The sequence below is a fragment of the Elaeis guineensis genome, chromosome 11, assembly GCF_000442705.2.
Source record: "Elaeis guineensis isolate ETL-2024a chromosome 11, EG11, whole genome shotgun sequence".
In the NCBI taxonomy this organism is placed as follows: domain Eukaryota; kingdom Viridiplantae; phylum Streptophyta; class Magnoliopsida; order Arecales; family Arecaceae; genus Elaeis; species Elaeis guineensis.
The window spans coordinates 109,270,455-109,338,697 of NC_026003.2; the positions used below are offsets into that span (position 1 = coordinate 109,270,455).

The 68,243-nt window shown below is 39.5% G+C and overlaps 3 protein-coding genes across 5 annotated transcripts; 1 reads left to right on the top strand and 2 right to left on the bottom strand.

The window, feature by feature from the left end:
* The first annotated feature begins 38,394 nt into the window (after positions 1-38,394).
* LOC105054373 (transcription factor bHLH71) lies at positions 38,395-41,019 on the top strand. Of its 3 annotated transcripts, none has more exons than XM_073245856.1 (4): positions 38,395-38,863; positions 39,212-39,862; positions 39,950-40,447; positions 40,570-41,019. In XM_073245856.1, exons 2-4 carry the CDS (start codon positions 39,233-39,235, stop codon positions 40,654-40,656), a joined length of 1,215 nt encoding a protein of 404 aa, XP_073101957.1. In that variant the 5' UTR covers positions 38,395-38,863; positions 39,212-39,232; the 3' UTR covers positions 40,657-41,019. The 3 variants fall into 3 exon arrangements, with proteins under 3 accessions (XP_073101957.1, XP_019709192.2, XP_073101956.1); XM_073245855.1 differs by having other exon boundaries at positions 38,396-38,863; positions 39,218-39,862; positions 40,570-41,018; XM_019853633.3 differs by having other exon boundaries at positions 38,395-39,862.
* An 8,296-nt stretch (positions 41,020-49,315) lies between these two features.
* LOC105054238 (uncharacterized) lies at positions 49,316-56,563 on the bottom strand. The gene is made up of 4 exons (XM_010935716.4): positions 56,263-56,563; positions 56,010-56,182; positions 55,820-55,883; positions 49,316-49,810 (listed from the first exon to the last, which is right to left on the bottom strand). Exons 1-4 carry the CDS (start codon positions 56,471-56,473, stop codon positions 49,602-49,604), a joined length of 657 nt encoding a protein of 218 aa, XP_010934018.1. The 5' UTR covers positions 56,474-56,563; the 3' UTR covers positions 49,316-49,601.
* Positions 56,564-61,579: 5,016 nt separating this feature from the next.
* Positions 61,580-64,611, bottom strand: LOC105054237 (flavanone 3-dioxygenase 2). The gene is made up of 4 exons (XM_010935715.4): positions 64,300-64,611; positions 63,953-64,200; positions 62,246-62,570; positions 61,580-62,058 (listed from the first exon to the last, which is right to left on the bottom strand). Exons 1-4 carry the CDS (start codon positions 64,495-64,497, stop codon positions 61,816-61,818), a joined length of 1,014 nt encoding a protein of 337 aa, XP_010934017.1. The 5' UTR covers positions 64,498-64,611; the 3' UTR covers positions 61,580-61,815.
* Positions 64,612-68,243: the final 3,632 nt, after the last annotated feature.

A 68,243-nucleotide genomic window follows, 5' to 3' on the forward strand; every position in this document is an offset into this window, starting at 1 on the left:
GGCAATTTGAGTACTTCCTGTAGCATGTGGCTGTGATGCTAGTTGTATATAATGTGTCACCTTGAAGTATCGAAAGAACTATTTATTTTTATGTCGCTATTGATTTTGGATCTGAAAGCATTAGGTAATGAAATTGATGTATATCTACGATCATTAATCGATGATCTGAAGGAGCTATAGAAAAATGGAGTACAAACATATGATTCTGTAAGTCAAAAAAATTTTAAGTTGCATACTTCGATTTTATAGACCATAAATGATTTTTTTGTATATGAAAACTTATCTGGGTAGAGCACCAAAGGATATCTGGTATGTCCAATATGCAACAAGGATGCATCCTCCTTATATTTAAAGTATGGATGAAAAATATGCTTTATGGTTCATCGACGGTTTCTATCTGATAATCATTTTTGGAGGATACATTACAATCAATACTTTGATGATAAGTCCGACCGGATTCGCCACCTAAGGAGTTAAGTGAAGCAGAAGTTTTAGAATAACTTGAAGTCATTGGAATCGTCCAATTTGAAAAAATATCGGGTACTCGCAAGCAGAAGCTTACTGAAGCTGAGGTGAATTGGATGAAGTGAAGTATTTCTTTCGAACTACCATATTGAAAGCAGCTACTACTTCATCATAATCTGGATGTAATGCACATTGAGAAGAATATTTGTGATAATATCATCGGTACTGTATCAAATATTTTAGAAAAAATAAAAGATAGTACAAAAGCTTGCCTTGATATGCAAAAAATAAAAATCTGACTGGAGTTGTATTTTGTTCATCGAGATGATAGATTTTTTATGCTATCTGCATGTTATTCGCTTTTTGGGTGAAAAAGAAGAGTTTCTGTGGATGGTTCAAAATCGTAAAGTTTTCTGATGCATATGCTTTAAACGTATCGGATGTGTTGAAACATGATGATAATATCTCTAGAATGAAAAGTTATGACTCCCATATGATGATGCAACGCTTGCTTCCTGTGGTCATGCGTAGCTATTTGGGTGGTGATATTCAAACTGCATTGATTGAGTTGGGAGTGTTCTTCAAGAATTGTGTTATCGAAAATTGAAGATTAACTTGAGAAGTTTGAAAAGGATATCATACTTATTTTTTATAGTTAGAAAAAATTTTTCACCATCATTTTTTGATGTTATGGTATACCTGACTATTCATCTTCCAAAGGAAGCTCTTTTGGTCGGACCGATACATTATCGGTAGATGTATCCTATTGAAAGGTAAAAAAATTATACGTACTTTATTATATCAGTTATAAAATATAAATATACTTTTAAAATTTAAATTTATTTTTATTTATAAATTCTTGTGTATCCTAAAAAAGTATGTGCACAATAAAGTATAGCTTGAAGGGTCTATAGCGGAAGCATACGTAGTTATGAAGTGTGTCACGTTCTGCTCAATGTATCTTGACGATATTGAAATAAGATTTAATTGTACAGATTCTAATGCAGATCGTGAATGGGGTAATAATGAATCGATGCTATCTATATTTAAACAAATGATTCGATCTATTGATGGAAGGAGATATGAATTTATAGACGTGAATGAGCTATCCAAGGCATACTTCTATGTTCTAAATAATTTGAAGAAATTAAAGATTTTATTGAGTAAGTACCATCTTAACATACTGTTTAATGCTCTAAGCAATTTTTTCATGTCAATGTAAAATTAAAAATTATGACTTATTACAGTGAGCACAAGAGTATACTATGTAAAGAGAATAATATGGATGCTGATATCGACATAAAAAAAATTTACAAAATAATTTGGTGATCTTGTAAGTTGCACTAGTAATACGTTATTTTTAATAATTATAGAAATAATTATTTGAACCAATATAATTTTTTATATTATGATGTAGATAAAATATAAGTATTTCAATAAAGAAGAGGATACGATTGATGAGTTATATGATTTAGCATGTGTCCTAATCAAAGGATTAACCACTACGTATATTGTATCATTGGAGGAATGAGATTTCACATAAGGAAGCTTGAGATGCAACGATAGATCCAGAATAGTGGGATTGCTACGATAGGATATGAAGGAGAAGAAAAGATTGAATATTATGGTGTACTGATGATATCATAGAACTGAAGTATGGGTCAAGTAATTCTGTATTTTTGTTTCAGTGTGAATGATGCGATATTAACAATAAAAAAATTGATATTTATATCGATCCATATTTTATCAGTGTAAATTTAGCACGAACATGGTACCAGAATGAGCCGTATATATTAGCAACTCAAGTGAAACAAATAATATATTTGAAAGATCTAAAGTATCAAGGTAATTGGCATGTCGTACAAAAAATAACACCTAAAGGCATATATGACATACCAACCTGATTAAAGATGGATGAAAATTTGGATTTACATGAAGAAGAAGCTTTTCAAGAAGAAGAACAAATATTAGCCGAGTTTTTGTTAATGAAGAACTTGTAACAGCTCCTTTGAATAGGATTGATTTGCCGTCCAATGAAGTTGAAGCTAATTTTGTATTTAATCTTGATGAATCAGAGGATGACGATCAGTTCATAAATAACGATGAGATAGAAGATGACACATATGTCGATTATTGTGATTCGGAGGAGGATCTACATATCGAGAAAGATACGAATATTAATGAGTAGATCTATATTCTTAATTCAATCTTCTTTTGCAATAATGGTATGCGATATAATTCTATTCATTAGAATATCATTTATTTATTATTATTATTATTTAATATTATATTCATTTACATATCAAGAATTACAGGTATGGCATCAGAGACAGATGACGTCGTTCGCATTCGCAGTCTACCCCAGAGGCTGAGGCGCCTTCACCGATTTTCACTGCCACACCAGCTCCGTCGCCAAAGGGTCCTGCACTGGCGGGTCTGAGTGAGGCGGATCCGAGTGAGGTGGGTTCGAGTGGTATTATTATACTTTTTATATAATAAATTTTAATTTTTTTATTTGGATAGCTATCATAATATGATTTATTTATTATTATTTCAAGCCAGTCTCCACTAGTGGTGAGGCGAGGGTGAGGTCCATCGAAGAATCTCACTTTGGAGCATTAGAGATGCGAGCACCCAGGACAGCATCTCTGTATTAAGATACCACCTGACTATACTAGGCTCATTAGGGGATAGTGCGAGCCACGGCAGATCGAGCTGGGATCATATGCCGCAGCTATACCCCCATGATGTTTTTCGATTGACGTCACGTTATACCAACTCAGAGAGAGATTTTCTACACTCAGTTACAGGTAAAATAAATTATACTATAAATATTTAATTAGCATGATATTCTTCTAATATTTATTATTAACAGAGTGTATTTGATATTATTGATTTTGAGGAGGATCGTATGTGGCGACCTTTGGACGACATTCATTTATCTTTGCATTTTAAGGAGTATCGCCACCACATCCATCAGCATTGGTACCATGTGATGCTAGATCATGGGGTGGAGGCAGCACGGCAGCGGCCCTATGACAGCATCACTATGTATGATTGGACTCTCATATGCCGGTATTATGAGGATCCGACATATCAGGTTATACATCCAAACTTTTTTTTTTAGAGTTTAATGATTGAATTATTTATTCTTAAATTCAGTTTATTACCTACTAATTTGACTGCTAACTGTACAGAGACAATGTGTCCAGAATACCGCAAATCAGGCAAGACAGACCGTATCGCATTGTGAGGGTTCAAGGTCTTCGCTCATCATATGGAGCAGATGGTAAGTAATTTCTAATTAGTATATTTTAACTCTTTAACTATTTAAAATTTTTTTAATTAATTATTCTCAAATTACAGAGAGATGCAGAGAGTGACGAGCTTTCTGATAGGATCGATATCTACTAGCAGACCCACCAGCGACGATCAAGAGAGTGGAAGATAGAGAGCCAGGAGCTTTTTGTAAGTTTTTTCAATTATTTTTTTCATTCACAGTTTGATTTTTAGTATGAAATTAAAATAGCTATAACTTTAATTTTAGGACCGTATGATAGACATCAGATCCCAGCCTACTTTTGAAGGCTCGACCGCACCTACAGATGACGAAATCTGTGATCAGATGCTTGGTACGAGATCCTATTATGTTAGAGGTCTAGGGCATAGGATCAGTGCTCCCTCATCCTCATGCTCGTCCAGGGTTGACATCCATGCTACCTACGATGCTCGACTGGTGGAGGTGCAGAGATAGGTTGAGCAGCAAGCTGATGAGTTGAGTCCATGTGTCGACGAGTACTAGTGACTCCAGATCCAGATGGAGTGGATAGCACAAGTGGAGCAAATGATGCAGCTGATGAGGCAGTAGCAGGCCAGTCCGAGCTCTTTTGAGTGCTCTCCTTCTCAGTCCGTTTCCCTTCTGCAAATGCCGACACTTGACGGCTTATTTATATAGTTTTTTATTTTTATTTTAAAGCTCTATAATTTTAATTTAATATAATAAAATGATAAAATTTATTTATAAATTTATTGTATAAATTTTTTATTTTAATTTTTAATTTATAAAAAATATTATAAATATAAATTAAATATATATGCATAAATTATTTTTAAAAACATATATGTAAATTATTAGCAACAAAATTATTCTCGACTAAATATTGATGGCCAAAAAAATATTAGCAACAAAATTGGTTGTAAATAAATTTTTTAATAAATTTAAAAATATCAAAATTTTATATTAAATTGATAGCTATAAAAATATTTTTATCATAAATAATTAAAAATTTATTAGCGATAAAAATTTACATAAAAAATTATGATATTTCGATGTAAAATATACGTCACTAATATTTTTTTAAATTTAATTTTTATAAAAAATTTTAATTAAATTAATAGCGATGAAAATATTTTTGTCATAAATAATTGATAACTTGTTAGCGACAAAAATGTGTGTCAAAAATTATCATATTTATGATGAAAAATTTATGTCGCTAATATTTTTTAAATTTAATTTTTATAAAAATTTTTAATTAAATTAATAACGATAAAAATATTTTCATCATAAATAATTGATAATTTATTAGCAACAAAAATATGCGTCAGAAATTATCATATTTGTCATGAAAAATTTATGTCATAATATTTTTTAAAATTTAATTTTTATAAAAAAATTTAATTAAATTAATAGCGATAAAAATATTTTCATCGCAAGTAGTTGATAATTTATTAGTGATAAAAATTTACGTCAGAATTTATCATATTTGCGATGAAAAATTTATGCCGTTAATATTTTTTTTGATTTTTTTTTAAATTTTTAATTAAATTAATAGCGATAAATTTAATTCATTGTAAATAATTATTTTTTTATTAGCGATGTAATATTTCATCGTAAGTTATTTTTTTTTACGACTAAAATTTTTCATCGTAAATAATTTTCAAAAAAAAAATTAACGATAAAAATTTTTGATCGGTAATATCAATTATTGACGGTGAAAATTTTTTTATTGTAAAAATTATCAACGACGTCATTATTTGTGACGAAATATTAGCAACGATAATTTGTCACTAATAACTATTATCGATGAAAATTTATTATTAACGATGAATTTTTTGCATCATTAATATTTTGTTCTGTTGTAGTGTGAGGGGGGGACCCAAGCGGATGTCGGTGGGGAGGAGATCGATCACAAATGGGGGACTACAGGGGGGATCATGGGTGGGGAAACTGTTTGCGGGGTGGGGAGAAAATAGAGGTATAGAAAATATAAAACCGCATATTGAAGATGCGGTTTTAAACTTGAAATCGAACGTTGAAGGTGCAGTTTCCAAATTTCAAATGTTAATTTTTTTAAAATATTGTTGGCCACATAGAGGAGAAAGTCGACCACGTGGAGAAAAAATCGTATATGGAAATGCAGTTTCTTCTCTAACATGTGGTTTCTCCACGTGGCCACCCAATCAGCCGGACTATTGTAGTTTTGGACATAAGTAGGGTTTAGCGGTATATTTCTAATTAAATTTTAAAAAATAATAAAAAAACCTAAGATTCGTGTTATTAAAAAATAAAAAAAAGGATACAATGTGGGTACATGTCAGGCGGCTATGATGAATTGGACTTATTTATTAAATATTATTTATAATCAGCCACGTATATATTTTGGAATCAACTAGCTAGGACTGACACTTGGTGTCTATTGATTCGGTGCACTACAGGTCTACCTCTGAACAAGCGAACTCAGCGAGATGGAAGTCTGCAACTAAACTTGCAGTGCAGTTCAACCAGCACCATCCTTGGAAGTTAGGGGCATTCTGCTACAGGTCGTCTTGTAAACAAATTAGTCACAGGACAAGTTGTAGCTAGCGGGTTCCATCCCCTCTATTTTTTCTGAGATCGGGCAGGTTTAGCATCATGCCGTGCCTAACTCCAACCAACCTCATTTACGCCACCATAACGTGTCTACATTGTTTGTTTATTCATAGGACAGCTACATGGAATTTTGATTAAGTACTGTTGTTGCATCTAGGAGGTCCTTGATCTAGAAAATACTCCAATGTAGAAACCAAATCCAACCAATCCATCAAATATGGAGTAAGAGTTTGTTACCAAAAAAAAAAAAAAATGGAGTAAGAGTTGGACTTGGACTAATCCAATTCTATTTTTGTTTTTCCATGAGATTCTAAAAGAAGAATTGCTAGCACAGCCTAAACTGGCCATAAGTGGGTTTGGTTGAATCTAATAGATATTGAAGTTAAATGCGATTGGATCTGCATGAAGCAAAAGACAGACCTACTTTTAAGCCTATAAACCCAAGAAAACAAAATCTTTTGCAAAATGGGCTTCAGCTGCAACCAAGCAAAACTAGGCTTTCTAGTATGATAAAGTAGTCACTGCTTCTGTATCAAAGTTGGCAAATAACACAATCCGGATTTCTAGGCAACAGTCTGCTGGTAATAATGATAAACTTGATAATAATCAGCAACATGGGTTGTGGATGGTTTGGCTTGCAAAAATAAAAATTCGTGCATGACATTGCGACATCGTTTAATTGGAATTTGTAATAAACTTATCATCCTTGATTAAGGAACAGAGGTTTACACTGTAAAAGTCCATTTCACCACCCTTTCACAGTTCCACCGTGACGTTTTAATGCAGCTTTTGGTGAGACTTTCCGCAGTTCCACCAAAACGTTTTTTTTTTTTGTTAGAGCAGCAGGGACGTTTTTACAGCAGCTTTTTGGAAGACCCAGACGCGGTAAAAGATAAGCTAGGCCAAAGTCTATCAAGGACGGACCTCGGGAATATGTTTTCCGTGGTCAAAAGGAGGCTTATAATTGACTGAAAGCAAGGGCCAGGAAATGAGACACCGAGAGGAATAGAGGACGAGCGGATCGAGAGGATACTGCTTCTTTACCTGGTCCACCTTGAAAGTTAAAATAAAGCTCATCCATTTCGAAGAAGATGGGCAGTATCCCAAAGTTTTGCATACCCCTTAAAATCAAAAGATACCGGCTCCAAAGGCTGAGCAAATAATGAAAGCCCCAAAATATCTGATAAATATTAATTTTGATCGGTTGAAAGATATAAATTGATTAGAATTAAATTAAAATTTTAAAAAATTAATTATTTATGATTGGATCTAATTTTAATATTTTTAAATCATATAAAATCGAATCCAACTGGTGTAATATTCCACAAACTCACTTTATTTCAGAATAGCATCGTTTAGACTTCCATACTCTATTTTAAATAATACCACATTACCTATTTGAATTCATAGAAATAAATATTAATATAGAATTGTTGATGGAAGCACATCAATTTAAGATAATACTAACGTGAAAGCTTTCAGATGAGTAAATCTTCTTTTTTTTTTTCTGTTTTGTTTGTACATATTTAAAAATAGATCTAAAATTTATAACTTACAAACTTAGATCTTTTTTATATTAAATTGATAAAAAGTAAATAAATAAATTTAAGTGGACCAACATTGAATTTAAAATCAATATTGGATTAATATTGAAGTCCAAACCGACACAATCCATTCGAACCCACTATAAATCAGTCACTTCAGTTTCAAATAGTTTATACATGATAAATGGTCGGTAGCTGATTGAATTTTCTTCAATACGATTGAATATGGTTGGATAAATTTTTTTCTCAATCCAATCGAATCTGATCTATGTGCAGGCCTACTAGCTACTTTCAGACACAAAGTTTTGTCTGCTTCTTTTCATGCATGTGAAATCTTAAGATATGGTTTAATTATAATTATTTCTTGCTCATCCAAATCAAGGCATTGTTACAAGTAATAAATTATTATGATAACTTTAAAAAATAAACATTGCCCGTAAATATCATGCACCAGCCAAGATTATGCCAAAAATATTAATTGGTATAAGGTTTCTCTTCTGATGCTGTAACTTGGATGTCTAAATAATGGTAAAATGCTTTTCTTTTCTTTTTTTTGAAACAACTAAAATGCTTAATTGACCTTATATGTTCTATGGATTACATAAAGACATTAAAGCTGAATCAGCGTTTCTTATTTGAAAGCAATATAACATGGCAAGGTCTGTTATCTAGCTATGAATATTTAGGGTTATTTTTTTATATTTCATCGTGTTTCTATTACATAGAATTTTTACTCACCGAATCTTCGAAAGGGTTAGAGGAACAATATCATTGTAAATTTTGAAACTTGATGATTTCTTATTTTAATTTACAATAAACAATACATCAAAATATATACAAGAGACTTGTTATGAATTAGGCCTCAAAGCAAGGTAACAAATCTCTTAAAATGACTAATCTGCCAAAGAGATAACAAATCTCTTAAAATGGCTAATCTGCCAATGATATGATCGTCGTCTAGAAATCAGGATTAAAAATATGGCTATTATCTAAATGACAAATTATACAAATATATACAAATATATGTTTTCAAAAATGGTGGATATGGCAGCTCTATCTTTCCAAGTATGACAGATATGCCAGCTCTGTATATCTGAATATGGTAGATATGGCAGCTCTATATTTCCGAATACTCCCTCTCAAGTTGGAGCATGAATATCGAGAATGCTCAACTTGAAAAGTAAAAAATAAAAACGATCCCATTCAAGTGCTTTTATGAAAATATTGGCTAACTGATATTTGGTAGAGATGTGGATAGGCATGATGGCCTTAGATTGGATATGCTCGCGAATGAAATGGCAGTCGATGTTGATGTGTTTTTATGCATTCATGCAAGATGAAATTAGCAGCTATATGAAGGGCCGCTTAATTATCACAATATATCCATATGGGTTGTATGTGGTCAACACCAAGAGATGATAGAAAACTCTGTAACCAAAGTAGCTCACTAGTGGCCGTAGCCATGAAATGATATTCTGCCTTTGCTGACGAATGAGAAATCGTTATTTATTTCTTTGTTTTCCATAATATAGGGCAATTACTGAGCATAACAAAGTAACCTACAACAACCTCCGAGTCATAGGGCAACTTGTCCAATCTGAGTCGTAGTAAGCAGTGAGCTAAAGTGACAAAGGTCGTCTTAAAAGAATCCCTTGGTCCGAGTATTGTTTCAAGTAACAGAGCACTTAGATGGCCACATTCCATGTGGTTCTCGCAACTCTTGCATAAACTGTGACAAGATTTAGACTAAATAACATAACTCAGGGCTAGTGATTATCAGGTAAACGAGATGCCCCACTAAGCATCTATATCGGCCAGGATCAGTCAGTGGTGCTCTGGAGTTAGCGGAAAGCTTGTCTTGCTGCTCCATTAAAAAGAAAGACGATTTAGCTGCGAGCATGCCACATTTAGTCAAAATGTCAAGAACATATTTTCGCTAGCAAAGAAATAAGCTAGAGTCGCAGCGGGCCATCTCAATGCCTAGGAAGTACTTCAAACGACCGAGTCTTTAATGTAAAAGCATCGATCGAAATACTATTTGACAGTAGAGCAGTTCGAAGAATCATTTTCAGTTAAGATGAGATCGTCAACATAGATTAAAATAGCCATGAATGTACTACTGCAAGAGTAGGTAAATAAAGAATAATCAGCCATAGATTGGATAAAATTGTAATTCTTCAATGCCGAGGAAAGTTTAGAAAACTAGTTCTGAAGGCTTGTCTCAAGCCGTATAAAGACTTCCGAAGCCTGCAGACTTTGTTATGCACAATCGAGATGAATCCTGATGGTAGTTGCATATAGACTTCTTTATAGAGCTCCCCATGTAGAAATATCTTATTTACGTCCATCTGGTGGAGCTTTCACTCTTTGGAAAGTGCAACCGTAAGGAGACAATGCACACTCACCAGCTTAGCAATCGAGATAAAAGTTTCATAAAAATCTAGCCCTTCGATTTGTGTGAAGCCTTTTGTAACTAAATGTGCTTTATACCGTTCCATACGTCATCCGTCTTGTATTTAATTTCGTACATCCATTTACATCTGATGGATCTTTTATCCTCGAGAAGTGTTTCGATCGTCCACATACCATTAGCTTCTAAGGCTCGGACTTTCTCAACCATCGCTTCATACCAATGAGGGTTTTTCATAGCTTGGGAGTATGTCTTAGGCTGAGTAGAAGAATCAAGAGCAACTGCAAAGGCCTTATGAGATTTTGACAATTGTTCATAAGTGACATAAGTTTCAATGAGATGGGACATACTTGAGGAAACCATGCAAGTGGCTAGTGGAGGGGGGGTCATTGGGTTGGACAGTGTGGCAAACAAAGTCTTGAAAGTGGGCTGGCGGCCTTCTATCTCATCGGGGATGCCCAGCCTCTATTGTATTTCTGTTTGGGCTAGCTTATTAAAGATGAGCTTGAGACTGAAAATCTAATTATACTTCCCCTATTCTGGCCCATTTCAGCTATGGCCTACTCATTCCTTTCAACTGGGCCTTGCTTGCTTGGCCCGCTCAAACCCCCCTTTCTACATTAGTTGGGCTTGTTAAGGGCCAATTTGACCAGCCCCATTAGTGCCCCCATTTAAATCCTGCTTACATGCATGGGCTTATTTGCGGCTCAACATCCTCAGGGAATTGAGCTCATTTGCTTCAATTGAAAGAGGCACGACTGATGTAGGCTCATCTAATTTCAAATTTTGTATGTAGAAAAAATGATCTTCGTGAAAGATCATATCACGGGATATGAATACTTCTGTCTCTAGATCAAACATTTTTCATCCTTTCTTGGCATAGGAATATCCCATAAAAATGTACTTCCTAGCCTGTTTAAGAAACTTATCTTTATTCCTCGCTTTTGGTGAGTGTAACAAGGAGAACCAAATGTAAACAGATGGTCATATTGTGGTTTTCATTGGAACAAGACCTCATAGGGCATCTTTCTTCTAATAATAGTGTGGATGTGTAATTTATCAATTATGCAGCCGTTAGAACACTCTCACCCTAGAATTTGATAGGTAGACAAGCCTAGAATCTTAAAGCATGAGCCACATTAAGAATATGACAATGCTTTCTTTCGACCCTACCATTTTGCTGGGGAGTGTCGGTATAGGACGTTTGGTGTGCTATTTCATTGCTCAAGTAAAAATCTTGCATCAATCTAGAAACAAACTTTTACCCATTATCAGTCCTGATTATTTTTACCATATGATGAAACTGTGCTTTCATCATATTGCAAAAGTCAATTAGATATCTATGAGTCTCACATTTTTCTTTAATTAAATATACCCATGTGCTCCTACTGTGATCATCTATAATTGTGAGGAAATGGTATGCATCTGACAATGAAGATGTATGATAGAGACACCAAATATCACAATATATTAAATCCAAGAAAGCAAATGCCTTTTCATTACTCATAGGAATGATGTTTGAGTTTGCTTAATTAGCACAACAGCACACATCACAAAAATTATTCTCAATCTTATTGAGTGAAATTCTAGGAAGGAAAGATCAAGTTTGACGTAATGGATGTCCTAACTGTTGATACCATATATCATAATTTTCTATCCTAAACGGTGGGAAAGCGAATAAGGCTGCCACACATCCAAAATAGTAGACCCCTCCTCATAGCTCACCCACTTCAATTGGCCTCCTCGAGGTGAGGTCCTATAAAAGGCAAAATATAGAATAATATGTCACTAAACAATTCAAGTCATTCACCAATTTTTCAATAGAAATAAGGCTACAATGAAATTCGGGACATATAAAACATCTTCGAGAATGAATTTGTGCCTCGAGTGCACTCGACACATTTTAGTTGCCTTGACATTTCACCATTGGATATCCATACCGAGCATGACTTACTATATTTTTGGGCTCAGTTAATAACTCCATTCTCCTAGTTTTGTGCACGGATGCCACACTACCGAGGATCCATGCCACATCGCCATTAACAGATTGAAATTTCTCATCAGCAAGCTGGTCCATGGGGTCCTGTGGGCTACTGATTAGAGTCAAAATTCACTAAAATTGCTCATTAGTGAAGCTCGATGGTGCCACATTTTGGACTATGCTCGTTTGAACAGCATTAGCAACAACTGCTGTGCTACCATCTTTTCTCCCTTCTACATTCCTCCATTGCTCCTAATTGGGTAGATATCCCACAAGTCGCGACGAGATATTCCTGATCTTAAACTCAGCACCATGCAGCTAACAAATTTTAGGATGGAAGAACCCGCTTTAATACCATGTAAATTTTGAAACTTGATAATTTTTTATTTTGATTTGTAATGACTAATACATCAAAATATATGCAAGAGACTTGCTGTTAAAGACTTTAAAGTAAGGTAACAAATCTCCTAAAATGACTGACCTGCCAAGGAGGTAATAAATCTCTTAAAATGACTAATCTGCCAATGATGTAATTGTGGCCTAGAAATTAGGATTAAAAATATATTATTATCTAAATTATAGATTATAGAAATACATATAAATATATATTTTTGAAAATAATGGATATGGCAGTTCTGTTTTTTCGAATAATCATTCAAGACTTGGATTTTGATTCTCTCTCTGTCTCTCTCTAATGCGATATTTTATTTATTTTTTTTATATGAAAATTTTATATTATATTAATATTTTTTTTAAATGAAATGTTAAGAATCGAAGAATCCATGGCATATGTCAAGAAGGGGCTTGACAATGATGCTTCTTTAAATAGGTTCACTAAATGAGCTAACGTCACATGCTCATTAACTAGTTTTGTCAGAGTAAACCAGCAAGCCTAGCTATAGATTGAGTATTTATTGCCAATTATTGTATTGAGATGACCATCTAACAGCCAACATGCTCACGTAGGGCCGTCAACGATTTGCACTCGTCCAACCAAATTCAAAATTTTGACAGGGCTTCAAATCTTGAAGCTGGGGTAGCAAGAGCTATTTCCAGGCCTATCCTTTTGGAGCATTACACAAGGAACCGTGACTAAATTGCATTAAAAAAATCTATGGGCCAGTGTCCTAGTTGTCACATCCTTTCACTCCATAAGGCTTTAGACTCGTTTGGTTGACAAAGAGCGGAGAAATAGAAAAAACAGTTTAAAAAAAAAATTATTTGATTAAAATTAAAAAAAAATTATTATTTTTTATATTTTATGAAAAATAAAATTCATAGAAAAAATGAGTTTTAAAATTTTTCATGGGATGAAAGTAGTGGTATTTTTTTTTTAAAATATTTTTTTAAAATTTACGAGTAAAATTTTATAAAATAGCAATAGATGGATAGGATGAAATACTGAATAGTGATATACTATTATATTAATATTATCTTAATATTTATATAAATATAATATAAATATAAATATGATATTGATATTATAATATTTATTATATTTTAATATTATATTTAATATTAAATTTATATATATTGATAAATTTATTGTTGGTGCAGAATTCTGCCGAAGCCGGAGAAGCTGGAGCTGGGATGACCGCGGCCGCCGCCGGGACCTGCAAGGAAAGTCTAAACCCGAGTTGGGGGTGCTCCGGCAAGACCCTCCGATGCTCAAGTCAGTACTCTGCTTCAATAGAAATAGAGTGCTCGAGTGAAAATTTTAGCAGAATTTTGAGATAGAGTTTAGAGCTTAGAGAAGAACATATCTAGGGGTCCCTTTTTATATACGGAGAGCGTAACTGATTGACAGCGACGTCTGTAACCGTCTGGTAGTGCGTTGTTCAGAGCCACGCGGAGTTTGTTACGGAGAGTAGTGGCGTCAGAGGTTGTTCAGGGCCATGTGGAGTTTGTTACGGAGAGTGGAGTGGTGTCCGTTGTCGCGACTTGCAGGGAGTGGAGTAAGGTAGTGGCCCTTATCGTGGCTTGCCAGAGAGTAGTGGAGCCGCATGGAATCCGTTACAGAGTATGGGATAAGGTAGCAGCCATTGTTGTGACTTGCCAGAGAGTTCGGATCTGTCAGCTGGAGCTCGGTTGGGATGTCTGATGGAGCGAAATGGCTCTCTATCTCGTCGATCTAAGAGAAGCTCAGATGTTTTCAAGGTTGCTGACGAGTCTACTATTGTCGGATGCTTTGGACGCTGATGCTACAGGCAGGAGTCATCTGCTATAGAAGCTTGGATGGAAACTTTCTGTTGGTGAAGTCCGGTAGGAGTCCAATTGCTAGATAAGTCTGTCTGGAATTTGCCTGATGTGGAAGCTCGTCTGAAGATTATCCGTCGGAGAAGTCTAATTTCATGAAAAATCTGGTGGAGGGTTGGCCGGCAGTGGACTTCGGATGGCGTTGGGGAGGCTCGTCCGCTGGAGGAGTCTGGGGGATCTGGAGGTGATCGACCGTCGTAGAAATTCAGCTACTAGAGCCCATCTGTTGTAGAAGCTCATCCAGAATCCATCCGCTATGGAAGTTCGGACTGAGTCCAGTTCTTGCAAAAGGCTGAAAGGAGGCCGCTTATTGTAGAAGCTCGGATGAGGATCGATTGTCGTGGAAGCTCGGAGTAGTGTCTTGGTTGGTGGAGCCTGTCCATTGTAGAAACTCGTCTGGAATCCATCCGCTATGGAGAAGCTCGCTGAAGTCTACCTGTAATAGAAGTTCGGAAGAAATTCGTTTACAGTAGAGGCTCAAATGGAATTCGCTTATAGTAGATATCCAGAGTAGACCGCCTGCAGTGGGAGTTCGGCTCTCGTAGGAGCTCGGTTGGAATCTGGAAGGCGGTCGACCACCGTAGAAACTTGGATGGAGTCTAGTTACTGTAGAAATCTCATTATCGGAGAAGCTCGGATATTGACGAAATCTGAAGAAGTTCGGAGTAGGATCGTCCGCGGCCGGAAGAAGTCCGAAAGAGATTCGGAGAATAGTTGATCGCTGTAGAAGGTCGGCTAATAGTGAGGCCCAGAGAGCCTTTGGAGCGGCCCGGTAGATGAATGCAGAAGCTCATTGTCGGAGAAGTCCGGATGGTCGAGGGAGTTCAGAAAGACGTCACACCAGGTCGGGAGTCGAAAAAGTTCTGGAAGGGTCGGTCTTTTACAAACTTCGGCTGGGGGTATTTATACCCAACACCAGTTTCCCTATTTCCGAGTTCGGGTTCCGAATGAAGGAAGTACAGAGAAATTTTTACAGCCAAAGTTGCCTCCCTCGATTTCTGTACTTAGTTGTTTCTAGATATTTTGACGTTCGGCATGCTGGTACTGGAGCTTTTCGGAAAATTTTTTTCTTTTTGAAATTCTCACTGGAGCACTGCCTTAGGTACGGTGCAATCATGGTTTTACTATTGTCGGCCACCTTCAGTCGCTTGCTACAGTGAGTGGGCCACGCGGCGGTTATGACTGGCCAGAGGAGTCTGCAGTCATTATTGCATCGGACCCCATCGCCTATTTAAACCCGCCTCCCCCCTTCGGGGATCTCACTTTGCACGGGAGTTTCTTCAGTCCCTCCTTCTTCCTGAGAGTTTCGCTCTTCCTTAGCTCCTTCTTGGTCTTAGGCGTTCTTCGAGTCGTCCCCATCTCTGCATCCCTCAGATCTGCCTAGGTTAGCTCCAGAACTTTCTCTGTTTCTGCGGCTCTGTTCATAGACTGTGCCGATCCTCCTTCGTTGCAGATATAGGCGCGGACGTAGCTCAAATGTTAGCCCAGAATCTTAAAGCCCACAAGAGGAAAGGCACTGCAACTTCTGGGTCGGTGAAGAAGGAGAGGGTAGAAGAGACAGATCTGGCCGTGTTTCGCCTTGATCGCCCAGAGCCCGCACTTGTGGCACATCTTCGACCGTGAGTGCTTCCCGGTCCTGTGGAAGGGGCAAGCCGAAGGGGGACTGAAAGAAGAAGTCAGAAAGGAGGGGAAACCTAATCTCAGAAAGAAGGTCATGCCCGCCGTCATCGTGAGGCAGCAGAAACCATGGCGCAGAAAGGATGGCGTCTATATGTACTTTGAAAATAATGCTGGAGTAATTGTTAATCCGAAAGAGGACCGAAAGAAGAAGTCAGGTACTTAAAGTAATTCTCGACGATGCTGGAACCGAGAGTTCGAAGTCTGATGAAGCCGAGCTTCCTTAAAGCTCTTTTTTTTTTTTAGCCTTCAAAGGCTTTGTAACATGCACTTTGTCAATGAAATGAAAAGAAAATTTTCTGTTACCTTGTCCCTTCTTGCATTAAGTTGTCGTTTACCGAACTTCTTTTGTCTTCCGTCCTATTCGACGTCGGCTTTGTTTGAAGATTCTTCCTGGTCATCGACTTATTGATTCGCTCCTAGGGATTGGAGATTTTCGACAAGGGTTTTCTTCCCCGTTGAAACGAGGTCGGCTGGTGCGGCAAGTAGAGGACTACCGAAGGAAGCTCAAGACGGTGACCGACGAAGTTGCCTGCCGTCAGAGGCAGTTGTCTAAGAGAGCCTAGCCTGCCTCTGCACAAGGCTCCGACGAGCTTCGCTCCTTGAGGGGGACCATGGCAGAACTGTCTGTGGCCCTTGGACGGGAGGAGGCCGAACTGCAGCGGCTGAAGATTCAGCTAGTCCACGAGCAGCAGGCGATCAAAGATGCTGAGGCGGAGTCTGAGGTCCTGAGGAAGAGGCTTCGAAAGTCGGAGGGCAGAGCCGACGGTTCCACCAGATGTACCGGAATATGCTGCTGAGAAAGATGAAACTAGAGGAAGAAGTCGAAACTAAAAGCAATCCCTAATAAGAACCAAATCGAGAGCTCGAAATCAGAAGAAGCTGGGTTTCCTAGAGCTCTCTTTTTTTTTTTATCTTTCATCCTTCCACGTATTCTTTTTCTTTTCTTGTCGTTTCTCTTTTTTGGTCTTCAAGGCTTTGTAATGTACACTTCACTAATAAAATGAAAAAAAAATTTCCATTACCTTGTCCATTCTTGTATTAAGTTGTTGTTTATCGAACTTCTTTTATCTTCCGTCTTGTTTGGCGTCGATGTTGTTTGAAGGTTCTCGATCGTCGCCGTATTGATTTCCTTTTTTGTTCATGACCGTAGGTCTTTTCGAGGCATTTGAGTTTGACATTTTCTATCGGTGCTCGAGCTTGGGGACCCGAACTTCTCGTTACTTTGAGAAAGTCGATTTCTCCTCGGCCTGTGTCGAGTTTCCTCTTAGCGACTGAGGATTTTTGATAGGAGTATCCTTCCTCGTTGAGATGAGGTCCCTTGTGTCTTTGATGTAATTTATTTTTCATTTATCGCTGGTGTAGTTTGTCACTTTCTCTTTTAATCTTCTCCTTTTTTTTGTGTTCGAGTGAGAGTTTTCCCACTGCTCTTAACGGGGTCATGAGAGCGTAGGGGAGCCGTTGAGGAGGCTTTCCTCTCATCCGATCTTGATCGACTGGGTCTTTGTTTGTGTCAGGATGAGGTTCTCCTCTTATTCCCGACAGTCAATTTCAGCTCATGTTAGGATGAAGTTCTCCTTCTGTTCCTAACAGGGCTGTGGGGGCATGTAAGGGCCGCTGCAAGGGCCTCTCCCCCATTCGATCTTTAAGTAACCGGACCTTCGACTTTGCTCGTGTTTGGATGAGGTTCTCCTCCTGTTCCTAACAAGGCTGTGGGGGCACATAAGGGCCGTTGCGAGGGCCTCTCCCCCCATCCGGTCTTTAAGTAACCGGGCCTTTGACTTTGCTCATGTTAGGATGAGGTTCTCCTCCTATTCCTAACAAGGCTGTGGGGGCACATAAGGGCCATTGCGAGGGCCTCTCCCTCCATCCGATCTTTAAGTAATCGAGCTTTCGACTTTGCTCATGTTAGGATGAGGTTCTCCTCCTGTTCCTAACAAGGCCGTGAGGCACATAAGGGCCATTGCGAGGGCCTCTTCCCCATCCGATCTTTAAGTAATCGGGCCTTCGACTTTGCTCATGTTAGGACGAGGTTCTCCTCCTATTCCTAACAAGGCTGTGGGGGCACATAAGGGCCGTTGCGAGGGCCTCTCCCCCCATCCGGTCTTTAAGTAATCGGGCCTTCGACTTTGCTCATGTTAGGACGAGGTTCTCCTCCTGTTCCTAATAAGGTCGTGGGGGCACATAAGGGCCGTTGCGAGGGCCTCTCCCTCCATCCGGTCTTTAAGTAATCGGGCCTTCGACTTTGCTCATGTTAGGACGAGGTTCTCCTCCTGTTCCTAACAAGACTGTGGGGGCATATAAGGACCATTGCAAGGGCCTCTCCCCCTATCCGATCTTTAAGTAACCGGGCCTTCGACTTTACTCATGTTAGGACGAGATTTTCCTCCTGTTCCTAGCATGCTTAATTTCGATTGAATGAGGAAGTTACTTCCTGTTGTTATAAGCCTGTGCTAAAAGAAAAATTATGCAAATATGAAACTTTTATTTAAGGTAAAACTATTGGTAATACATTCACAGATTTTTCAAATTTTATGATCGTGGAAGCTCTGCTCCTCCGAGCTCTTTTAGGTAGTATGTTCCGGGCCGAACTACCTTCTTGACTTCATATGGGCCTTCCCAGTTCAGGGCAAGTTTTTCTTGATTCTGAGGTTGTGAGACAGCGGCTCGTCGAAGTACCAGATCCCCTGCTCTGAAACTTTGCTTTTGATTCGAAAATTGTAGTAGCGGGCTACTTTCTGCTTGTAAGCCACCATCCAAACTTGAGCTGTTTCCCATTTTTCCTCTAACAAGTCGAGGTTGGCCTTGAGATCCTGTGGGTTGCGCTACTCGTCGAATGCCATGACTCACACCGACGGAAGCTTGAGTTCAATCGGGATCACGGCTTCTATCCCGAAGGTCAAGGCAAAGGGGATCTCCCCTGTGGGCAATCTCTGAGTAGTTCGGTATGTCCATAACATATGATAAAGCTCATCCGCCCAAGTTCCCTTTGCTTTTTCAAGTCTCACCTTAATGCCTTGCAACAGAGTCCTGTTAGTCACCTCGGCCTCGTCGTTTGCCTGCGGATGGGCTATCGAAGTGAAGTTATGGGAGATATTTAGGTCCTCACAAAATTCAGCAAACCTTGCTCCAGCAAATTATCGCCCATTATCAGTAATGAGGGTTCTGGGTAAGCCGAACCTACAAACAATTGACTTCCAGACGAAGTCCTGCACTTTAGCTTCAGTGATTTTTGCTAAAGATTCAGCTTTGACCCACTTGGTGAAATAGTCTATTGCCACCAGGAGGAACTTTCGCTGCCCGGATGCCATGGGAAAAGGCCCGAGGATATCCATCCCCCACTGCGCAAATGGCCATGGGGTACTCAATGGTGTAAGTTCGGAGGCAGGTTGCCTTTGATATTAGCATATCTCTGACACCGATCACACCTTCTGACATATTCGACGGAGTCATGGTACATGGTAGGCCAGTAATAGCCTTGTCGAAGCAGCTTGTAGGATAAAGATCTGGCCCCCAGGTGACTTTCACAGACTCCCTCATGTACCTCCCTCAAGGCGAAGTCGGCTTCAGAAGGTCGGAGACATTTCAAGAGGGGCAAAGAATACGACCTCTTGTATAGCTTGCCTTCGTAAAGGATATACTGGGAGGCCTGGTTCCTAAGCTTTCGAGCTTCTTTTGCTTCAGGAAGAAGAACCCCGTCCTTGAGGTATGCAACTAGTGGGTCGATCCAGCTGGGTTCATGGCTGATCTCTATCACAAGCTGTGATTCTTCTGTACGTGGGCGCTTCAGAACTTCGAAGAAGACTTCCTTAGGCAGTTCAGCCAGAGCCAGTGTAGCCAACTTGGAGAGAAGGTTGGCCCTGGCATTTTTTGCTCTTGGGATCTGCCTGATGTCAAAGCTGCCGAAGGTAGGGATGATCTCCTTTACTTTTTCAAGATACTTGGCCATACTATCCTCCCGAGCTTCATAATTTTCACTGATCTATCCCACTACTAATTGAGAGTCACTGTAGGCTTGAAGCCGATCTACTTCTAATTCTTTGACGATCCTCAGTCCCGCAATCAGAGCTTCATATTCTGCTCCGTTATTTATCGCAGGGAATTCGAAGTGCAGCGCATACTCCACGATAATTCCATCTGGATTGACCAAGATTAGGCCCGCGCTTGCGCCTGACATGTTGGAGGAACCGTCAATGTAGAGGGCCCAAAAACCATCAGGGAGATCTGTTCTTTCTTCAGGGGAGTTTGGCTGGAGCCCTGCGCTGTCGGCTTCATCTCGTCCAAGTTCGGCCTCTTCGGAATAGTGCATTCCACCACGAAGTCTGCTAATATCTGAGTTTTTATCATCGATCGAGGTCGATAGTCGATGTCGAACTCCGTGAGCTCGACTGTCCATTTCGCTATCCTCCCAGAGGTATCCGCTCGATGCAGAACCGCCTTGATTGGTTGGTCGGTGAGCAGTGTTATGGTGTGTCCTTGAAAGTAAGGTCGGAGCCTTCGAGCTGCAATCAACAAGACGTAAGTTAGTTTCTCTAAATTAGTATATCTGGTTTCAGCATCTCTCAATACTCGGCTCATGTAGTAGATCGGCCGTTGAATTTTTACTTCTTCCTTAATCAGAACTGCTGTGAGAGTCACAGGAGAGACCGCCAGGTACAGGAACAACTCCTCTCCAGGCTCGGGCTTTGCCAATAGTAGAGATGAGCTGAGATAGTTCTTCAGTTCTTCGAACGATTGCTGACATCCAGCGGTCCAGCAGAAGTTCTTCGGCTGCTTGAGGGTCTGAAAGAAAGGTAGGCACCGCTCGGTCGATCTTGAGACGAAGCGATTTAGGGCCGCTACTCTCCAGTAAGACGCTGAACTTCCTTTATTGACTTCGGGCGGTCATTTCCTGGATGGCGTGAATCTTTTTCGGATTTGCTTCGATCCCGCACCCCGATACCATAAAGCTCAGAAATTTTTCTGAGGCTACTCCAAAAGCGCACTTGACTGGGTTCAGCTTCATCTTGTATTTTCGGAGGGCCTGAAGGTCTCCTCAAGGTCGGTGACATGGTTCATCGAGGATTTGCTTTTTACGAGCATATCATCCACGTAGATCTCCATGTTGTGGCCGATTTGCTCTTTGAAGATCTTGTTTACCAGACGTTGATAGGTCGCCCCTGCATTTTTGAGGCCAAAAAGCATGACCCTGTAACAATAAAGACCACGGTTAGTAATAAAAGCAGTTTTTTCTTCGTCCTCTGGCGCCATCCTGATTTTATTGTAGCCGAAGAACGCATCCATGAAAGTGAGAAGCTCGTAGCCCGAGGTTGCATCCACTAATTGGTCGATTCTGGATAGAGGGTAACTATCCTTCGGGCAAGCTTTATTCAGCTTTTTGAAGTCTATACACATCCTCTATTTACCGTTCGCCTTCTTAACCAGGACCACATTGGAAACCCAGCTCGGATAGTTGACCTCTCTGATGAACCCGGCTTTCAGGAGTTTATTAACTTCCTCGGCTATTGCCATTTGTCTTTCCGGTGCATGACTTCGAACTTTTTTCTTCATCGGTTGGTGTCTGAGATCAACAGCTAGGCGGTGCTCCATAACTTCAGCATCGATCCCTGGCATGTCCGTCGGAGTCCAAGCAAAAACATCGGCATTCTTTTACAGAAAATTGATAAGCTGTGTCGCTCCTCTTCCCCAAGTTGGAGCTGATCTTCACCACGTGCTCTTCATTCCCATCATTCAAAGGAATTGAGACAAGATCTTCTATTGGCTCACCCCGTTCTTCAGTCAGGTCGTCGTGGGTGTCCAATCCATCAACCGGACAGGGGTCAGGCTGACCACTTCTTTGTAGGGCTATATTATAGCAATGTCTTGTCAGGGCTTGATCTCCTCCGACTTCTCCGACCCCCTGGCTAGTAGGAAATTTCAATTTCAAATAGTAGGTCGATACTACAGCTTGGAGGGCATTGAGGCCAGGTCGGTCGAGAATTGCGTTGTAGGCAGACGGCATCCTCACTATCAGAAAATCCACTAGCGCTCTAGATTGTTTTGGATACCAACCTGCAACTACAGTCAAAGTTATTACTCCCTCCACTGGCACAGCATCGCCAGTAAATCCTACCAATGGAGAGCTAATCGGCCCTAACCGACCATCAAAGATAGACATTTTTGAGAATGCATCGAAAATAAAATATCGGTCGAGCTCCCACTATCAACAAGAATGCGACGTACGTCATAATCAGCAATATTTAAAAAAATACAACCGTATCATTATGGGAGAATTGGATCTCCCGGGCGTCTTCTTCAGTAAAGTTATAGATCCTTCAGTTCTTTGCCGCTTAAGCGGTCTGGGTCCCGCTCCCCTCCGGGGCCCTCTAGAGATAGTGTTGATGATCATTTGAGAGAAAGGAGGATCAGTACAGATGTCCTCACCATAAGCAGGGGGAGTGTGGCGGAGCTCTTCGATCCGTCGGTTCATCTCCTGGAGCCTTTGATCCAGGAGGTCCTCTCGACTGCGAGTCTCGAGGGTCTTCTGATAGAATGAAGGTAGGGATCCTCTGGGAGTGAATCATGATCAGACTGAGGGCTCTCCACCCTCGAATTCTCCTTTCAAGGAAGACAGGGCGAATGGCCCAAGTGGCCCGTCCTACTGTCGGATTTTGGAACTCCGACGATGCTTTTTCCAACCGTACTGACGCTGCGGCTGTTGCTGCTACTACTGCATGGCCTGCACTGCTTCGGTGAGGCCTCTGACCTGCTGAACCAGTAGGTCGAACTGCTCCATGCCGACCGTCATTGCCGGAAGAGGAGGAGGAGCCTGAAAAACTGGAGGCGAGGCCAGAGTCTGAGATCTGGCCGTGGAGGCTGTGGATCGCATGGTGGATGTCTTTCGGGGAGACATCAGGTGGAGATCTAGTAGGAGAAGGAGAAGAGGATGTCGGAGAAGATGACCGGAGGCAGTTTCGTTGAGCACTCCTTTAAGAACAAGGGTACTGCGAAGACACACTCCTTCCTCTAGCGTCAATTCTATTGGTGCAGAATTTCGTCGAAGCCGGAGAAGCTGGAGCTGGGATGACCGTGGCCGCCGTCGAGACCTGCAAGGGAAGTCTAAATCAGAGTTGGGGGTGCTCCGGCAAGACCCTCCGACACTCAAGTCAGTACTCTACTTCAACAGAAATGGAGTGCTCGAGTGAAAATTTTAGCAGAGTTTCGAGATAGAGTTTAGAGCTTAGAGAAGAACATATCTGGAGGTCCCTTTTTACAGATGGAGAGCGTAACTGATTGACAGCGACGTCTGTAACCGCCTGGTAGTGGGCTTTCAGAGCCACGCGGAGTTTGTTACGGAGAGTTGTGGCGTCAGAGGCTGTTCAGAGCCACGTGGAGTTTGTTACGGAGAGTGGAGTGGTGTCCGTTGTCACGACTTGCCAGAGAGTGGAGTAAGGTAGTGGCCCTTGTCGTGGCTTGCCAGAGAGTAGTGGAGCCGCATGGAATCCGTTACAGAGTGTGGGATAAGGTAGCAACCATTATCGCGACTTGCCAAGAGTTTGGATCTGTCGGCTGGAGCTCGGATGGGATGTCTGATGGAGCAGAATGGCTCTCTATCTCATTGATCTAGGAGAAGCTCAATATTTTTCAGGTTGCTGACGAGTCTACTGTTGTCGGATGCCTTGGGCGCTGATGCTACAGGCGGGAGTCATCTGCTGTAGAAGCTCGGATGGAGACTTTCTGTTGGTGAAGTCCGGTAGGAGTCCGATTGCTAGAGAAGTCGTCTGGGATTTACCTGATGTGAAAGTTCGTCTGAAGATTATCCGTCGGAGAAGTCTGATTTCATGAAGAATCTGCGAAGGGTTGGCCGGTGGTGGACTTTGGATGGCGTTGGGGAGGCTCGTCCGCTGGAGGAGTCTGGGGGATCCGGAGGTGATTGACCGTCGTAGAAATTCAGCTGCTGGAGCCTGTCTGTTGTAGAAGCTCGTCCGGAATCCATCCGCTATGGAAGTTCGGACGAAGTTTGATTCTTGTAGAAGGCTGAAAGGAGGTCGCTTATTGTAGAAGCTCGGATGAGGATCGGTTGTCGTGGAAGCTCGAGTAGTATCCTGGCTGGTGGAGCTGTCCCGTTGTAGAAGCTCGTCCGGAATCCATCCGCTATGGAGAAGCTCGGCTGAAGTCTACCTGTAATAGAAGATCGGAAGAAATTATTTACAGTAGAGGCTCGAATGGAATTCGCTTACAGTAGATATCCAGAGTAGACCGCCTGCAGTGGGAGTTCGGCTCTCGCAGGAGCTCGGTTGGAATCCGGAAGGCGGTCGACCGTCGTAGAAACTTGGATGGAGTCTGGTTACTGTAGAAATCTCGTTGTCGGAGAAGCTCGGATATTGACGAAGTCGAAAGAAGTTCGGAGTAGGATCGTCCGCGGCCGGAAGAAGTTCAGAAGAGATTCAGAGAATAGTTGATCACTGTAGAAGGTCGGCTGATAGTGAGGCCCAGAGAGCCTTTGGAGCCGCCCAGTAGATGAATACAGAAACTCATTGTCGGAGAAGTCTGGATGATCGAGGGAGTTCAGAAAGACGTCATACCAGGTCGGGAGCCGAAAAAGTCCTGGAAGGGTCGGTCTTTTACAAACTTCGACTGGGGGTATTTTATACCCAACATTTATTATACTAAATTTTAATATATATTAGTATTATATTAATATAATAAATTATTATGTTCTAATATTATATTATAATATATTAATATTATATTAATATTAATATTTATATAAAGTTTAGGAGTAAAAAAGGCATGGTTTTATATTTACTAAGGATATAATAGATATTTTACATAATTTTCGTAAGAAAATAGATGCTCAACCAGACATAAGCTACTTTACAATAAGTCACTTTCACATGGTCAATTAAACATGCCAAAATTCTATTCACAGAAAATAATTTTTTAATAAGTAATTTTTTGAGGAGAAATATTCTTTCCGAAAATCAAATGAGTCCTTTGAGCTAGAGTCTTGACAAACGGGTGCATCTTTAATTTATTTCAGCTGGTTATGAAAGTATCTAAACTTGAGCTATATTGATCTATCATCATTTTGGAGTACTACACATGCAACCGTGCCTACATTGTGTAAAAGGAGTATTAGGCAGTATATCCTAGTTGTCGCATTCTTTCACTCCATGAAGTAGGCTTTGAGTTTGAGTCTGGGCGGATACATCTCTAATTTATTTTACCTAGTATTAAAAATATTTAGAATCGAATCATTTGTTTCAAGGAGGTCTTCTTTTTCTTTCTCTCGAAAAAAAATATATCGAATGAGAGATTTGTAAAACAAACGTTTACACGATATTTTCCAATTCATAGGATGTAGCACATGCTGGTCTCTCTCATGTGAAACAAACGTTTACATGGCATTTTCCAATTCATAGGACGTAGCACATGCTGGTCTCTCTCATAAGTCTCTATCAACAATCTGCAACTGGTGAAGAATTAGATTTTTAGGAACTCCGGGTATTTGTCTTTTTTTTTTTTTTGGTATGCTATACTCGATAATTTCACTAATTGATGGTCACGAATATTTCAAACAAATATGTTGCGCTACATATACCTAAAGTCATTCTTAGGAAGTCTAGGCATGCTAAAAAGATTTTAATTCCTCTTGGTTGAAAGCCAATTGGCATTTCAATACTGAAAAGATATTTTGGTATGCTAAGGAGATTGGCATTTTGCCCATGATCTAGTTTAAAGCCACTCGAACAAACCCATCATCTGACGGTCATGGAAACATATTTGTCTCATATCCAAGCATATTGGCTTTTCTAGTTTAAATCTACCCCCGTATGTGGTGTGCATGCCACACTACCCATTACACTTTGGAAGAAGGGTTTCCATCATCGAAATGGTTACTAAGCAATATAATAATGATTATAACAACCATTATTTATCTCAGAAATATTTTTTAAATTTTAATATTAAAACTATCATTGAAATATTAATCACTTTTTTTATAACGATGCTACAATAGAGAATGAGGAACAATGTTAGAAACATAATAGCCTTTATCTTTTCATTCATTGTTTCTTAGATAAAATAACATATATTAGAGAGAATTTTGAGGGAAGAAACTGAAATTGAAATATTGCTTTATTTAAAGAAAGTAGGCGTTATTCATATTATAACAATCACCTATAATAAATATAATAGAAAATAATGAAAATAATGATCATTATGTTTTTTACTTTGTCATCCCAATACATAATGGTGATGGCTGAAACTGCTGTGTAGATACTATAATGGTTATAAATTAGGATAAATTACATAACACCCAATCAAATTTTCATGATTTATGTTTATCTCTAAAGTTTTATTTTTTTTTATAATTAGATTTCAAAAATTAAGTTTTTATTGCAATATAGCCCAACTGCCTATTACTGTCAAGATCTGCAAACACATGACAGTCGCATTATATAATTTAAGATAAAAATATCAAATATGCCTTTGTTTGCTAGATTATAGTATTGTGAGGTGTTTTGATGGGAACAAAAGTGGATCACGCGACGATCATATGAGTCATTCTATTTCTCTTCCTTTTTTGGTAAATAGGGCCTTCAAGAATTAAGAGCAAGATACTTTAGGAGAGAGAGAGAGGGTGGGGGTGTTGGACCGGAGAAAGAAAGATGATTCCTTTTGGAGTGAATTAAGAAGATAAGATAAATTTTTATGAAGTACCAAAACTCCAGTCTCTAGATGGCAAAGGATAGTGGGGAGTAAGCAGAAAGGTAGTGAGGAAGCCAGATGTGGGATCTCCTATCTTAGAAAAGAGGACGATTACTCTACCTCTGGTGTCATGGATAGCAGAGTGGAGATAAAGGAGATGGTGCCGGGAACTGTCTCCACCAACACCATGACAGACAACAAGAATGACGACTCCAATCCTTCACCATCACTGACTTGGTGAGTGCTTGAGATGCGACGAAGGCAAACAAACTAGAGGGAGGTGGTTGTCGAAGCGCCACGAGCGGAGGGAATCAAAGAGGAGACGAGAGAAGGGGTGGTGGTGGGGCTTGGGAATAGGAGAAGAGAAGAAAAGGAGAGTAAGAAGGGTGGACACTATAAAAAAATAGACTATTAGCAATGGCTAACTGCAGTCACTAATAGCTTTGCCGTCACTAGTGCTATTAGCGACAACACACCGCGCTAAAAATCCGACGAAAATAAGCTCGTTGCTAATTATCATTATTAATGATGGCAAATTCGTCGTTGCCAATAACGGTAATTAGCGACGGTATTAGCGATAAAAAATCATCATTAATAATTTTAATTTTTTAATTAAAATATTAAAAAATTATTAAAAGGCTATTTTCGTCACTATTATTGTCGCTAATAATTTTTTAATTTTTTAATAAAAATTTAAAAAAATATTAGCGATGGTAGATACCTTCACTAATGCCATCGCTAATAATTTTTAATTTTTTTTTAAAATTATAATTAAATATTTTAAAATCTATTTTAATTAATTAAAAATAATAATATTTTTTAAAATTTATTATAAATAAAATAATAATTATTTAACATAATTATAAATATAAAATTAATTATATTATATTAAAAAATAAATTTTATAATTTTATAAATTTATACTGCTTTATAAGTATTAAAATTATATACATATCAAAAAAAATAATGCAAGATCCTCCTCATTTCCTCCTCATTCTCCTTCTGCTCCTGTATATCTTCTCCAGCAGCTGATGGATGAGAGCCGGATGTCTCAATATTTTGTAATGAAAAAAATAAAATATTATTAATAAATTTTGATATGAAAGCGTATATGTTGATACGAAGATATATATTTTGATACGAAAGCATATATGTTGATATGAAGATATATATTTTGATATACTACTCTAATTTTCGAATAGATTATTTCTACATATTTCATTCGACGATACGGAGCTATAGACACCTCTGACCCATTATTTGGATAGCTAGATTGAATTTTTACTTCCTATATCGTATTTTCGAACTCAAACCTAAATATGTGAAGCTTTTAAATATAAAAATTTAAAACAAGTAAAGAAAATTATTAATAGACTTACCAGGCTGATGGCTGTGACAACGAGCTCAACTGATCACATAGATGCGGATTTCAAAAAATTTTTATGACCGTATCGCGGATAGCATCTCGGAAGCTTTGAGGTCGCTGGCTTGAAGGCCTTTACATGACCTCCTCCATATGTGTGCCAACCCACTCTGGATCGTCGAGTCCTGAGAGGAATATCAAGCTGTGGAGGGTCGAAGCTGTGATCGAATCCTATGACCTGGCTCCTACTCACCCCTTCGACGGCCCTGAGCCATCCATTGAGATCAAGAAAGGATTGAGAGGATGGATCCTCATCGTGCCATGATACGAGATACTCCATATAATCCGCCTATACAGTTTAAAAATTCATTAATCCATATTATCAGTATATATAAAAATTTAATGAATAATGTTTTAAGTTGTTATCGTGATCTGTCGAGATCGAGGATCTAAGTAATAACCATCCTCTTAAACTAGTGTGTGGCCTCTCATATCTGCAGCTGTCCTGGTGCACGACCCAACTACCGTGACTATAATAAATAAATAATTAAATTAAATTAATTAAAATATATATGTTTGATTCAATATGAAATTAATTTAAGTATAGAATTTTTACCAATCTATCGGCCACAACATGTGTGCCAATGGAGCTGCCAGCGTGCTTGATCGGATGCTTCTGGATGGATCGATTTTGTCGTGCCCTCTGTCGTCTATGAGAGTACTCAGTACTTTATTGATTGCAAAGGGCCTCCCATTGTCCACCTATATCCAGTGATATGTGTAAGACTTTTAATTCGATGGTGACTCAGAACTGGAGTGCTCTATGACGGACTACTGAAGGCTATATAGTCCATCTCAGAACCTCCGCATGGCCACCTTCTCGAAGGTCCGACGGCAAGCCTCCTCATCCTAAAGTGTCTCAAATCGATAGTATCCCTGCAAATAGAAGCAACCATATTTTAATAAATAGAATACAAACCTACCGTAAATTTAAAAATTAAACATCTTTGACTTACCAAGAACATCTTCCAGGCTGCATCATAAGTCCCCGATGGCCAACTGGAGAACTCGTTCACCAACCCCGACATCAATCATCGGATGATGCCGGTAACCATACGAGGCACCCCAAGCTATGTAAATATGCTGTAAAATTTATTTTGAACAATAAATGTTAGATTCTAAAATGGTTAAAATTAAAATATATTCAATGAAGATATATAGTACTTACGTGCGGCTCTGAATGTGAATGAGCTCTCTATCCTCTGGTCGAGTCGGAGGTGACGCGAGCCGGACGGGTCCTCTACCATGCCATTGACTCTAAGAGCCGGATGCTGCTCCATATGAGTGTGGGGTCACTAGTGACCCCACGTCATTCGAATCTAAGAATATCAAGATATCATAAAGAATGTTATATTACATAATAAAAGATAAATAATATAAAAGAGAATATCTAAAGTATCAAAGTTTATCGCATGGTATGTGTACCGCAGAACCATGTGAGCTGGCTGCATGAGAGCTCTCTCTTCGATTGTGATGGCTCCGACTTCAGAAGCCATCTATCGTAGATCAAGAACAACGTTAAAGAAGTTATATATGTTCATAAAATCTAATCGAGTATATATGAATAAAGTCAAATAAAATCGAGTATATATGTTCATAAAATCTAATCTTCGACGTCCATCAGCTTATATGGTATGTCCTTCTGATTTGTACCATCTTGCCTCGGTTTAAATTGACTTTCACTGGATACGTCACATGTACTCTTCAGTTGGTCCTCCTTGTAGAAAAGCATGCAATCATTACGGTGTGCATCTATCTTCTCATATCCCATGCCTAACCTTTTCACATTTTCTTTGAAGCATAGAAGCTCCCAACAAGCTTCTCATCCTTTGGTAGCATCTTCTTTATTATTGCTACCATTCTATCATAACAATTGACCATCATATTAAATCGATCTTCAAGTTCGGTAACTCTGACACAGCTGATAATATAGTGTGTGTTTCACATGCCGACCATGATAGTTCATCAGTATCTTTCAGCATACGATAGAAATCGCTGCTGTCAGCTTCTGGATCGTCCTCCATATCCTAGTCAAATTCAGGATTAGCTACATCCATAACCATATCTACCATTCTGTCTGTATCCTTGTCTGCTGATGACTTCTAACCCTTACAATTGTCTTCCACATCTTCCCATACATGTACCAATGCTTGTAGTTTGACATAAATCACTCTTATATAAATGGATAATTATTATATCTCTATTAAGCATTTTCTATTGATACATCTCTTATAAGAACAACGAACCTATCATTGAACTAAGAGTGCAGCATTCCCAAAAGCATAATCACAGAAGTACTTGACATCCTCCTTATATTCAGCAGAAATCACCCCATCGACTACTCGATAATCCATCCAACTATAATCCATGGCACACTATCTAAGGATTCTGCATATATAAGTACAAGATAAAATACTTATCAAATATTTTATTATTTAAAATGACTTACATAATAAATATATTCTATCATCAACTAATAGGTATAGAAGGTCCTATCTCATTCAGAAATTGTATTAATTCTATAGGTCAATTATAGTAATCAAATGATATGCAATAGAACCAAAAAAATTTCGACAGTATTTTTTCTTAGTTCTCCCCACATGGCTGAAGACGTGTGAGGAGAACTAAAGAAAAATACTGTCCAAAATTTCTCTCGAATCCTCAACATACCATTTGATTACTATAATTATCTATAGAATTAATTATAATTTTCAAACTGTCCAAACTGGACATTCAATTGATCAATATACATAATTCTCTGATTCGTATAAAAATATATAAATATACAGATATCATAGAATATGTACATTAATCAAAAGACGGATCTATCATAATATGCAATACAATACTTTTAAGATTTTTAAAATACTGCATTTTTAAGCAAAGACATCATTGCAAATGGAGACGGTCGGGATGCACATCCCGAGCATGCAGACTTGGAGCATGCCAGACGACTAGGTCGTGCGAGCACACCAGTATGGAATCCAAGCAAATTCCATCCTGGAGGTTTCAAAGTACCGAGCAGGATTGCAAATAGAGCTGAAAATATGCGGGGGTGGGTCAGGCCACACCTCTTCTTGAGTTCGATCCAAAAATTTATTTTAGACTTCGGATCAGACCTTGGGCCTAGAGTCCAATCACCAAGCTGCTCCAACCGCCATCAAAGTAGATGAGCAGACCAAAACCAGTTCGATGGTGGTCTGATCTCAAATCGAAGGCAGTAGGGCTACTCTTATAGGAGAGCTTCCAAAAGTAGTTTCACCTTTGAGAATAATATTAATTTAAATAATATTATTAATTATATTATTTAAATTTATAATATTATTAATTTAAATATTATTAATATTTAAATTTAAATATTATTAATTTAAGATTAATCAGATAAATATAATTTTAAATATTAAAAATGTAAAAAGATGGGAATGGGTTGTAGCGACGGTGAGTCTCCGTCACCGTCACCATCGCTAAAAATTACCTAGCGGCTCCGATGGTGGCGTGGGTCCAGCAGTAGGTCGGCGGTGCAGTGCTCAGGTGGCTGGGCATCTAAAGGGGGAGGTGAGGGCAATGGTTCAATAGTGTGGCATGGCAGCAGGGCACGGGAAGAAGAGGAGAGGCGGATCTGGCAAGGGGAAGCTCGATCCAATGGGGCATGATAGTAGGGAAGCAAAAGGGGAGGCCAGAAAGACGAGGGGAGGCCAGGTAGTAGGACATCGACGTCAGGACACTACCGCAGCACCGGAGAAGAAACGGGTGGGGCTCGGGAAGCTTCGATCAGGGCATAGGGATGTCAGATCTGGGATAGGGACGGCGGTGTGAGGTTGGGGGGAGGCGACCAAGGGGCTCGGGATCTGGTGGACGCGAGCCGGGGAGACGGTCGGGGGGTGGCAGGTCGAGGGCTCGGGGAGGCAATCGGGGCTCGAGATTTGACAGACGAGGGCTTGGGGAGGCGGCAGGGGGAAGGCGGGCCAGAGGCTTGAGGAGGTGGTCGGGGGCTTGGGGAGGTGGCCAAGGGCTCGAGGAAGCCCGATTGGCAGAGGGCGAAAGAGGGGGACCGAAGGCGGTCGGGGGGAGGCGGGCCAAGGGCTTGGGGAGGCGGCCGAAGGCTTGGAGAGAGGAAAATCGGGGGGAGAGGGTTGGTCGTCAGTGGAGGAGCCAACCCAGAAAACGAGAGGGGGGTGTGGGAAAATGAAAGGGGGTGGGAAAAATGAGGGTGCGTAGAAAAATAAAAGGAAGAAGAATTTAGGGTTATTAGCGATGGCTAAATTACGATCACTACTAGCCATCGTAAAGATCCTTTTTCTTATAATGGAGGGAGATAAAATAAAAGAGAAAGAATTTAGGATTATTAGTAACAGCAAAATTGAGGTCGCTAATAGCCATCGGTAAAGTTTTTTTTTTATAGTGGAGGGAGAAGGGGCCTGGTAGGGTTGGGATTCTTCCTTCGCAAGAGGAATTTGAGAGTGAGAAGCTTTCCCATCTCTCCATCTTTCTAATTTTCTCCTAACTTTCTCTTTAGACTTGGCTACTTTTTGTACTGCTAGGTTGAGGGCTCAATAAAGATACGATGGACCATAACAAATCCTCAGCACTAGTTCATAAGCATATGTAGATACGATAGTTAAAAGAGGGGCCAAATATAACTTTTTAAAGCTTTTGGGATATAAATAAAATTTATAAATTGTTAAAAAGATATTTTTATAAATTTTTAATATTTTTTAATTTTAAAATAAGAAGATAATTAGTAATTTGATAGTTGCTATTAACGATGTTGGATCTTTACCGGATGGTTGGACTATATTGCAACAAAAATCTATCTTTTGGGATATAATTAAAAAAATTAAAATTTTTAAAATATAAACATAAATCATGAAAATTTGAAGGAGTGTCATTGTAACTTATTATGCATCACATTAGTCCCGTGCAAGACTTTTGTTTCAGTTGGCCAGTTTGTGAGGCCACAACCTGTTAGGATTTGACACCTCAAGACTCAGTCTACATTGAGCCCACAGTGAGGTCCGCGGTGAAAAACGAAATCCAACGAGATCAAGATCACCCCAAACGAAGCTCGAACGGAGAAGATACGAGCTTTAGAAATCGGCACGAGACCTTAGGTGGCGGTGGAGGACTGTCGGTGGCCAGTGGCGGATCGGTGGAGCGGTGGCGGTGCGAGTGCAGGCGGTGGAGTGCGGCTCAGGTGGGGCCAACGCTCGGGGCGTGCGGCCCAGCCCACGCATGGGCCCGCGGGGCGTGGCTCGAGCCTAGGTGCTCGGTGCGGGTGTGGCACAGGCCCGCGTGCGCTGGCCGGCCCAGGCTCAGGCCTGCGCCTGGGCTCGTACCCCGGTCTGCGGTCGGGTCTGTGGACCGTTTGAGCATTTTCCAGGCATTTCTCACGATCCACGATACTATTCCATGGATTGGTTACGATCAGACGGCTCAGAGAGTTTTCGATCTTGATCCGACAGTTCAGGAGCTTGATTTGGCTTTGTTTAGACTCCTAATCCCTCTCTAATTGGGTTTTTAGCCTTTAAAAGGCCTGTGCCTCACAGAGAGAAATGTGTGATTTTGGTTTTGTACTGTGGATGCACCATACGGAATCCAAGGAAGAGAAAGGAGATCGAGTCGCTGAGAGAGAAGAAGCAGGAGGCTCCTGGACAACGGACGTCGATCGCTTCAGGGGTTCAGAGCGGTCTTCCAAGAGAGAGAGTTTTTGTGAGGGAAACTTCTAATGAGAGAGAAATTGGGTGTACGAGGGTTGAGGATGAAATTTTCTCTTGTAAATTTTTTTTTCATAGTGAAGTTTGCATGCCCCGTGGAGGCGAGCCCTTTTGTGGCTGATCCACATATTTTGATTGTTTTTATTTTATTTCTTCTTTCTTCCTGCTGCATCACGTGGTACTGAAAAGGTCTTGGGAGGTGGTGTCCTGACCAGACATCCATCCAACAAATGGTATCAGAGCGAGCGGTACAAGAACGTAGATTGCAGTGGTGGTGAGCAAGACTGAAGATGGAGAAGATAGGATCAATAAAGATGGAGATCAATTAATTTGATGATAAGAGCAATTTCTCCTTGTGGCAGGCAAGGGTGAAGGACGTGCTCATCCAACAAGAGTTGATCGATACTCTCTTGTGCGAGGAGAAGCCAACCACCATGGAGGTGCAGGATTGGAAATGGCTACAGATGCAGGCGGTGAGTATCATCCGCATGTACTGGGTGGATGAGGTGGTGATCCATGTGCTGAGCGAAACTTCTCCGATGGTGCTGTGGTCGAAGCTCGAGGAGTTGTACATGGCGAAGTCTCTCACTAACACTCTTTTCCTCTGGAGGCAGTTTTACCAGTTGCGGATGGCTGAGGGACAAAGCGTGCAGGAGCATCTAAGTCACTTCCAGAAAATCCTCATCGACCTCCTCAGCGTTGGCAAGAATGTTGAGGAGAAAATCAAGATGCTAGTTTTGCTAGCATCGCTTCCACCTTCGTATGAGTCATTGGTGATTGCTCTTCTAGTGGGGAAGAGTACTATCAAGATGGACGAGGTCATCGCGGCGATACTCCAGAATGAGGTTCTCAGGAGGGAGAACCCGGCTTCGAGCTCAGGTGGCGGTAGCTCAGCTTTGGTGGCTTCTGGAGGAGCAGAAGGTGGTAGACAGAGTGACAGGAGATCACGACGAGGGCGGTCTAAGTCCAGGAGGGACTTGAGCAAAATCAGATATTATCGGTGTGAGGAGTTGAGGCATCTAGCCAGAGATTGCCCTCAACTCAAAAATCAAACGGTGGCTGCTGTAGCAATGGCTGACAGCGATTCAGATGGAGATGTCTGGAGATATCTAACGAGGTATCTACTTCTTTCAATAGTGGATATTAGATTCTACATGTCCCTATCATGTATGTTGTAGAGAGGACAGTTTGACTCCCTAGAGAATAGTGAAGGTACTGTATATCTACCAGATGGATCGAGCTGTGCGATCAGAGGCATTGGGACGGTTAGCTAGACAACACATGATGGTACAGTGAGGATATTGGGGAGGTCTGATACATATCCGATTTCAGATGGAATCTTATCTCATTTAGTAGACTGATTCGAGAGGCTACAGGATGGTAGCTGGTGAAGGAATCCTGAAGGTGCTACGCAGCGATAGGATTTGCTGGAGGAAAAGAAGGGGAGCAGAGGACATTATTACCTGGTGGGGAGCCCAGTGCGAGGTGGAGCTTCGGGAGCTAGGAGGAGCCTAGAGCGAGGTGGAGCTTTAGGTAGAGGTGGATCGGGCACGAGACAGGAGACTCGAGAGGAAAGAGGCGACGTCGTAAAGTGAGATTCCTATTGCACACAAAGGATAATGATAGCGAATGATCCATGATAGCACAGAGATCTCCAGAACTTCGAGTTAGAGAAGGAATATCAAGTGAGGAGAGATACATGACATAAGATCATACGAGATCATGATCCAACGAGATCAAGATCACTTCAAACGGAGCTCGAACGGAGAAGATATTAGCTTTTGAAGTTGGCACGAGATCCAAGCGACGGAGGACCGCATGCTGCAGGCCGACGGAGTGGCGGCAGCGCAGCCGCAGGTGGCGGAGTGGTGGCCCAGGCGAGGCCAACGCACGGGGTGCGCGGCCCAGCCCACGCGTGGGCCCGCGGGGGTGGCCCGGGCCAAGGCACCCGACACGGGCGCGGCGGCCGGCCCAGGCGCTACGCCTAAGCCTGTACCCCAGTTCACCGTGGATCGGACGGTCCACGGTTGGGTCTGTGGACCCCTGGGCGTTTCCCAGACGTTTCTCGCGGTCCACGGTACTATTTCATGGATCGGTCGCGATTGGACGGCCCAAGGAGTTTCGATCTTGATCCGATGGTTTAGGAGCTTGATTTGGCTTTGTTTAGGACTTCTAATCCCTCTCTAATTAGGTTTTTAGCCTTTAAAAGGCCTGTGCCTCATAGAGAGAAAGGTGTGGTTTTGGTTTTCTGCTGTGGACGCGTCGTACGGAATCCGAGGAAGAGAAAGGAGACCGAGTCGCTGAGAGAGGAGCAGAAGGCTCCTGGACAACGGACGCCGGTCGCTTCAGGAGTTCAGAGGGATCTTCCAAGAGAGAGAGATTTTGTGAGAGGAACTTCTAGTAAGAGAAAATTGGATGTACGATGGTTGATGGTGAAATCTCTCTTGTAAATTTTTTTTTCATAATGAAGTTTGCATGCCTTATGGAGGTGAGCCCTTTTGTGGCTGATCCACATATTTTGATTATTTTTATTTTTTTTTTTTTTTTTTTATTGTATCATATGGTATTGAAAAGATCCTGAAAGGTAATATCCTGATCAGACATCCACCAATACAACCTCTTGAGATCGAGATGAAGACAGCTTGTACTGGTCTCGGTGACAGCCATTTTAAGCCTTTTGGGAGGGGCTCGCGTCACGTCCAATTCTTACGTGCCATATAATTTGGTAGTTGGAATTTGATACATAGGAAGAGAACGACCTCATTGGACCGTGGGAATTCGAGTACTGCCATCAAAAACTTGGTGTGCCACCTTAAGCTTTGACTCTTTCCCTATAGTTAATTTCCCATTGTGAGTTCGCTTTCCAGTTCCAGAGAATCCCAAATGAAATGATCTAGCATTGATGAGTAACTCGTTTTTCAATCTTTGTTATCCAACTGAGTTCAAAATTTTTAGACTAGTAAATAATACGTATTATCTATTAGTTTAGCTAGTATCTGTAAATAATAATTTTTTTTTTTTTTTAAGTACTCAATACAAGCGTCTTAATGAAGAATAATAGAATATGATATGATGCCCGAGTCTAAAACAATCTCGTTTGTCTTACACATATTCCTGACCACCTAAAACTATAAATTAGGCCAGTCATTTGCAAGCTTATTTGATCATTACAAGATCAGAGCTTATGAGACATCAAGCTGAAAATGAGTGCACAACCTGAAAAGAGCATCATAGTGGGGATTGCAACAAGTGTCTTTCCTTTCATTCTTTATTAGTATTCCTCCATAACTGCTTGCTTCCCTCTCATGCTTGTTGTAGCGACCCCAAAACTTCTCCTCGAACTTCCATCCACCACCAAAACTTTGATATGTTTGTACGTGGAAGAGAGGAAACGGGAGAGGATTTGTGTGTGTGTGTGTGTGAGAGAGAGAGAGAGAGAGAGAGGGAGGAGAGCACGGTTACGAGGAGTCCCCATGATGGATGGCTATGAATGGATGCGAACTGTATATGAGAGAGAAAGAGAGAGGGAGGACAACAGCAATGACAGAGCATAAAAGGGATAGAGGGGGCTATTATCCTTCAAAAAATTTAAAATATTTATTATCTATATATTTATATATATATATAATACCTCTCAATTTTTTAATCTTACACACATTATAAGTCCATCAGTTAAAAAAATCATATAATTAATTTATATATTAATTTTTATTAAAAATAATTTTTTAAAAAAATAATTATTTTTTTAATCATTTATTTATTCTTTAATTTTTAATGTGGAAGAGATTATTGAGATTTTATGCAATAAAAATTATTTTGCAGATGACATAAGGTAATATTTTTTACTTATTTTTATTTATACATAAAATTAAATATTTATTAATATTTTTATAATATTTAAATTATATATTTTTATTTTATTATTTATTATAAAATATTTTATTTAAAAAATTATAAATAAATTACTGTTTTATTCTTTCAATATTTGATGTCTGGGCCATGGGAGAGAAGGGTTAAAAGGAGTCTCCATGATGGACGGTTGCGAATGAATACAGACCGTATGATGCAAGCTGTGCACGATCATATGCAGCCGTCTATTATGTGATAGATAGTATATATATTGTTCCGTATCATACGATGCATCATGGATGTCGCAAAGAACCCGCCTTTGTCCTGACCACTGCCTGGGCCACTGCTGGACAAATCTGGCATCCAACAATGATGAATGGGAACTTGCAAACCAGGCAGGGCCACAATCCCCAGATCCAGCACCCCACCCCTAACGAGAAGGCCCCCCGTCTCCATCTGACCCACCGCCCGTGGTCCCAAGTCCATGTATTACCTTCATATTTTCGTCCAAACTATTTTTTGGATGCTCCGGTATGTGCTTTAAACTCTAAACCCTTGAGCTATTCCTTGTTCCCATTTTTCACCACACTCACCACTTCCTAGTTTCTATTGTTTCCTTATCTCTCTTCCTCTCTAACCTCTCTACCTCTCCTTCTTACCCTATCTTTTTTTGGTTGCCCTCCATGCCCATGGTATTAAATTTTTACTTGTAGATAGAGGAGGCCAACCGAGTCTCAATAATGCAGGCATAGAAAGGAAGTAGGGAAGGAGCAGAGTAATGAGCGTTGATTTGCTCCCTCTGCAGCCATTCTTTGGGTCCATATTTATTAATATTCCGAGTGGATGCTGAGGGACTTTAAGAAGCCCATTTCTGATCTGTTTTGTGGAAGAGAAGAGGTTGGGCGGAGAGATTTTTAAGAAGCAGCGAGTCAGAGGTACTCCCCAACTCCAATGAAGAGGTCCCAGGACGCATTAACGCCTTCGTATGTTCTCAATTTACTACCCCACTCCGCCCTTCTTAATGTCTCCTCTCTTTGTTAAGACCCCATGTTGCAAGATATGTGGGAGTTGACTGCCTCTTACAGAGATTTCATTTAATGCAATGCGAGTGCTATATGGGAAAGTTCCGTGTGGTAGAAGAACAAAGGGCTAAACCTTGCTTCTTTTTTTTTTTTTCTTTTATGTATTCTTTTTTATCCTCAATTCCACATTTCTTCTTGGGTGAGGGTGAGCTCTAAAAATTCCGTTTTCTAGACAAAAAAAACTCTTTCTCAACTCTGTCCATTTTAACTGTTCTTTTTTCATTTTTACGATTAATATCTGGGTAAAAGATACAGTTGATTGGAGAAGAGATGAGCTTGGAGTGCTTGGAACCGGAAGTCCGAAGCCCGAGTTCTGTCACCGAAATGACCTATGGGAGCTTAATTCCAGGCCATTACCACCACACGCCCTTCCTCCAACTGCTCCAGAGCGCAATGCAAGCTGAGGAGGAGACGGAAGAACGGGAAGAGCAGCAACTCCCCTTGCAAGTCCTCCAGCAACAGCAACAGCAGCAGCAGCAGCAAGCGCTTTTCACCTCCTTCCCACTGGAATCCAACCTCCAGCTGCTGCTCCGCCTCCAGAGCCACGAACATAATAAGTGGACGGCCGAGATTGACTCCTCCCGGGCCGCGGAGCAGCTGGAGAGCTGCGTCACCCACGCCTCCGAGTCCCAGGCCGACGCCAGAGGAGTTGATGGCCACGAACCCGGTCACGACCGCCAAATCCCCTCTGAAACCACCAGATCTACGACGGCGGCGGGGTCGAGGGAGCGGACGAAGAGGAAGCGCTCGCGGGCGGCGTCGGTGGCCTCGACGAAGAGTGCGGAGGAGGCGGAGAGCCAGCGGATGGCGCACATCGCGGTGGAGCGCAACCGCCGGCAGCTGATGAACGACCACCTCGCTGCCCTCCGCGCCCTCATGCCCCCCTCTTTCGTCAAACGAGTAATGCTCTCTTCCTCACCTCCTTCCAGTTCCATCCATCTTTCGATTTGGACGGTCCTGATTTGACAGCATCGTGTTCGGAAGCAGGGGGACCAAGCCTCCATCATCGGTGGGGCCATCGACTTCGTCAAGGAGCTCGAGCAGCTCCTCCTCTTTCTCCAGGCCAAGAAGCGGCTGCGCATGTCGGCCGCCACCACCGCCGGCACGTCCGCCGCCTCATCTACATGCACGACGCTCTCAAGATCCACCACCAGCGAGGACGAAGGTTGCCCCGTGCCGTCGCCGGCCACCGCCGCGTCGCTGGAGGGCTTCTTCATCTCGCCGCAGTACACGAGCTACTCGCAGTCCCAGCAGCAGCACCGGCGCGTCAAGGAGGACGGCGAGGAGTCGCCGGCGGCGGAGGAAGGGGTGGACGTGGAGGCGATTGTGGTGCAAGGGCACGTGAATCTGAAGGTGGCGGGGCGGCGGCGGGCGGGGCAGCTGGTGCGTGCCATCTCCGCCCTGGAGGAGCTCCGCCTCTCCGTCCTCCACCTCAACATCATCTCTCTCGACCCCTCCTCCATCGTCTACTCCCTTAACCTCAAAGTTAGTAATGAAGTTCTTTTACCAGCCTTTTAATTAAATAAGCTTAAGCTTTATTTTATTTTAGCACTAAAGCTGAGATATTTTTATGCGTAATCTAATGGTGAAACGAAACAAACAAACAGATGGAGGAGGGGTGCAAGCTTGGGTCGGCAGACGAGATAGCAACGGCGATGCATCAGATATTTGGCTACATCAACGCCTGCCGATGACGCTGGGTCTTATCATGATAGAGAGAAAGATGACATGGGCCAAGGACTTAAGGTGGTCCAGGGCTATGCTATTGCTACTGTTGCTGCACTGTGGAGGGGTTTGCATCCAGGAAGCAGCGGGAGCAGAGCATGGCAGCAGCTTTTTCCTGCTCCCTGGAGACCGTGGAAGAGAGGATCTTGTACTGTTTGTTTCCATCTTTCGAGCTGTCAGTCCCTCTGATTTTTTTTTTTTTTCTTTTTTTTTGTTTTCCCCTTTTCCCCCTAGTCGAAAGTAATGGATGCGCCTTTTGAGATCGCAGGCGTTGAACATCTACGCTCATGATTACGGATGATGCTCAAGGGCCGTATATTTTATATTATTCTAATTTATTGTACGATGAATTATATTTTTGAGTTTTCAAGTTTTATAAATATTCTTAAATAATTTTTATAGTTCAAAAATTTTTAATTGGGTTTTTAAGTTCTCAAACGTGATTTAATATAACCTGTCCAGCCGATTTCAAGTATTAAAAAGTTGCCCGTGATGTATGCATGACAGCTCGTTTCCTTGCTAGTATTCATATCATCGTCTAGATGATAATGTGGTATAGTGGTTGGAAAGTTTTACTTTGGTGATATAGTATGTGAAATGACAATGTAGCATCTAAAATAGCATTTTCTCTTAAAAAATATCTAATGATCAAATACCATATTATTGTCCATATATTATATCCAAAGATGTTGAGTTGACCCTCAGAACATGCTATAGTGAAATTTTTTGTCCAAAAGCATAGAGAATCATCGATTACCACATCTTTATCTATTTTTTATCTCGATGGTACAGTATATGGAGCATAATTTACTGCTCGAATATGATATGATATCATCTACATATGTACATCATCAAAATAAAAAAAAATAATTTTTATATTATATCATAGCCCTACCAAAGAAAAGAAATGGCACTTGTACATTATGCACAGTTATCGGTATTAGAAATTGATCAAAATCAATTAAAATGGTTACGATTATATTAGATGATACATAAAAATTTAAAAATTTGATTAAAAATCTAAAATTATTTAAATTTTTTGTAGAATTTGCGGGAGCAAGAACATAATTTACCGTCGCTGTTTTTCTTAGTGTTGTGTTTGGCTTTCTCAGCCACGATGTGGAAGTATTTGCGTGGGCAGTGACATGGCCGTTGATTTATTGCATCAAATATCAATATTAAAGCAGTCTTCCAGCTCACCACCGATCGTTGGACCGGGGGTTCCTCCTCTCGCGGCTTTCGATAAATACGCGTTTCTTGTTTCGGGAATTCCATCGTAGAGTTCTATCATTGATCACATTTAAAATTAATGATGCTTTGGGGATAGAACCTGCATGAATCACATTAAAATTAACGACATTTTTGACTAATAATTTTGGTGATTCTTAGTCCTTTGGATAAGTTTTGTTTAGGATACGATTGGTTACGAAAACATAAAGATTAAAAATTAAAAGTTTTTATTTACACATGTGGTATAAGTTCTCAATTTTTATAAAAAGTAAATTAAAAATTATTTTTGAGAAATATTTTTATGTTGCAACCAGACGTATTCTTGATGTATTGTCCTCGACATGGGAGTCAAGCTTTGTTTTTCATGTGGAATCTTGTTATAAGTAAACGCATACTAGAGGCTAAAAGTAAAATGTTAATCAAAGATGAAAGGTTGGATTTAACGCTTGATCAACAAAACCCAAATGTTAAAAGGCAATCATCTAGTGGTTGGTTCTTGATTGCCTTGTTTCACCTTTTAGCATAGATGAATAAAGTTGCCATCCATTACATATAGAGCAAGATTTCTCTTAAAAGAAAAATAACAATGAGCCGAGCTTTTCTGAGTAGATCATTCAAATTAATAATCCGACTACATAACACATGGACTCATTTGATTCTTGAGAAAAAAAAAAATTTAACTATAATGTCATTACTAGAAGGTTGATTTTTGAGAATATGATGCTTAAAAAATTATTTTGACATATTTAGTTAATCATAAAAAGATGATTTATTATAGAATAGTTTAAATTGGGTTGAGCATCTATTTTTTTAAAAAAACTATACAAAATATCTATCAATATTATATCTTTAATAGAATAAAAATATTATTCTATTCCATATACTACTATTATTTGTAAATAAAAAATTATGATAATTAAGAATATTTTTTTGCTAGAAATCATGATAGGTTTAAGGTACTGTGGATGGATGCTGTAGTCCAATCTAAATAAAAAAAGAATTTTGAGATCATCATTATTATTGGCAGACTTCCAAAGAAAAAGGAAATGTCTATCAATAATATACTCATTATTTAAATAGAAACTTTTCTCAAACAAGATTTGAATAAAATAATGTAGTAACAAAAATTTATAATCTCAAGAAATAGGATAACGTGATCATTGGAGAATTACAATCATTATGGAAGCAAGCAAATAAAAGTGTTTAGCTTGATATACACTATCCATCCTTCTCTTGTCAGCTTAAGTTTTTGGGTCCGTTGATTAGTTAATGTGTATCAATGTTTACGCTTCTGAAAATTATGAGTTCAAATCCTCCATGCCAAATATTTCAATCCACTCAATGTGGTCCCTTGAAGTGTGTGGTCTAGGCTGCTTAGGAGGATGGGAGTGTTAGGCTTGATAGATACTGCTAATGCCAACTTAAACTCTTGGGGTCAATTAGTTAACAAAATATTGGATTGGTATGGATTAGTTAACAAAAGAAGTCGCTTCCTAAAGTTTATGCATCCTCTTCCATATTACCCAATGGTGAAGAACCATCAAAACTGCTTTCTGAACATGTTTGCTCAAAGTTCCTCGATAGTTATAACCTCACCCAACAATTATCCAAACTCGTGACTAAAGCATTGTCCATGTCTTCTAGATTTTTAGGTTAATTTCCTGGCTTTGTAGGAGTTTAAAACATCAAAAAAGGGTGTTAAAGGATATCGTTATCCCACGAATCCGATTTGAAACCAACCTTAAATATAGGGTTTGAGTATGCAAACCGAACCCAATAAGCTATTGGATAGAATTTGGATTCCAAGTCTTATTATGTCAGGTTTCGGTTTAGAAAGTTCCATAACCAAAAACCGGAAACCTGGCCCTGTAGAGTGTAGACACCCCACTTTTGGCACCATGCGCACTCCAAAACCAAGTTGCAAGGCTCAATTATGCATACAAACACTCCACATTTCATGCATATAGACTCTAGGCCCCTTGATGCAATAGTTCAATTGTTAAAAGATTCTAATGGCAAAATGTGCACCTTTAGACTGTTCCGATTCTCATTAGATCCTTAGATCTAATTTACCCACCTTTTAAGATTGGTGGCAGATTTTGGTCATTGGAACGCTTTGACAACTAATGCTTGCTGTTAATTTCAAGATCTGAATGCTTGCTATCCATGTCATCACACAGAACGGCTTAGCGGCTTTCAGATTCCTTGGAGGCAGAACCTCATCATTGTATTGTTCGATGCTTAGTTTTGAAGTTGACATTCTCTAAAACGCTCTTGTATTCTAATTCTGCATCTCTCTTCTTTTCTTTTGCAGCCATCCTCTATGGAGACATCTCGGTGGCTAACGATCAGTAGCGATCACAGCAAGGAGGATGGTCTTGGAGTTGGACAGCCATATAAGCAACAATCTTCTATCAAGCATAGAGAGTGGTACAGCATGTAGCATGGGTTATCTGCTGTGCATCGTACGGTACGATGCACAATGCATCATCCATCGTATAATGGACAGTCGCACGTAAATGCATGCCCATTGTATGCGGCCATGTACGGCCGTCCATGCGCGATGGACAGGGCGTGCTGTGCACCGACGTGTGGTGCATAGTAGAGAATTCCGTGGTGCACAGTAGAAATCTGTACAGTACAACATGCTCTATACATCTGATTATATACATGTACACATATATACACATATACACAGATATGAATATATTTACGTATGTATCTGTTAGTTTTTTAATAAAAAAAAAAAAAGACATAGAATAGTGAAACTATAATACATCTTATCCTGCAAAGTTCCTAATCACGTCATTTATGGTCTCTTGTTGCAGTTCATGCTTGAGCTTTGATTTTTTGAGATCTTTTCAATTTTCACATCTTTTGAATAAGAATCTGTTTGGCTAGTCTTTGTGATTGGACTGAAATTTTTATAGGATTCGTTGGCTTATCCATTTAAGCATAGTCTTATATCAATCAAACTCTATCCAGTTCAAATTCTATAGGATGGAAAAAAATTTTCATGCAGCATTTTTTTTTCTTTCTACAACCCTTAAATTAGAACCTGAATTGGTTTGAAATGGTTATTAAAAAATGTAAGCTCGATAGACGGACATGCTCGGTTCCTATAGAATTTTTAGTGCAATTCTAAAAAATAATCTGAACAGACGCTAATAGTTGAATAAAAATCCCCTTCCTCGTATAGGTTTTAACATTTTTATATTATTATATTTCATGTTTTGTGGTTTATGAGATAATATTTGAATGCAGAAAGTACTTTGAAAAAATAGTCTGAAAATATAGTAAAATAATTTATTAAACATTTGACTTCCGTCTAAAATCCGACTCAATATCGGATCTTTTTTTGTGTCCAATATTGAATATAGTTCGAGGCTTTCAATTGAATTTAGATTTCGGTTGGATTTAACAAATATAATTATGATTTGAGTAATCAACATGGCAAAACCCAATCCAACCTGACAGATTGACACCCCTAAAAGCATCCCGTGAAGCAAACCAGCCAGGGTACCTGGCTGCCAGTGCTGGACACCATGCACCGAGACTTGTACTACGGACGGGAGCCTTTCCGTGCGAACTACAAGACTTTCACTTGGCCGATTCCACAAGCCTCTTTTTTTCTTCTTTTTTTTTTTTTTATTTTTTTTTTTTTTATTATTTTTTTTTTTTTTATTATTATTTTTTATTTTTTTTTTTTTTTACTAACGGATGATGGCACTGATCTGATGTGAGTGCACCTCAAAAGATTCAAAAATAAAATATCCTACAACATTCGTGAGCAAATCTGACTCTAACACTGATATGCTTAGCCACATAAAAATGATCCAGTCAGCAATACTATTCATCTTTCGAAAGACATACTAAACAGAAACTGCAGTGAAGTCATAAAGCAGATCCAAATGTTTAAAGGAACGAATAGATCTCTGACTACATCGTATCACTCCGAATCCAATCTATCACAATAGTAGAGTTTTCCTCAATAATGATCCTCTCCGCCTGCAACTTTTATTAAGCACAAATAATGCAAGCCCAAGCAGTGCGAAGCTCAGCACCTGGAACAGAAGACTCGAAAAGATATGATCCTCTACCGCCAGCAATCTAACATCAGATCTTCGATGATAAAGCCAGCACTACCCCTACTATCTCTTATGCTGCTATCAAAGTTTACCTTGACATGTCCCGAAGGAGGGGATCCCTAGAAAATGAAAATAACTCTCCAAATCACTGCAGGAGTAGCATGGGGCCCCAAGAATTGGAGGCAACAAAGAGTGGGCTAGCAGCATTGAAGTGGCTGAACTCAATGGCCAAGTAAAAGGCTCTCTCCAATACGCAGTGAGCAGAACATCTCAGCATCAAAGACCTAGCTAATCCTGAGAGCCAAGTCTAGTAGGCGACATATACTATCCTATCCTCCCAAGCACAGGTAGATCTCTCAGCAATACTCTGGTGGATTGCATTCAGGAAGTGGCCCAACCAAAGACCACTGCTTGCGTCCCACGACTGACCATCTGTTCTCTTCCAAATGATCCTCACTCTCAGACACCGTAGGAGGGCATGCTCCACCGACTCATTCTCCAGCCGTAGATCGAGCAGGCCACTACAAGTTTCATACTCCTATCCTTAAGTAAGGTATGCATCAGAAGTCGGTCGCAGATAACCTTCTAGAGAAAGTGCCTCACCCTGGGATGAGCAAGCACTCTCCAGATCCAGGTTGCCTCGATCATGGTACTCGCTGCAAGCTTGCAAATCTTGGATAGGTCTCTCATGTGGCTCTTGGGTAGTAAGAATGGCCATCAGATCATGGCTACTGTGGATAGGGATCGGAATGGTGAGGATTCGATCGGCGAGCGAGCCATCGAATAGATAGATGATATCCTATGCTCTCCACTCCTTACTATCGACAGTGATCATATCACAGACATAAAGCTGACCGTCTATCTCACATGAGAATAGCCAAATAGATTTTTATTCAAAAGACAAAAATTGAAAAGATCCTCAAAAAATCAAAGCTCAAGCATGAATTGCAACAAGAGGCGATACATGACATAATTAGGAATTTTGCAGGGGTTCGAGCTGCTCATGGTTGCTCGTTCATCTGGAAAAAAATTTATACCCATGCCGCAATAGCCTTGGCCTAGATCAGATGGCTGATTAAGGATGGGAGATTTGTGGATGTTAGCCAGGATGCATGGATTTCCAACTTTTCCTTCATCCGATAGCCGACATTGGTCAGCATAGTGATAGGCGACTAGCTTCGTGTCTGTGATCTGATCATTGCCGATGGTAGAGAGTGGAGAGTTTAGGATATCACCCATCTGCGAGTCTCACCCTCAGACAAAACAAGTAGTAATCATAAACAGCATCATAAATTTATATCTATATTACCATCAAAAAAAATTATGTCCAAAGATTTTTTTTTTTTTGAATAATTTGTTGCAGTTTATAAACATTCATATAATCCTTGATCGATCGTTTACTTGATCAAGTATCATTTTATCATTAAAAAAAATCTTGAATATGCAATTTATTAATTTTTCAATAACTTGGAGAATTTTGTTGCTATGCTTGCAACAGAAACATCTGTTACATGGTGTTAACTCATTTCTATGGTGTTAAATCATTTCTAAGGCTGAAAATGGTTCGATGGGGTTAAATTTTAAATAATTTTTTAAAATCAAATTGATATTTGGATTTAAAAAAATTTAAAATTAAATATTTGATTAATCACAATCGATTTTTTTGATTCGCTTTTGTATCGGTTCAATTTGTTTATAGTAGTTTTTTCAAATATTTAAACGGTTTAAATTGTCACGTATTTGGTTCGATACGAATTGAGTTGGATAGTTTAGATGATTTAATCAAAATTTTTTATACTTTACTTATGTCTACCTGGATTCTTCTTTGCCAACATGATATTGGGGACATGTAAATTTCACAGGGGATGATCAAATTATGTAGCATGTCATGACAATGCCATGTCTGCACCATGATCTGGCATTGCCAGCACTGGTTTAATAACATTTTCTTACGTCCGTTTATTTTAACTTTCCTTCGGTTTGGCTGGTTCGAAGCAAGACGTGGGTTGCATCTTTCAAAAGAACGATTGATCTTTTTTATGATGTGAATTATTGGATCGTTATTTTATATAATTTTTAAAATATAATATTCTCTTATAATTTATGCTAATAAATGAAAGAGAGAGATTGGAGAGTCTTGAAAGTATACAAAAATACGATCCAATGTCAAAAAAAGCCAATCATTCTTTTTCACGCAAAAGATACAACCCAAATCCTTTTGAGCATGGGTAAGGGGGATATAGACTACGTGAGAGAAAGGGTATGTTGGAGTCATGCCGCTGTAACATTATTGATTGCTCAGGACCACTTGATGTCACAATTCTGAGAGTCAAATCTTGTAGCCTTATTAGGACAAAAGCATAGCATGGCACTAAGAAATTATTGGTAGTTCAGGGATACTGCTATCTTCCAACGGCAGGCAAGAGAATCTTTTCTATGTCAGGCTGACAAGGCATCATTCTAATTTGGCCTCACATAAAACATTAGGGTTAATATGGCTTCGCTACACAATTTTTTATCATGTACCACTGTACTAGAAAGATAAATCTACATGAGACTTGTGAAGAATCATTACAAAGAACTGCAAAGATTACATGCATTGCAAGATAGATTAACACCCGTAGATATGAAGATAAACCCTCTAAGAATCACGCGGCGTTCTCCTCATCTCTTTCTTCCTTCTGTCTCTTTGTTGGCTAAATTAATCGAACTAATCCAATCTAACCCAATTCAATCCAAACCTGTACGATTTTGAAGCCGAGCTCAAAAATTTTAGGCCGGTTTGGACCAAGGAAATTGGTCTAAAGGTCGAGTTGGATAGGCGGAGTTGTTAAGGTCTTTAAGTTGTGCCAGGCTGATCTCCAAATAAGTTCGTTGTTTGAAAACACCTCATCCGCATCTTTGAAAGAAAATTCAGCTTCAACATTCTAGAAATCTAACCCTCCTTAGGTTCGGATGATCCATCAGCTCCTCAAAGGATGCCGTACCTTCTCCCTTATATGGATTCCGACAGGATGCCATCCATGACAATGCGAGCAGCTGAAAGGATTTGGGGAAAAAACATTCCTATCGTGCCCCTCCAAAAGACAGTCCAGTCGCACACTGCCAATAAGAACGCGTGGAATAAAGAATCTCCAGTCCACCTGACAACAATTCCAATTAAATAGAAGGCCTCCCTGAACTTGACCCGTCGACCATGTTCTACACCTGTCAAGGACTCTATCCCTAATACCCAATACTGGAAAACAAAATTAGGTCCAACTAGATGGTTTACAACTTTCATTATGGATAAATCGCAGGCTGCATTCCATAATGTAACTATCATCAGACAAGTATTTCATAGCTTCCTTTGAGGGAAGGAAAACAAATTTTACAGGTTTCAGGCCTGCAATAGAGTTCATATAGAAAAAGCCTTTCCATGTTGGCAATATTTCAAATTACTACTCGACCAACTTTCATAGGGAAAAAAGAGCTTCTATCAGAACATCCAGACAAACCAAAAATATCTCCGGACCAAGTAGGGGCTCCAATACACGATTGGACAATCTACACATTCCTGTTGAGGAAAATGACAGTTGAATGGAAAAAACGGGATGCTATCGAAGTACTTTCTTCTTGGGTTCAAGTACTGGAGGGTCGATGTCGATGCCCATATTAGCTGCAGTACCTGCTACAATTCTCATGGCAGATTCAATATTTTTGCAGTTCAAGTCCGGCAGCTTTTCTGTTGCTATTGCACGTAGCTGCTCGATGGTTATCTTCCCCACCTTCTCTCGCTTTGGTTCTTTCGAACCTTTCTCAACTCCTAAGCATCACAAATGGTTTTGTCAATTTAGCAGAAAGCCGCAAGCAAGGTTAGCAAAAAAAAAAGACAGGATATAAATCTATCACCATTGAACAAACTTCTTTCCCTACATGCATCAAAATTTCTGTAGGTGTCCAATCTGCCATTTGTGTTTCCTGTCTGAAGCAATATCATTTTACTACTTGGTGTACGGTGTGGGCCAATGGAAAAGTGGCATGTGTGAGTAGTGTATAACACACATTGGAGGATGTATTTGGGGAGCAACTTTGATGGCAAATTCAGAGCCCATTTGTTTGCACCATCGTACATATATACATGCATCCATACAGACATGCAGGCACACACACCAAAAAGACATGCATGCACACGTACAGATATCAACTTCTACTAAAAATTTTGATGCAATTCAGGAAAATTTAGCATAAATATTTTATTCCGAATATTAGTGACTCTACCAACCATCATTAAAGATACATGACATATGCAATCACTACATCAATTAAAGATTGAAGTGCAAGGATGTGGTTGATTTCGACTAAGTGTACCGTATCCCTACTTCAGTTACTTATGGGTAATGTTAACTGCACGAGATAGCAGCATAGATTGATGAGAGCATGTGGCAACCATTTTGTATTCTCTCTCTTTTTCAGTCCTTTACTCTTATTTGACCTAGGTTCAAGCCCAGATCTCAGCCCTAGAAGTCCAGGCTCTTGGTGACCAGGCTCTTCAGTTTTAAGATTTACAAAACAATAGATATGGATTTTTTGCATTTGCAAGAGGACATTTCAGCCACCTTGCAAGTTCTCTCATTTATTTTGACTTGGTACTTAGCAGCACCAGATCTCTTAGTCTCTTGTGTCACCTTTTAGCTTCCTTAAAAACAAATGGCACACAATTAGGTGGAGATTATTCAGTACTATGCCTATAGATAGAAAAAGTCAAGGAAGGTGTCATACTCTGAATAGAAGTTGGGATAAAAGATTATCCAAGTATGGAGACATCCAGGTTCTTTCCTTTGAGCAAGTTGCTGTCTGCATGACAGTCCTCAGACAAAACACATTTCAGATGATTATCCTTGTAACACTATGGATTTCTTACATACTAAATCTTAGTTTTTGTCCACAGAACAAACTGAAACAAACCCCAATTTCCTGTCCGGTCAAAACTGAGATCCAATAAACAGCCAGTGAGTCTTGATTATCATCTAAACAAGGATGCTTAAATCTTCTCCGACTATAAGTACTCTCGTTACAAAACAGATGCAATTTTTTTCCCTAAAAGGCATCACATGCATATTGCTTGCAGCAAAATAAGAACTTAAAGCTCTAATAATAACTTCCATGTTTACCTAGACTGATATTAAACAAAAACTGGATCACTAAATTTACAAAAAGCTATTGAAACATTTTGATCAAACTGACTTACTGGGCTCAATTGCTTCATAGTTGAGTCAGTTCCTTCATACTTTTCTATGACCATCGATGTTCTCTTTCACTTAATCTGCAATTTTATTATTGAAACCCTGCTTATAATCCCCATGCTACTCTGGCCGTGACCATATTTATGTCTCAGCAATGTATCTGATGATAAATTTATTTTAGCTTTGAAGCATCCAGACATGATCTCGTAACTTCAGAATCTTCAATTCCTTGCATTACAAAAGTTAAGAATCAGGAGCTGCAGCAGTGCAGTCAGCATATCACATACTCTTCAATTAAGGGAACTTTGTAATTTCAAAAGATATTTTTCATTTATCAACAACATACAGATGTCAAAAAACCATGTCTTTAAGTCTATAAGGGTGGTGGTGTGGGGCACTTTCCAACTCGTAGAGGAGCAATTCTGTCCATCGAACATTAAAAAATTCCTAATTCCCTCAACTTATTCCGCCAACCAAACAACATCATGGCAACATAACCCGTCCCACCTATTCCACCAACCAAATGCATAAATTCCTTATCCTGAGGGATACACCCATACCCTCTACTGCTTATTCCCTCAAAATTTATTCCACTACACTACCTTATTGAACTTAAGACAACATTAGAATTTAAAGAAACTTCCTTATGATGGATGAAGTGTTAGGAAGAATATGAACGGGTGGAAGTAAGATCTTAAATCAAATGTGCCTCCTAAGGTAGAAGATTCTGGTTTCTAAAAATAATTGCCAATGTAACACATTAAAGTACTTCTTGACGAAATATGACTATGCTTCAAATCAATGTAAAATTGATACAAAATTATATCATAACCATTATAGAGAAGCTTGTGGTTGATAAGAAGTACTTTTGTATTACTATTACTACTGCATTTAAGTCATTTATGTCTATTTCTCCTCTTTTCAAATCCTTCATTCTACATACCAGACTCCCTTTTTAATGGAGCTGTTGTAGGCTTACCATGCATATGTTCAAAGCAAATAAAGCTTTCCCTCGTATTTTATCCTCTATATCTGTTGTTCTTAACTTTGCTGTTCTCTGACCGTTTCTAACTCTACCCTTTCCAATGATTAAGTTATGCATTAATATCCATCCACGATATCTATCCTCCTGGCAGGTTATTGGCATGTCAGCTTATATCAATGCATATCATAATGATGAGCATGGGTACAAGCTGAAACGTACTCATATAGGCTTGTGCCTTATTTTAAACCCATGCCCTACAATCCTGAACGGCTTTTTGCTACTCAATAATGGCGAGGACTCTCTTCCTATTTCTTTCTTTTTTTTTTGATGCAAAGGCCTATATCAAATAGATGTGATAATGACATAAATACATAATAACATCGGTTTAGACCAATGGTTATTACCCAGACTAATTCATAATGTATAAGCATCCGAGAAATTATTACTGTATATCAGTCCCCAGTCACAGCAATGATACATATACAACACTGGCAATGTGTTGCTATTCTGTAAAAAGAAGCACAAGTCCTCAGTGTAGATGTTACCATGATATTTTAAGGCTATTTCTCTCGAAAATATGTAATTGTAGCTGCATAACTAATTTTTTGAAACCATGCAATGCAAATGTAAAACAACACCAAATGCTATTATCTAGGATAATTTATGCTCCTGTATGTTTGTACTAGTTCTAAAAGACTACTATCTTTGCTCAAGACATGCCAATACAATACAAGACAGCAGCTAAAATTGGCTGATTGAAAAGAGAATATACTGCAAGTCTGCAACCTTTTTCTTTTGGAACTTCTTAAATGAATGCCCCCCCCCCCCACCCCAAAAAACAAAAAGAAAGAAAGAAAGAAAGAAAGAAAGAAAGAAAGAAAAAAATAATCATACAAAATCAACATGAGATGTTAGATTTGCATAACCTTGTGTATCTCCCAAATGAGAGTGCATACAAAGTGGGATATCAAAATTCTCATACTTGATAATATTCGATGCTTTAACGCCCACCTCGGTATCCTCATATTAGCTAAACTCGTGTCTATGAGACCTAAGTCTCTGTGGTGGTATTCAACAATCATACCCCGATGCATATCTCAACTTATCCACTTTTACATTATTAGATAGCCTACATCTTTCTTAGAATTGAGAAGGTTAAGAGGAAGTGGGAGTGGATGAAAGTTCAATGGAGGAAATGATAAGGATTATAATCTACCAATTATAGCTCATGACAGTTTGAATATTATAATCTACCAATTATAGCTTTTTAGATTTATCTTGACATCATTTTGTGTGAGGGAGTCAAGATAGTGCAGCACCAAGCTTTTACCATACACTAAAGTCACCCTTTTTAAACCTTTTATTCTCTGTAAAATATCATAATTAAAGAAGGATCCTTAGAATTAACCAACCATTGCATTTTAGAAAAGTATGGCACCAATTTCAGTTTTTAGCACCGGCAGTTTCTGTCAATTTTGGCCAAAACTAACCACTTTTGATTTAGCATCAGTGGTTTCAATGAGTTTTGGATGAAATTGACTGAAAATAACCATTAATGTCCTTTAAAAGTTTTATTTTGATGCTTGGTATCATATTTTTGTCCTTTTATTGTTCATTTAAGCATACCATCTATATAGTACCATTTTTAATAGATTTTCTTTTTCTTTTTGACTTAAAAAGGGCATCAAATATACGAGGCTCCCACCATTGCGGGGTCTGTAGAGGGTCTAATGTATGCAACCTTAACCCATGTGCAGAGAGGTTGTTTCCATATTTTAAGCACATGACACCCAGGTCCCAATAGAGCAACCCTAAAGTTGCACCAATGCTTCTAATTATAATTCTTGATGGTCAAGGCTTCTAATAGCCCTTAGCATAGTACTTTAAAAACAATATTGTAAACAACAAAAAACAATGCATTTCACAAAAATAGCATTTTTTATACAATAAATAAATCATCTCATAACTACTTGGATTGGTGGTCAGCTAACTCATTATCATCCTCATCTTTATCAGTATTCCCACATACATGATGATGATGATGATGATGGCCCTTACAGTAGCACGTGGTATTGAATAGGTAAACCTAATCTTCTCTTGTCAGTTTATACTTGGTCGATTGATAATTCATGTTTTACTTAAGAGATTGGTACATTCATGTGATATATTTAATGCATTAAGATTTAATATGGTCTAATTTCAGCTTAAAGCTACCCAAATTATATAAGTTATGATCCTTGATTGCCTTAAAAAAAAATCAATAATAGGAAATAACTTGCTTATATAAGTTAAGAATCTAGATCATTTACAATAGAATCAAATGATAAAAAATAATCTGGTTTGCTTTTTCTCCCCTTAAATTTTAGAATTTTTCTTTTCCAAATTTTTGACCAAAAATCCGAAACGTAGAGTGAAACTGCCAAAACCACTGAAATTGTTGAAATTGAAATGCTACCCGAGTGATCGAAACTGAAACCAAAATCAAGTTTTAAAACCTTACTCTATACATAAGGTTGATATATATAAATGTTGAATCAGTATATTTAAGTATCTATTTAACCCTAAAACTTGATATTCTTGTCCATTTGCTCGTTGTATAAATGTGGCAAAGCTAAACAAAAAAATGTGAAATAATGTCAAAGCCATCTTCCTGTGACATCATACAAAATGGTTAAATCAAAATTTCTTCCTATGAGAATTCTCATAAGATATATGCAACATGCAATATAACTATTATCTCAATAAATGTTTATTGTTTTTGTTTTGGTTAAAATTCTTATCTTGCATATTTCCCAAAGGTATGGATCATCTTCAAAATTGGGACAGTTGCTCGGAAAAATTTTTATGGCATCTCAAGGTTTCTTTGTGATTGAATTAACAAGTGGCAGTGTGTTTGAAAACACTAAAAAAAATTGCCCTTTAAACATTCTTCATTCCTTTTTCATCTTCATAGACATATAATGTCCTAGTAACACTAATGACAAAGCGAAAGGTGCTGCTTTAATGCCTATCAGGTAGTGCATCATAGAGAGTGGATCTAATTTGAAATGTAAAATAGACTTGTAGCATGTAAGCAGCATTTACATGTTGAGGTACCAAAAGTTTTCCAATATATTATAAGCCATGAGATTCATTCGATAAACATGAGAAGACATGATCCCCATGCAACTAACCTCACACGACATAGATGGCAGACATAAAACAGCAGACTGTTCACAGGGCCAGAAAGAACTTTCCTTGTCATAGCACAAAAGTATCAATTTAAGTTAAGCATTTGTTCAAATTAGCAGACTAAGCCACCCAACAAAATGTCATACAATATAACATCTTTTGCTACAACTGACAGTCAACGATTGCATAATCATTGGGAAACACTAAAGCAGGCCTACGAGGCCACAGAGTACAATTGGCAATGCATTTCATAAAGCTTCTCAAGAAAAGCTATCAGCAATTCTGTCAAATACAGGGCATATATTTGATGCCATTGCTGCTACGAGTAGTCTAATATCATAAAAATACTAAATTTCAGAAATTCTGTATATTTCAGTAACAAGAAGCATTGCAGTCCCAAATACTTTGAAAATACTAATAGAAAGGAGCACACCTGCAGCCTTGAGGAGCAGAACCGAAGCAGGAGGAGTCTTCAAGATAAAAGTAAAGCTCTTATCCTATCCATACCAAGATGAAATATATTAAATATATAATTCATGCCGCTTTTTCCCAATACATTGTTCCCAAATGCATTACAGTAAACAGAAGTAGAAATCAAATTAACAAGAACCAAGAAAGCTCACATCGTAGACAGTGATTTCGACAGGAATGACGTATCCGGACTTATCTGCCGTCTTAGCGTTATACTCCTTGCAGAAGGCCATGATGTTGACGCCCTTGGACCCCAGGGCGGGGCCCACCGGCGGGGCCGGCGTCGCCTTCCCCGCCTCCAGAGCCAGCTTGACGATACCCACCACTGCAGCAATCACCGGAGCAATTTGGAGAGAATTAAAGAGGAGTAAAAAAAAAGGAAAGGTGCGGGTCTTGAGATCATACCCTTTTTGGGTCTCCCTGAGGACTTCCGGGGGCCCACGGCTCTCACGGTGAGAAGCCTCGGGGTGCGAAGAATAGAGGGCCCGCGGCGGAGGAGTGGATGGAAGGAGGAGGAGGAGAAGGGAGGGAGGAAAGAGGAAGAGAGGTGGGGTTTGATGTGAGTCGGGGACGGGACGCAGGGAAGGGAGAGAGCAGTTGCCATGGCGGTGGCCATGGGCGTGATGAGGGGATGGCGATAAGTGGGGGAAGGGGTAAATCTGGGAGAAATTTAGCCAGGCTTGGAAGTGGGATTTGGGTTAAAACCCTTGGGCTTGGACCCGACTCGTGGTAATTGGATTGAAAGAATCAAATCTATAGCCGGCCCATTTAATTATAAATGGATCAAAGTATAATGATGGAAAAAAAAAAAAAAAAAATGAGAGAAAGGAGACCATCTCAGCTTTCTCTCACAAATATATTTTTCACATGCCATGCACATGAAGTAACATGAATCGCTGACCACGAATGGTCCTTTTGGGATTGGGTTGGAGGAAGGGGATTGATTAACATGCCGGAATTTCTGATTGAATATATGTAGGAAGGGACCTTCTAATTCTACCAAATTTGAGTTAATTTTATAATGAATGCTATCTTCTAGATGGTGGTCGACGCATCTATGGATTTCTTAAACTACATTAAGTCCAACCATCTGGCTAGTGATGATAGTAAATTTGAGTTTCTAAAACATTCCTCTTGTGCAATTGCTAGAGATGAATTCACTTCTTAAATTCTTTGATAGAAGATCACCTAGCAAATTGAGATGCTCATTTAATATATCCTAATTCACATTTGGTAGCACTTCCAAAGGAAAATCTCATGCAAACATTATCCTAAACAAAATGATTAGCAGTTCATAGAAGCAACCATATAGCAAAATCATATTTTAGCAAGATAAAGCAGAAGAATGCATTCATCATATGCATTTGAAGCATTTAAAGCAGCTATTATAAAATGTTATTCAGCATATTCACTCAAACCAACTGCAGAGTATTCTTCAAGCTACTCTAGAAAAATGTAATGTGTGCTTATTGGCTAAAATTTATATGCAAAACCAAATGAAAAAACAACATTATCCTCTATATTGGGTGAGAGCAAACTTATCTTACACAAGAGTAGCAAAATCTCTATTAAATATTTGGCAAACTCAAACAACTGTATCATATCACAATCATATCAGATAAAAAATTGCTTTCTTTATTTTCTTGGCAATATTTTATGGTGGAAATGTCAAAAATAGATCAATCATGATAAGACTTTATCAACCAGTGCATATGTTATGCATGTTTGTGTTTCTGTGTGTATGAGGTCAGATGCTTTAAAAAGACTTTGATGGAAACAGACAATTGTATGCTAATAGAGCTCTTGTAATATAGCCTGGAATTTAGATGGAAAAATAGTCACAAATAACATAAATCTGACCATCCACTACTTTTTCTGATTCTCTCTTGATGCTGCCACTAGTGGAACTTAGCATCCATGGAAAATTGCTACCAAACTTAGTTTGAATTGTTCTAACTAGCTTTCCTAGATAAGATTCTTAATTGTTACACTCACCATTCTTCCATCTCTCCTTTATCAGATTTCAACTCATGTTACATTTTTCTCTTATTCTATCCACTCCTTACTTGCAACTTCAACATTGATGTGATGATAGAATCATACTAAGAAAATAGTGATTAATGTGACATGAGATATAGGATATGAAATTATCACAGCAATATTCTACCATTATTTAAACAAGAATTTTATTTTCATAAAAAAGAAATATATCGAGTGTACGTTAACTTGTATGAGAAGGATTTTTTTTTTTGAATAAAAAAGGACCTTTCTTTTTAAAACACGTCTAGAAGTAATTCAATCACTAATATAACATAAATAAGAAAAAACTGACTATCTGCTACTCTTCCTTATTCTCTCTTGATGCTCTCTCTAGTGAAACTTGACATTTGTGAAAAATTATTACTAAACTTAGTTTGAAGTTTTTTAGCTAGTTTTTTAAGTGAGATTCTGAATCATTATACTCACCATTCTTCTACCTCTCCTTGATCAAACTTCAACTCATGTTAGATTTTTCTCTTACTCTACCCACTCCTTTGTTACTTCAACAATTGATATGACCACAGGGTCATACTGCAGCAAGATTCTATCTTATTTAAATAAAAATTTTATTTTTATAAACAAAGAAATATATCCTCAAGTGTAGGTAAACTTGTGTTAGAAGGATCTTCCTTTTTTCTTTGATAAGAAAGAATCTTCCTTTTTGAAATACAAGTTTATAAGTAGTTCAACTACCAATATAGCATAAATAAGAAAAAATTGACCATCTACTACTATTCCTAATTCTCTCTTGATGCTCCTCCCAGTGAAACTTGGCATCCATGGAAAGTTATTGCCAAGTTTAGTTTGAACTGTTCTAGCTAGTTTTTTAGGTGAGAGTCTTAATCGTTACATCATTATTCTTCCACTTTTCCTTTATCAAAGTTCAACTCATATTAGATTTTTCTTTTACTCTATCCACTCCTTTGTAACTTCAACAATTGATGTGACAATAGAACTATATTAAGAAAATAGTGATTAATATGATATGAGATATAAAATATGAAAATGTATTTAAACAGAAATTTTATTTTTATAAAATAGAAATATATCCTCAAGTGCAGGTTAACTTGCATGAGAAGGATATTTCTTTTTTTCTTCTTCTTCTTCTTTTGTGATAAGAAAGGATCTTCCTTTGTTTAATATAAGTTCTAGAAGCAGTTCAACTACCAATATAGTGCAACTTGTATAACATATAAAATATATGGTATGATTAGTACAACATATAAAATATAGAAATCAAGATTTTATAGAAAAAGCCCACTTTTCACTTTCATAAATGTAGAAAAGAAACATCATTATATTTTTCATAGAAATATACTTTATTGGATCATTATGCTCAATTTATGGATGAATGTACATGTTTAACTTAATCAATGCATATATATTATGCACATATTGCAAGTGGATACATGGATTAAAACAATGTTATACATATTTATAAGGTACGCTCACAGCAATCTAATAAAGTTAAAAACAGCTCATTATGCAAAATGTTGATAGTGATAACATTTTAAAAATATCTACATAAATTTGTCCAATTTCTAGCCTAAATCTCAATCTGCGTCTGTTGGTCCGTAGGAAGGGGGGAAAAGACTCGTGGAGATTTTTTTTTTGCCTTTCCACAAGCTGACATGCACAAATAATGAAATAGATCATGAAGCGCAAAATGTCTTCGGTGAAATGAGTGGCGGTGTCTCTCTCAAAATTTCTTCAGAGAAATGAGTGGCGGTCTAGCTAGCTTGTCTCATGTCAATGCCCTCCTTTTGAACATTCTGAGGTGGGTTCTTAATTATTCAGTTCTTTTACAAACCAAGGAGAGCTAAGGGCAGCAATCTTGATATGACCTTGGATCTAGCGAGAATGAGTCAACTAGAGAATGAGTCAATTATAGATTGGGGCCTCTCATGGGTTACCACTAGTGTGGTATTCTATGGTGGCAACAGTTTCCCTACCGTCACGGTGAGGTCTGTTCAACATAATACAACAATAATATCACTGTGCGATCTCTCCCAAAAGTTCATGTCATGGAGCCCCTCGCCTGCTGATGTATTTTTTTGGTCCATGCGAGAGAACCAGTGGACACCATAACTTTGCATCATAAGTAACCACTACCAGCAATTTTGTACACTCCAAGCTTGTGCATAAAGCATGGTAACAAACAACCATGAGGACAAAGATGGAGGTTTATTTGGATCTTTGTAACGACCATTTTGGGTCCAGGTTAAATTTTGAAGTGGTCCAAGCACCATGACCAAGGAAATGGGGTTTTAATTGTGAGTCATCCAACTGCAGAGTCCATTATCTTGCTGCTACCAACCAAATTGGAAACCATTAAATGAGTGAGAGAAACAATTGACAATGTTATAGGTGGAAGGTATTGTCCGAAAGTGATCAGTAGAAATTTGTGAAACTTTGCCTGGAGTTATTCAAAAAGTATGGGCGGCAATGGCTCCAATGGTCCAAGAACATCACGCCAGCAAAGTAGCTCACCATCCTACCAGCAGCAATCTGGAAATCCTGCTTTAGTTACTAGCAAGTGGGGAACAGCTTTCGGCCATGCTTTGAAACTTCTCATCAGGTATCATAGGGTTTTGGCCACGGTAGGGAGAAAGAGAATAAGAGATCCATAGGAAGGTGTGTTCTAACAGGTCTTTTTAGCTTTGTTTCCTTCTGCTATTTCTTGATAAGCAATAGTTCAACACATGGCCAGCACAAAACGAGAAGTTGATCATTTGGAGGCATCATAAAATGCAACCATTAGAATCCATGGGAGTAATAGCAACTCGTGAGACCAGAAATTAGCCAGTTGTTCTCCAATTGATGATCACATCTCGAGGACCACAAAGCAAGTCACCATTGTTATCCACAAAATCACTGGAGCAAGTTATAGGCCTAAGGCCCCCTGCTTCCATACACTCTACCTTTGATTTCTAATTTATAGATTTTTCAATCTGAATTTGAACTAAATAATAAAAAAAATATAAAATAAGGAGTTATTCTTGCACTCCGAACCCAACATTGACTACATGACTTGGCCGCATATTCTTTAGGCCTAGGCTCAAGAGAATATGTCGGGCTTGTGAATTCATCACAACTTTAATATAACTGAACAATATGAATATCATTCATCACAAGATAAAGTAATTCATAACAAATTTTCATTGCAGTCCATTAAGGATTCTCATATATTCATTCCAGTATAATAATATAATTTAAAAATAATAAATAAATAATATTATTATAAAAATATAAATCATAAAATTTCATATCAAATGTAATATTTATATATGAAAACAGAAACTGAGAAAAAAATCTATTAGCAAATTAAGCTATCCACATAAGCAACACATTCTCACTTATGAATGCTATTTGAATCAAAATCAATCTACATACCATGTTTCGGAACTTTTCTACCTAATAGTCTTTAAAGCATTGAATGAGAAGATTATGTTATTAAAGGATGGCATTGAAGTCCACTTTAAAGTATTGAATAAAAGTATTATATGATTAAAGAATGGCATTGAAGCCCACTTATATATATTAAATTAGGTTATAAAGCGATATCAGGAATTTGAATAGTCGTTATGGTGCTATTTATATATTTTTTTTTAACAAATGATCAATTATCTAACATAGAATCTGCGTGCGGGCTTAAAACTAATATTCAATACAACTCAAACAGTTATAAATATAATAGTCCGATGAGTAGGTATAAATTAAGAAAGTATTGCAACCTTTTTCCAGGCTACAGTTGGACAACATTGACGAGCAAGTGGTGAATCTTGCGCCATGACACGGGCGGTGGGTGCTCAGAAGGAAAGCTACAAAGCAAGACAAACCACCGGAGTCGTCAACCATCCCGTGAGGACAGCAGAGGAGACACGATGATTCAATTGATGACGGCATGATGGTTGCCGACTAGCTCTTGAATAGCTCCAAGCAGTGTTCCTGGTCCAAGTTCCTGCTCCAAAACTTCTTGTAGTACTCGGCGTATGTGAAGCTCCTGTATACGGCCGCCGATCCATCGCCGGTGAGCGTCTTTGCAGGGCTAATGACCGCACTGTTACACGGACAAAGAAACGATGCCACGGACATCCTTTCCTCATCGGAATTGACCACCGCCCGGTGCCAAACACTCTTATACCTACCATTACTCAGTGCCTGCATTAACAAATTCAAGTATCGAAGATGCTATGAAATGTCACCACCTCTGCTTTATTTAAAATTTGCGTGCATGTATGACATGCTTGCTCTCATGCATAAGATGAAAGCATTCGTTGATATAGTATGAAATGCGAATTTATGTGTCTAGCTCCTGATCATACAGAGTTCTGTGAGCCAATGTCACCTGTAGTTGGTCGCCGATGTTGATGACAAAAGCATTGGGGTGGGGATCAACTCTGATCCATTTGCCATCCTTAAAAACCTGCAAGCCAGCCACCTTTTGGTCCTGAAGGAGAATCGTGAGAGCATTTGGATCTGTGTGGGCTGGTAGACCATATGTGAGCTCAGGCTCCGGGCACTGGGGGTAGTAGTTTATGGCCATGTGTTGTTCTTGCTCACCAAGAACCTTCTCAATGTAGTCCTCCTCCAAACCCAGGCTCAAAGATATTAACCCAAGGAGTCGGAAGCCTAGTTGACGAACTTCCCTACAGTAAGTGCTCACCACTTCCCTGATAAGGGAGGAAAGCAAAACAGAGCAAGCTTTTCAGATCAATTCATGACTGTAGTTTAACTAAAATAAACTTCAATTCAATTTGTGTGTATATTTTCAGATGTTACTAACCATTGGCGCATCTGCCTATCTTTAGCGCCTAGCATGTGACTTTACATGAATGGTCAAGTCCATTGTGGTAGCAACTTCTAGCCCAAGAGGCTCTGCTTCTCAGAATGGAGAAAATATTGCATGCACCAGGTCCAAGTGAACCAGGGCAAATCCCGGAGCATATGCACCGTAGATAGTGCGCAATCGGGAATTGGTGAAATACAAGGGTAGCGTGGCATGTTATCCACCGTGGGATTTGATGCGGTCCAATCGCACTTGGTGCATGCAATACGGAGGAATGGGCTGTTTTCTTCAGCAAACAGACATGTCAATGGCCAGTATGAGGCTTAATTTACCACCGGTAACGAGATCCAAAGTGAAGATTAGAGCTATGGTTGAGCCATGAATCAATCCCCCTTTCACGAGAAATCTCTATAATCGGACCATTGCCATATTTGGGTTGTTTATGATATTTATTCTATCGAAATCATGATATACGTGGAAGGGACAAAGGCCAAGTACAATTATTACCAAAAAAAAAAAAAAAAACTTAACTATCAAAAAAAGACAAAGGCCAAGTACAGCTGAGTCCTCCACGAAAGATCTAAGGACAGGCTGATAACATCTAAAGATTCCTATAATGAAGTATTATTAACCATGGATCCTTTCAAGACAATGACCTATAATATTGACCTCATTTACATAGATAAAACTAATCTCGATCTTATTACTAAGAGTTATGGCTTAGGAAGGATTAGTTTATAGAGCTTCTTCTTATTCAAATTGCTTAAACAAAGTAGGCTTCTGGGAATTTTCCCCTCCCAATAGCAAAGTCAACGGTTCTGGGTACCATCTTCCTAAACTTGTGCTGATGACACAGAAGGTATCAGAGCAAAAGGAATCTGAAAACCCTAGAGAAGGGAACAGAAATGGTGTGATCCTCTCATACACACAAATGACCATCTTCTACCGCTCGATCCGATGACCTGAGAATTCCAACATGACAAATCATTGTTCAAGCATCCTCATCGGAGATGAACATCCAAGCATTGTGAGGCGAGACATCAATAATTGCGTGCTGCCAAATCGCCGCATATGAAGCTTTGTCGTTCCATAACCATGCTTGGACCAGCCTAAGCCCACTAGCGTAGAGTGGCAATTAGCTTAAACTAAGAATTTTTGCACCATTTGAGTAGGTTCTAGTTTACATGTGCTCCATGTTCCTCAGGAACACCAAGTCCAATTAAACAAACAGAAGCGAAAACAGAGCTGGTTCCAGTACAAACTTACCTGAACGAAGGGGGGTTGGAAGGCCACCCTGGCACAAACTCCTCCAGAGGATAGCAGTGCAGCCGGAGATAATCTCTCCAGTTGTGAACCGTCTCCTTCCTAACATTAAAGCTCGTCGATAACCTTATTTTCTTCGCGGGATCATCAGAATATAGCTTGGCTTTTTCCTCCGGAGGAAGGTAAAAGAATTCGAAGGCGATAGCCATCATCTTGAGCATCAATTCAACAGATATCCCATGATTCACAATCTACGAACGCAAGATTAATTACGGTCAAAAACTTCGAGTTGTCACCGAGCAAAAATTGATTCAGCTTAGGAGGAGCAAATTAAGGCTTGTGAGTGAGACCTGGAAGAAGCCATAGGATCGGCAGGCGTCGTTGATCTGGGAGATGATTTGGGATTGATCATCAGCGCCGAGGTCGACAACGGGAATGTTCGCGTCGCTCTCGACTTCAGCAAGCCGGGGCCTCTGAGACTCCGGCCGTACGTAGCTCTCCGGGAGGTTTCGGTGGTGGGGCACGGTGGAGAGGAGTCGGTCCGCCATGAGAGAGGCGGGGAAGTGGCTCCCTGAAGGTTACAGTGTGCGAGAAGCGAGCAAGGGACGAGCGAATATGTCGAAACACGGAGTTAACCAGTTTTGTCAGGTGGCATTCGGCCAATCAAAAAAAGGTTAACGGGGTTTGTCCTATATTTCGCGCGAGAGATGATTCCCCTGCTTTGGCGACGTCAACCGTTGGATCTAGCAAATGCCGCGTCGAGATCTGTGCAATCCAACCGCAAATGTCGCGAAAGCAGATCGACCGTCCTCCGGCGCGAAAGATTACGGCCCGAACCCGTTGCATTTTTTACGTCAGCACACGCATCAGAGATGACGTCATTATCGGGTTGCTGTGTGTCGTCATCCAAATGGTAGCTACCCTACGTGTGCGTTGGGCTCGGGACACGGGGCCTGACACCTCAGTACAGGGTTATCAGGCTTTTTTTTTTTTTTTTTGATTAAAAGCACATAGACTTCGTTCATAGAAGGCAGTGTAAATACGTAAGTGAGGGTAGGACCTGTTATATACGAATAAAAACGCAGCCCACTGAAATGCCAAAACAACACACAAATAATTGCATATTTTTTTTTAAAATATTGGGCTGTTTTTAATATGAGAGGACCGAGCGGCAAGAGCAAGGGAAATAAATTGGCATGATGCACTTGGTGCACACGCTGCAAGATATAATTTTTTTCATTGGCAAAGATGCATGCTTTAAGTTGAATCATGCCATTTGGAAAGAAAATCAAGAAAACAAATGATATAGATGGAAAAGTATCCATCAATTTTTTACTCATAGAAAATTTTTTAAGAATATATAGTCTTCAGTATCCACTTTCATATGATCGGCAATTGATATCACACACCTTTTCAAGGAGACGATATCAAATTCAAATGTAATATTACGCCAAAATAGAAAAATAGTAATAATAAATTATTATCATATTCTAAAAATATAAATTATTATATTTTATTCATTTGTAGAGCAAGAAAATAAAGAAATAACAATGAAACTAAACATGATTTTTTTTTGTTTGTTATATTTTTATCAAAGTTTAGATAGAATTCTTGCTTTCCAAAGCTTTTTTTTCTTGCTTTCTCAAGTTTTTTTTATTATTATTACTAATTTGCTTTGTAAATTTTATGATAAAGCCTCCCTCCCTCGCTGAAATATATCATTTAAAAAATTTGATATCATTCAATTTTAAAAGATTGGTGTCAACATAATAGCAGGTTGTAATATTTATCAATCTCCAAATGATCTTTTCAACTTTGTTTTATGCCATATCAAAACAAAAACTTAAAATGATATATTTATTATATCTTTTCTTATGCATCTTACTCTAAAGTTCTATACCAACTTTAATAAGTTGACTTTGAGCTAATAGCCAATTATAATATTTGCTCCATCATTTAGCATAATCTTCTCAACTTTGATTCATACTTCATAATCAATCAAATTTTAATGGCAAAATGTTTTGATGATGATTTATTTTATTGCATCATTCTGTGTCTTCTTTAGAAATTTCTTGCTAATTCTTAAAAAAAACTGACATCAAAAGTGTCAATTTGCTAAATCTTTTAGTAAGCCTCTTAACTTTAAATTTTGCTCCATTGTCGACCATATAATTAAATTTAGCCAAGCCTTCTTACCTTGGATGATGATGACGATATTCTATTTTATTCTATTACATCGTAGCGATTAGAAATTATTCTACAGCATTTGAGTGTTTCTTCTCATATATATTTTTTTTTTGAAAATAGCAAATAATTGCCATGGAGCTATAGAGTAAGAGGGCTATGGACAAGTGATGGAGATGGATTTTTATTATTAATTCATAATATCTTGATAATAAAAAAATACAAGGGTTGTCTTGTAAATAAGATTTTATAGTGAAATGTATGTGTGTTTTAGGTACATATACATGCAAAGTGAAAGCCATAAGACTATCTATTATGTAATTTTTGGGACTCAAAAAATATTAGCTTTCATTTTTGCAACTTTAGAAGAAATGCAGTTAGTATTATATATGGATGACTTTTACCTATTCCTAGTTTTTTGCCTTTTTCTATTGCTTCCATCTATTTATATTGTGCTGAAATTTGCGTGCAAAGAGATGGAATCCCATTGTTATATATGCCAAATTGTTGGTCTCCATAATGGTGAAGAAGAAGAAAGCAAAGTAAGAATTGTTTAGGATTAAGTCATCTCATCGACCATGGTAGTAATCAATTTCTGTAGTGACTAAAAATACCATTGATGGACATCTATGATTTGAATACAACCTCTAATAGAAGATGGGCTTTGTTGGAATATGCCGACCTGTCCTCCTACGCCGACTAACTGCCAGGCCCGTCTGACCAGCGCTCGACTCTGCCGACCGACGACTGCCGACGCCGCCCGACCAAACCTATGTCGGTCGGGCCGACTCTCTCTCCCTCCGACTAGTCGGACTGGGGAGCCCAATATCCGACTCTTGTAAGGTGCCCGACTGACCGTCGAAGGGTCCCTAGGTGTCCGTCCGACTAACCATCGAAGGGTCCCTGGGGGTTCGTCCGACATTCCTCAACCAGGCACCGACATACAGTCGGTCGGCTCCTTCAAACACCGTACGGTTGCTGGGGACTGTCGATCCTGACAACGGCATGCGGCACAGCCGCCTTGGGGCATTATCCCACCTAAGGCATGGGTCAACCCTAGCGATTTGACAGCCCCACGACGATTTGACAACCTCACGGTGACTCTGACAGTCCTCGATGATTTGATAATTCTTTCATTGTCTGCACCATTAATGACGGCGCCATGCCGCGCTCTACTATAAATCGAAGAAGGCAACAGTGCTGAGCAGGTCTTTTTTGGAACCCTTGAACTCTTCCTCTCTAGCTCTCGCTCTCACCCTCTCTCGTTGAGTTCCTTGATTCTTTTCTACTGTTGCCTGGTCTCCTCTCTGACTTGACCGTCGGAGGGTTCCCGCCGGAGTCACCTCCGGTCAGTGCGGACTTCTTTTGCAGACACTCGTTCCCGGCGACCAAGCGACGAGGGGATTGGCCGCAACAGGTTTGGCGCGTCAGGTAGGGAGGATGGGTTTCCACAGCACCAGGGATTACAACCCCCACGAAACTCGAAACATCTGTCGAGATGACAAGAACAAGAGCTCAGCGATCGAGGGTCACCGGATCGGCGAGGTGCTCTTCCCACCGGAAAGAGACCTCTCCTCCACCCTCCATGGTGGAACCTAGCTCTCCGCATCCTGCGGTGACCATGGAGGCACAGATCGCGGCGATCGTGCGGCAGATGACCGTGTTGACAGACGCGGTCAAGGGCCTTCAACAACAACCGATCCGGTTGCCGCCCTCGCTGGCAAGGCAACCGGCGGTACATCCGATGCCCTCTAAGAGCAGCCACAGGCGCCCGCGTCGGTCTCTATCACCTCCTTGGGAGCGCCCGTCATAGCGCTCCCATCGAGAGGAGGAGAGGCGGGCACGGCATGATGCCCATCACTCCCGACGGCTGTCTCCTTCCCAGCTGGAGCGAGCGAGGAAGGAGAAGCGACCGCGAACACCATCCGCCTCCCTCTTAGATTCATCAGGAGACTCCACCTCTAGGGTCTCTCAGCACCGACGGGTTGACGACTACGAACGCAGGTTCGAAGAAATCGATCGTCGGCTTGCCCAGCTGCAGGTGGACGGACAGAAGTCCTCGAATGACATTGACTTTCAGACCGCCCAACCCCTCTCCCGACTCATTCTC

Coding starts and splice junctions, on each gene's coding strand:
- LOC105054238 (XM_010935716.4), bottom strand. CDS start 56,473: ATGGCCACCGCCATGGCAACTGCTCTCTCCCTTCCCTGCGTCCCGTCC. Junction 55,884..56,009: donor TCGAAATCACTGTCTACGAT/GTGAGCTTTCTT, acceptor TGGTATGGATAG/GATAAGAGCTTTACTTTTAT. Junction 49,811..55,819: donor TCTGCTCCTCAAGGCTGCAG/GTGTGCTCCTTT, acceptor TGTGATGCTTAG/GAGTTGAGAAAGGTTCGAAA.
- LOC105054237 (XM_010935715.4), bottom strand. CDS start 64,497: ATGGCGGACCGACTCCTCTCCACCGTGCCCCACCACCGAAACCTCCCG. Junction 64,201..64,299: donor GATCCTATGGCTTCTTCCAG/GTCTCACTCACA, acceptor TTGCGTTCGTAG/ATTGTGAATCATGGGATATC. Junction 62,571..63,952: donor TCCAACCCCCCTTCGTTCAG/GTAAGTTTGTAC, acceptor CTCCCTTATCAG/GGAAGTGGTGAGCACTTACT.
- LOC105054373 (XM_019853633.3), top strand. CDS start 39,233: ATGAGCTTGGAGTGCTTGGAACCGGAAGTCCGAAGCCCGAGTTCTGTC. Junction 39,863..39,949: donor CCCCCTCTTTCGTCAAACGA/GTAATGCTCTCT, acceptor GTTCGGAAGCAG/GGGGACCAAGCCTCCATCAT. Junction 40,448..40,569: donor TCTACTCCCTTAACCTCAAA/GTTAGTAATGAA, acceptor ACAAACAAACAG/ATGGAGGAGGGGTGCAAGCT.